The sequence below is a fragment of the Emydura macquarii genome, unplaced genomic scaffold (assembly GCF_026122565.2).
Source record: "Emydura macquarii macquarii isolate MOO-44397 ecotype Brisbane River unplaced genomic scaffold, CSIRO-AGI_Emac_v2 contig_1790, whole genome shotgun sequence".
In the NCBI taxonomy this organism is placed as follows: domain Eukaryota; kingdom Metazoa; phylum Chordata; order Testudines; family Chelidae; genus Emydura; species Emydura macquarii.
In genome coordinates, this window is record NW_027131927.1 from 1,377,608 (window position 1) to 1,449,696 (window position 72,089).

General features: G+C 45.7%; 1 long non-coding RNA gene across 1 annotated transcript; it reads left to right on the forward strand.

Moving 5' to 3' along the window:
• Positions 1-32,277: 32,277 nt before the first annotated feature.
• On the forward strand, positions 32,278-54,376 carry LOC137158717 (uncharacterized). The gene is made up of 4 exons (XR_010921468.1): positions 32,278-32,376; positions 32,812-32,882; positions 52,306-52,512; positions 54,011-54,376. It is a non-coding gene; the product is annotated as an uncharacterized lncRNA (long non-coding RNA).
• Positions 54,377-72,089: the final 17,713 nt, after the last annotated feature.

Here is a 72,089-nt window from a genome sequence, read left to right on the forward strand (position 1 = left end):
GACAGAAATGAATCAGCAAACAAAAAAAACATTTATAGTTATAGATTGAGGTCAAGAGGGACCATTGCGATCACCTAGATTGAACTCCAGCATAGGCTGCTCAGAAAACCTCACCCAATCATTTCTGCATAAAGTCTATAACTTCAATTCGAGCTATTGCATATCTTTTCGAAAGATACCCATTTTCTCAGCACCCAGGGATTTAATCCTACTCCCCCTCTTCTCTAAAAACAAACAAACACATTCAAAATCCTACTCTAAACAGCAGGGTTTGAAACCTGACATGGCAGCACTAGCATGCTAGAGACCACTTGTGACTCCCGTTACAACTAACTTAAACACACACCTGTTTGACTCTGCTACAAACCATTCCTCTCCACTAGCTCTCTGGTTTGTTCACTTATGTGCCTGATGTGTTTTGTCTTACTGCTAGATGGTGAGTTCTCTCAGGGCCAGAGAAGGTGTGAGCTTTTACTTGTAGTGCTTCTTGAAATCTTTTCTATTCTTAAATGCTTTCTTGATGAGAAATGGATTTCCAAAGGAAATGAAAATTTTCATTCAAAAAAAAGTTTCATTTTGACATTTTAAAAAAATTGGCTTTTCAACAAAATTAAAATGTTCCTTTTGGTTTTTGAAAACTGAAAAGCTTTTGTTTTCAGTTTGAGGGTTTTCTTTTTTTTCCTATCTGCTTTTTTTTTCTTTTTGTCCCTTTTTTTTAAAAAGGAGGAGTAGGAAAAGAAGAGGAAAGACTGAAAACCAGCAATCAAAACCTCCCAGTCTTTGGTTTTTCAAAAACTGAAAGAAAATGAAATTTTTTGTTTCAGTGAAAAATGAGAGAATTCCATAAAAAATGTCAAACAAAATCAAGTCTGAATTTTTTTCATGTAAATTATAGTGGGGTTGTTATAGTTAAATGTAACTAAGTATCGTTAAAGCTGAGTTTATTTTACTGTTTAATTGCCAGTTTTCTCACATACTTACCTCCCCCCCAGCTCTAGTTTTTTGTTTCTGCAGGGCCTAGTAACAATGGGGTATTGCCTCCAGGATAGATTCCCCAGTTGTCACTGCAAAAGAGATAGCAAATCAGGATTACAGTGAACCAGTCGCCAAAGGATTCCAGTTCAGGGCTCACGGGGGCGGAGGGCTCAGCTGGCCTCCCCTCTAACAGGGAACTCGGTTGCTTCCCCTAACCAGGCTTTCTGAGATGCTTGTAAAACCTTGGGAGTCTGGATGTGGCTGCAGAATTTCTGTAGGAAGAGCAAAGGGTGCCTAAATCACTTATGCCCATTAGAAATTGCAGCCACCTATCCCTGTTTATACCTGGGGAACTGAGGCACAGAGACATGAAGGGTGATATTTGCAAAAGTGCTTTGATGACCTTCAGTGGGATGTAGGTACCTAAATCCCTTGGGCTCTTTTTAACAAATCCAGCCACTAGTCCCACTGAAAGTGGGAGTTGGATGCCTAAACTTCCTTTAGGTTCCTTTTAAGAAGCCCAGCCTACGTGACTTGACCAAGGCCAAACAAGGAGTCTTTGGCAGAGATGGGAATTGTCAGTCCAGTCGCCCATTCTTTTAGGATTATTTCTGCCTGGATAAGACAAGAAGCAAACCTTCAGAGCTGCGAGGAAGCATTTAATTTCATATACATGCATAAATACACACACGGCAGAACTGGAAAGCATGCAGGATCCATCGCTGCGGCTGTTGTGTCTGGGAGCTAGGTGGGAATCTGCTTTCTGCTAGTCTGTCTGAGCAGCCTTTGCTGGCTGCAGCCTCCAGAGTCGTGCGTAAGGCTCTGCTAATGTTATACTTGGAAGAGATAATGGGGTCGATGAGGTGCTCTGAGTCAGGCTTATAATTGTGAGCTCATGAATATGCGAGTCATGTGCTAGGGAAGATTTAAAGATGTTGCAAGCTGGATTCTCCTCTTACTCCCACCAGCACAGATCAGGAGTAATGGTGCTGAGAACCAGGCCTGCTGAGCCCTGAGTTTTTAAATTGTGCTCAGCTCCACAGCAAAACCAAAGAGCAACTGGGAAACCTTTGCTCACCGACAGGCAGGGATCTGGCTTTTTTCTCCTCTGCGGAAAAATCTCTGGGAGGTTGCTATTGATTCTAAACGCTCCCGCTTTCTGTTGTGGCTTCGCTGACAATTGCAGTTGTTTTGCCTAAAACATTCATATGACGTATGAGAAGCAAGTGAGCGACATCAGGTCCTTGCTGTATGATCTGGCTGAGTCATTAAAGCCTTTTTAAAAGGTGGGAAGGGGTGGCATGAATCCACAATACATTTAACCTATGAACCCTAGTTGTTAGAGATAAGCAGGCGCTACAGTGCAGGGTCACAGACTGTCTGTCCTCTAGGACTCCCAGCCCTTGATGATCAGTGCAGGGTTATTCTCCACACCATATATTTGAGTACTTTGCCCCATTTAGTTTTAAGTGTCCTAGGAGATAGGGCTCCCACATCTTCTCTGGAAGATCACTCTGCCGTCTAAAGGAGAAAGTGGGTGTAGTGGAAACAGTGACTGGAATATAGCTGGGCAGGAAGTGGTTTTTCCATCTTGTGAAAAATTTGGTGATCTCAAAGAAGTCCCTGTTCCCCCCTGAAGGGAAAAACCTGAGACCATTTTAAAAAAAAATAATTCAAAGAACAAGGGTGAGCACTCCCGCTTCAACCCCGTGTTAGGGCTACCTTGGAACAGGGACATGAATCCAGGTCTCCTACATTCTGGGGGAATGCCATATGTACCTGGCCACTGACCATTGTGGGGTAGGTTTTCTCAGTCTTTCGTACTGGATCTGTTCTGCTTCGTATAATTAAATATTCAGTGGAGCAGTGACTCAAATTTGGATCTCCCGCATCCCAGGTCAGTGCCCTAAACCCTGGGCCAGATAGTCAGTTTCTCTCTGGCCCAAGAAATATCCTGGATTCTGCTCCCTGCTTTGCTACTGACTTGTCTGACCTTGGGCAACCCACCTAAGCTATGTCTACGCTACACCTACAGTCACGGTGATCTGTAGGGTAAGAATAGCAACATGTTGCGCTGAAAAGCAGGCTGTGTCCACACTGGTTCTTAGCTACATGTCCATGAAAGGCTCTGGTGGGGGGGAGCCAGCAGGAAAAGGCTTTGCAGCAGAAACTGCTGGAATGTTTCTCCACTGCCTCCCCTGCCAGAGCCTTTCACTGCATCAGGGGAAGAATCCAGCAGCAGGACGCGATGCTGCTAAAAAAACAGCAGTGTAAACAGGGGAGACAAGGACTGTCTCTTTCTGTGTATTTGTACAGTGCTTAGCACAATGGATCCTCTGTGTGCTGCTATCATATTACTGCTAAGAAAATAACATGGGGGTTTGTGAGGCTTAATTAATCCATGTCTGCAAAGCACTTTGAAATCCTCAGATAAAAAGCTTTATGTGGTGTTTTTTTCCTTAAAGCCCCAGCTCCTGGAATCCCGTGATTAGGTGAGAATCTCAGCTTTCATTTAAAAAAAAAAATAAGCAGCAAGTTTCTAGACCCCATGGCTTGAAAACCTGACCCCTAAATTCTCCAGCACCAGAGGGCAAATGGAAAGAACCCAACATTTATTTTTTTAAAACCTTCTCATGACTTTTTGAGGTCTGACGCGTGATTTTTTAGAATGGTATTCCCCGGTACAGGGGTGATCTTTCAATGACCTAAAAATATGGAAAGCAACGCTGCTTTCTCCTTATGGGTATTCCTCAATGTACAACAGCATGGGAATGGATATGTATAATAATCATCACTGAGTGCAGCTGCAAACCCTGTGGTGACAGCCAGGGTTAAGTGGCCTTTTCTACCTGTGTTAAGAAATAAAAGGGGTTTTGGTTTATTTACTGAATCTTTAACTCCTCTCCAAACCTGTGCTCTATTGTGCTGGTTTCTTTCCAGACGTGCCTCTCTGCATGACTAGCTGTGGCCTGAGGCAAAGCGATTCTCTTTTCATCTGGTGTTTCTAGAGAAAAATCCTGTTCCCATTAAAACAGGGATGAAGTCATGAGCACAGGTAAAATTGCTTGCACTTTGCTTTGAGCATCAGGGTTGCCTCATCATAGACAAAGGATGATAGGCCTGGTTTTTCCGTGCCTCCTGTGCAGTGACTTACACCAGAGGAAAGTGGGCGTAGAATGTAGCTGATCTGATCTGGTTACTATTTACCCCGGTGTGAAATGGATGTGAATTCCTACCTGATCAGGCTGTTTGCATCTGACACTAGTATAAATGACTGCATAAGAGGCAGGACAATAATAGCGTAGCAAGCCCTGCTGATCGAAGACCTCACCTTGCAACAGCAGTCTCTGTGAACGTAGACAATCCCTGAGAAAGGTGACCTGCGATAGGACTTAATCCCCATTACGTGTAAGGCAAGGAGAAAAAATCTTGCTAGTTATGCTGCGCACCTGACGAACTCATTGCCTCGTGGCCAAAGGAGGCAGAACTGGGCTGCATGAGGAGCTGAGGAAGTTCATTTGAGGGGACAGACTCAGGAGAAAAGCGCTAGGGAGAGTTCCCTCTCCCTGGAGGAAGGGCCCGTAGTTTGGGGGTGGCTGTGATCAGACACCCCTGCCGTGAAGAGGTGTCTGAAGGGTCTACAAGGACCAGGGAATGAGACGGAAGCCCAGGAGGGACAGAGAGCTATCTTAAATGGTACTTACTACTGAGATTCCCAGCCAGGAAAAGCCTGGGGGGTCAGTACTATGACAAGGGGGAGAAATGGAGGGGCTCCAGGAGGGGCAAATGAACTTTTTGTTTAGAACTGGACACTGGAAAGGGACTGAACTGGTGTGACTGGGATGGAGGGCTGAGCCACAGAAGACTCCACGAGAAACTCTGGAGAAGAGACCATCTGGGCACGGTCATCCCAGTCAAGAAAGTGGCCACCAGAGGGCTGGGAGAGGCAAAGCCCTCTACAATGCAGCATCTGGGCTGGAAGGCAGCCCTAATGTATTGAAAAGAGGCCTTGGGGGTTAGGGGGGGTGTCTCATTTCTCTGACTTTAAAGTTTTTTTGGTGTGTTAGTTGGGCTGACTCCCTTGTGAGAGTCAAGTTAAGTAAGGTTTGTTCTGGTTCAGAAGGTCAGAATTAAAGGGTCCTAACATGAAACCAAAAGACAGCAAGTTTAAAACTTGTAACCCCTCTGCCGAGGGTACGGGCAGCAACAAGGGCCGGGTCCTTCTTTCTAGGGGATTCTCTACTGAAGTTTGCTGGATTTTGGCTTGAGCACCACCAAGTAATCCGGGAATAGTCCTCCCCTCTGGTAGGCAAGTCTGTGCCCGCTCACCAAACATGTTCAACAGAAGGTTAAACAAAACCCCTTTATTGGGGAAAGGGACAGGACAGGGTGAACTTGGACAAACTTTCCAATTTGTAACACCTCAAGGTGCAGGAGGCAGTCCTGAACAGTTGGACCCTGAATGGGTGATGCAGAGTTTTGTCTCCTAGCCCATTCCCCCTCCCACCCCTGCTCAGAGTTCATGGGTCCTCAGTTCCCTCACACACAGTTCAAGAGTCCAAGATCCAGGAAAATCAAGGTCCTTGTTTCTTAATTTCAGCAGCTAGGACAGGGAGGGCCTCACCAGAGTCTTTAGGGCAGTGTGTAGACTGACCCTGGAAGCTCCTTGGCTTTGGTTTTAATTCGCCAAGTTCCTCTCCTCAAAGTCTGTTGCTTTCTTGCTGGAGGCTGTGAGAGCTCTCAACTGCTGGTTTGCTTTGCCTCCAACTCTCCTGCTAGGTGCTCTGGGTGGGCCCAACTGCCACTTTGCTCTGCTCACCGCTGATCAGACAACCAGAACGACCGCTGAGTCATGTCCACATAAAGCAAGTTCAACTTTCTTAAGCACGAGAAAATCAATGGCCTAAAAGACCCAGCAAAGTCCCTACCCGCCAGAGAAATATCCCTAGCAACAATCTAGGAATATGTCATTTCTCTGCCTTTGAACTAGGCTTCCGTCCAGAGTATCTTACCTAACCTTGGCAAACAGCTGTCTTCACCAGGGTGACCCTGTCCCCAGTCATTCTCCAGGCTCTCTAAAATATGGGCCAAGTACAAAGTTTAGCCAAATTATACCCCAGTGCCCCCAAACCATCCGTGGTTAATATGTAAATGGGGTACTGTCCCACTCAGTCAACTCCCTGATAGCTTATACAGTTATCTCCTCTCTCTCACACGCTTCAGGCCACAGGGCTTACAAACTGATCAAAGGAAATGCTTTTTTCCAACCATTAGCCCCACTGGTCTCTGGAACTCATTGCCACAATATATCAACGAGGCCCAGAGCATCAAAAAAACTCAAAAAAAAAAAATCATATGGAAAACAGGAACAGCTGGAGTTACGTTAGTAAGGATTTGGAAAAAGTTTGGAAGGGTTATATAAACTCCTCCTGGCATCAGGGGACAAGCTGATCACTAACCTATGGAAAAGGCGTCCCATCTGGGGAAGGTTGAGAACCACTGAACTAGAGTACATTTTTTTAGAAAGACATTCAATCTTGATTTCGAGACTCCAAATGACAGAGAATCTGTTGCCTCCCTACATAAACTGCCTTTTTTCTGGTTTCAATTTCCAGCCATTGGATCTCATTCTGTCTTTGTCTGCTAGATTTAAGGGCCCTCTGCTATCGGACCTCCTCTGCCTAATATCTGCTTATAGGCAGTGATCAAATCGCCTCTTAATCTTCTCTTTGATAAACTGAGGACGCTGAGCTTCTCAGGCCTCTCATTGTAAGGCAAGTTTTTCAAGACCCTGTTCTTCTTTCTCGAAATCATCTCCAAGTTTCTGACATCCTTTTAAAAACGTGGACACCAGAAGGGGGTAACGTTTTCAAAAGCACCAGAAGTGCCATAGAAGCCTAGACCCATTTTCGAAAGAGTCTTCTAAGTGTGGGAGATAAAGTCTCTGTTGAAAATTGTACCCAGCATTCTAGTAGTGCTGTCCCCCTTGTTGCATGTAGAGAAAATACCACCTCCTTCTTCCTTCTTGATATACCTTGTTTGTATATCCAAGTATTGTATTAGCCTTCTTACCCACTACGTCACCATGGGAGCTCACGTTCATCATTATTTGTAATTCCATAGCACCTAGAAGCTTAAGTCATGGACTAAGACCCTGTTGTGCTAAGCACTATACAATCCAAGATTCCTAAATCCTTTCCAGTGTCACTGCCTTCCAGAGTGCCATCCAAGTAGGAGCTAAACTGGCCCTTTCTTGGAGAGAGGTTGTGAAGCTCTGTGTGGGGGAGGTGGAAGAAACTGGACTGGTGGGGGGAAAATATTTCTGGGAGTTACTCTATAGCACTTTGCTTCCTGGTGAGGCACCCGCCCTGCCGCTAATCAGCCTGTCTTGTTAATGCTGTTGAGATACGTTCCCAAAAGTGTTTCCCTAATTGGAGTCATTGCTGAATAAGGAGCACTTGGAAATGATGTGAGAGAGAGAGAGGCTGAAAAGTGGTGAGCACTGAAGTGTATTATTGAGTTCTTACACAGAAGAAGGGCCAAACGTTAACGTGGCAACCTGAAACCCTCCTTAATAATCCTCAGAAGCTCCACTTTCTCCAATATATTCAGTGCAGAGCTTGACCTCACACCGGGAATCCAAGACAAAGGTGTTTTTCCCCCAGGGGAGTAAATCAGCATTGATAGAACACAGTTTCAGAATTGTTCCAGAGGGGTAGCCGTGTTAGTCTGTATACAGCAAAGACAACGAGAGTTCTGTGGCACTTTAAAGACTAACAAATTTAATATTTGTAGACATAAGCTTTCGAGAGACTTCAGCTCTCTTCTTCAGATGCAGTAATACAGAAAATAGGACAGAAAATAGAATTGTTTTAGTTCTGCATTGCGAATGTGTGCTGTGCGAAGTCTTGGGTAGAACAGAGCCAAAGAAAGCAACCGGCAGCTAGGGAAAGTAGAAGACGGAGAGGTGACACTGGAAATGGTAACACTGCACTAACATGGCTAAAATACTGGAACTGGAGCTAAACATACATTGGCATAGAATCATAGAAACGTAGGTCTGGAAAGGATCTTGAAAAGTCATCTCTGAGGCAGGACCAAGGAAACCTAGACCACCCCTGATGGGTGTTTGTCCAACCTGTTCTTAAAAACCTCCAATGATGGGGATTCCATAACCTTCCCTGGAAGACTATTCCAGAGCTCAAATACCCTTAATTAGAAAGTTGTCCCTAATATCTAACCTATATCTCCCTTGATGCAGAATATGGCTATTACTACTTGTCCTACCTTCACTGGACATGGAAATCAATTGATTGCCCTGGTCTTTATATCAGCCCTTAACATATCTGAAGATTTATCAGGGTTCCCAGTCTTCTTTTTGTTGATAATCACATGCAACTCCCAACTGACATCAAAGGTGACCTGTGAAGCAAAGCAAGAAGTGCCCTTGTGTCCTCTTCTGCTGCTTTGTGATGGAAAGTGATGGCCTACCAGCTCCTTGGGTCAGGAACTGAATTTTTGTTCTGTTTGTACAGTGCCTAGCACAATGGGGATCTGTTCCATGACGAGGGCTCCTAGGGGTTAGATAATACAAATAATAAGTGAGGTAACAATGTCCTCTTCAGGGGCTGACCTCAGGGCTCCTAGATCTGAAAGCATGAGCTTCTCTACTGCTTATACTAAACTATTGGGCCCATTAGCTGTGAGGCAGTAGTAGAACCATAAATCTCCATCCACTAGTGGGGGGACAGAGCCACAGTGTTAGCGTGGGGTTACAGTGACCTCCCAAAGAGCTGAGAGTGAAACTTGAGCAATTAAGAGTGTCAAGGATGCTTTGTCCGATTTTAAAATTTTGGTTTTTTTCTTTGTTTCTATTAGCACCCATTTAACATCACTGACAAATAAACACGCTGGAGAAAGGTTCTCTTTGTTCGGAGATTGGATACCTCCCATTGCCCCTTCAATTAAGCTGTCAGAGCTTGCAATAAACGTGCTCTGAGACTTCCTGGCATTCCTACAGCAAAGCCAGATGGCACTCTTGTGAACTTTCTCAGGTTAAAAAATAATCAGAAAAAAAAAATTCTTATACAAAACCTTCGAGGCTTTCCTAATGCATCATAAAGAAAAGACAAAGTCCCAGTTTGCTTTACAAGCTTTGGAGGTCACCTTTAAGAAGTGCTACATGATGCGGTGAGGAAGGAGAGCTCTGAGTTCAGTACAAGTCCCACCGTAAAACTTTCCTTTGCCAGGATGCCTACGAAATACTTGCCTGTGGTTGCGCAGCTGATGTGCTGAGACCACTGCCTGTCACGTTGACCAATATTCTCTCATTGTTTCCTTTTATTTCCCCATCTCTTTGTATCCACCTGTTGTCTCTTATCTTATAGTGTAAGGTCTTTGGGACAGGGACTTTCTTTCTGTGTGTGTACAGCACTGAGCACCATGACAGCCCGTTCAATGACTAGCGCTCCTTGACACTATGGTGCCACAAACACATACGAATATTGTTTCTCTGTTGCTGGCTTCTTAGAAGCTCAGGCTGATGCGCCAATGCACTCCCACATGTAAATTAAGCTAGCCTACTTTCATTGCTGATTTCAAGGCCTATTTTCAGACTCTTGATTATTTAATCAGCAGCTCAGGGTGATTAGGAAGCTACCCTCCAAGAGAGCGAGCGAGGGAGGCCACTGCTGATTTTATTTGAGCAGCACGGCAGCAGACACGCAGTGTGTGCCAGGCCCTTCATATTCTCACAAGCTAAGCTAGGTTATTAAATTTCTTTTGGAACTGCCTGTAAATGTGGAGCATGCGCTGCCTGCAGAGTTGACACAAGCCTTTCTCTGCTGGGTGAGTAGGTGAAATCTTATAATCATGTTTCTTCTTGTTCAGCCAATATAAGATCCTCTTACAGGAGGTGGCAGATGGTAAAGATATCCTGGTGCCAAGCACTGAGCTTCTCGTCTCTACCACATATCCTCAGCACAGAACACCTTGCCCAGGAGTCAGTCTTTCTTTATTCCCTTTATTAGATCCTGTACTGAAATCAGTGCAGTGCTTTGCAGCTTTAGGTGGAAACCTCAATAAGGTTCTTTTACCGACAAATCCAGTGCCCAACATTACATTTGCTTAATGACCCAACCTAAAAATGATGGAGGAGGTGAAGTACACCCAAAAGGATGTCACTGTTGCAACAACACGACAAGAAGAAAGATGAGCTTTTGCATACATGACCAAATGGAATTCAGACAAGTCTTTCCAAGGAGGGGCTTGGAAATACCAGGCTTAAAAGGATTCCAAACACACTCCTCTGCTGCTCAATCTGTGAGCTTGTCATAGGAAGCCCTTGTGGGGGATGCTCACCCCAAACATCTTGATTCAGTCAGGGCACATTGCCTTCCTAAAGCCTCGGAGTAACTATCTACGGGACCCTTAGCAATCAAGTCTGTGTGTTCGGAACTTTACTGGCTGTAACCCCAGGTCTTGACCTAGAAATCCACGATGCCCCTAAGGTAAAATCCATCTGGGCAGAGAACCAGCACAAAACCTATGCACCATTTAAAGCAGGACTCAAGTGGGGCAGGGGTCTCATGCAGACCCGCTGCGCAGAGGTGAATTTCACCTTACAGACTGCTGACTTTATTACGGGCTGGAGGAGGGTTTAGAGCAGGAAAGGTGCATCTTCACCAGGCTCGCTGCATTTCCAGACTGGTCCCCACAGGCTTGGCATGGTCAGGAATGAGGGATTTTAGCCTTTCCTTAGAGCAACAAGAAAATACAAGGGACTGACTGCAGGGAGGGGAAAAAGCATATTAGCATGAGGCATGCTGACATTTAAGATAGATTAAAGAAAGAACTCCAGGCTCTCCTGGGAGATAGCGTCCCATCAGGCTCTGTAGTTGAGTTAATGGGAGAAGTGAAATTTTTCTGAGTGGTAACTTTGAGCGTATTTTTTAAATTGCCGTAACAGGTATTTCAATAACTGCAAAATGTGTGCAGAAGATCAATAAAGATTTTCCAAAGAAGGGAATAAACAGTAACTGTCAGGTGTTGAGACATTGGGAAAGCTGCCAGGGAGCAGGGAAGCTAGGAAATAGCCTAAGATAAAAAGAAGTCGGTACCAAAAGGAGGAAATAGATAAGGCTTGGACTGATAAACAATAAGAGAAAGGGTGTTAGGGTGACTCAGCTGCTTTAGTGATATAATCAGGCATTTTCCCCACAGATCTGCTGAGGTGCGACTTGCAGTTTGTGGCTTTGTGCTTCAGGCTCAACAAGCATCTCAGCTTTCTTGTGCTCTTGCAAGATCAGTCCCTTCTGCTGGGCTGCTTCCCCCAAGCATGTTGACGCAGACAGTGCATTTAAGACAGAAGAGGTCTCATTCTGCCTTGCACCGAGCCAGAGTGACATCGAAGGTGCCCTCCCAGTAAATTTGGGCCAAGCCCTAAGAGAAAGACCAGATGGCCCAGCAAAGGCTGGGTTACCAAAAGAACCCTTGTCAGCACTTCCACCTGAGAGAGGAAAGGAAGAGGGAATGAGAGGGGGCTGGGAGCCAAAAAGCCCTTCTCACTGGGGCTATTACACTGAGCCAGTGGTCACGGAGAGAGGAGACAGAACCCCATTCCCTTCCCCAAGCACTTCCTCCATCCTTCCCCCTTTTATATTAGCTGGTACCCAGCTGATAGCACGGCCCCGTCTGGTCTCTACCACCACGGTGTGCAATGCAAGCAATGACCAGCAGCATTCAGAGCTCATTATTCCAACAGAATCTCATCCTAGGCAGGCAGGATCCAGCGATGCTCCAGTGCCCTGGGCATTCGCTGCACCTCAGCAATCCATGCAATGGGGATAAGAGGTGTTTGGGAGGATAAATACATGCAAGATTGAGGCACTGAGGCATTACGGTGATGGGGCCCAGATAAAGTCCTAAAATAAGTAGATTTGAGCACCACTGACTAAATAGCGCGTACACGTGGATTTGATCTACACTGGTTCCGTACTGCCCCGCTTACAACAGTATCCGAACAGTTCAAGGGTTAGTGGGGGAACATAGGAGAAGCTTGCCCGTAGGTGCCAGGTTAGGTGACCTAGGTACTTATCACCTAGCAGCTGAGTGGAGCCCCACCCCGTGCGATTATTTCTGTTTGCAAAATCCTCCACATAGAAGGCAGCAATGAGAAGATTCAGGCTAAGTAATGGTTATTGGAAATTATGAGCATCTGGGAGCAGTCGAATAATAAAACAACGAGAGGGAGAGAATAATGTGGGAGCCCGGAGACTGCATCGAATGCTGCTTTGCTGTTTTTATGCAGGAGAGGCACCCCAGCAGTTGAGTGACTGGTTTGGCTCATCAGTCACCTTGTCTTTGGGGTAGCCAGAACAGCTTTTTAACCCCTTTAACCTGCACAGGCTGGACTGGGCTGCTTTGCGCATCATTAACATTGACTGGTGCTGATCACCAGCCCTTGGCGTGGGTAACTTTTCACAGCTGCATTGCACTGGTGTGAATGACTGCACAAGGTGCAGGGCACCAGAGAATCAGGGTCCTGATAGCTAACTCTCACCCCTGCTAAACTTAAAATCTTATTGAACTTAATTCTTGTTTACACTAAGGCCACTCTGCACTGACCTAGTCATGTAATGGGGCCTTCTAGTGGACGGAAATATCTAGTTTATTCCCACTTTAAAGTCCCTTTATGCCTCCAGAGCAATGTGAATGGGAATCAGGCCCATTGTCTCAGTCTCCTGAGAAAACTCCGGTGTGGTTTGGTCTGACCCCGCAGAACACCCGCGGTTGTTTTCTCTGCATTACTTTCTTATCCCCAAGCCTTCTGTTTTTAGCCACAGAAGTGGCTTTGAGCAGCAACTGCCCATCTTCCAACAGGGATGAGCCACTTCGCACAGGACTTCTTGAGTCTCTGGACCTCTTTAGATCTAGTATTTGTCTCCTGAAGCACAGTCGGCACTTCCAATTTGCCAGGAAAATATTTGCGCACTTAGTAGGGACTCGAGCTGACTATTATCGACGCTGCAGAAAAGCTACCCCGGGCCTTTGAGTTGTAGATAAACACTTTAGCCAGAAGCAGCTCAGCTTTTCAAACAGTTTGGGGACTCTTTGATTTGTCTGCAGTGGAGGAGGATTCTTAATAAGAGCTGGACTGTTTAGCTCTGCCCTTAATGCCCGCTCAGTGGCTGTGCAAAGCATAATGATAACTTTTTGCCTTGTCAGTCCCTCTAGGTGCTGTATGAGTTGCTGCCTTTGTATGTAATGATAAAACCTGCTGCTATGATTTAATTTAGAAGCTTGCAGAAAGATTACTTCTCACAGGGGCGATCTACTAGTGATTGCAGAGGGTCAGGGTTTTAGGCTCTGGGGTTTTCAAAAGAACTTAAGATTTCCTTAGTTCCTTTGAAAAATCCTAGCCACAGAGACTGACTTTGCTACCTACCCATTATCTGCCTGTTTCTTTTCTACCATCATTGTCCATGCTTTGGTGCCCCTTTAGCACGTCTCTGCTGTTAGCCTATTAGTGATAAATACAGTAGGGTGGTTGGGATCACACTGCAGTCCTGCAGTGGGGAGCCATTAGTTTTATTCTCTCTGGTCCCAGTTTTCCATCTGCGACTTGTGCGGGCCTCTACACCAGCCCAAAGTGAGCGTGAAACACTTCCCATTCTGGTGTGAGTAGCCTCCTGTGTATAGATGCAGGACAATTGAGAATCAGAGGCCCTGGCTCTTGGATACTCTGTCTATAAAGCTGGATGAGTTGATGGTGTCATGCTGGGTAGATGGGGGGGAAAGCACTTGTTATATTGTTTGACATCAGTATGTCAAAATCATAATAATTCATGTGAGATATGCCATGTCAGGTACTGTTAGAAAGGTTATAATATGCTGGGTCAGATGATAATACTTATGTTCATGTGTAATATGTGAAATGGAAGTTATGGATATATTTGAGATATCTGTATTTCAAATTGTGCTGCCTGGATCCCAGATAGGATGGCGGCAGAACAATAGCCTGCTTAATGGCCCATTACGACATTCACGGATGCAAGGGACCCAGGAAAAAACTAAAGGCACACCTGAAGAGTTACCAGGATTGGCCCATGTGACTCTGGACTCCATTTTAGTTCTTGTAATATTCCACAAGACAGCATGGCCAGGGCCAGAGGGTACATAAGGCCAAGCCACAGAATCCATTTTGTCTTTGGTCCTGTCCAGCTGCAGACACACACCTACCTCTGGATCTATTCATTTTGCAACTGAACCGAAGGACTTAGACCCATCCAGGTGTTGGATGTGTACCAGAGGAACTGTACAAGCTTGCAACTCCACAATTCTCCCAGAGACTTGATGTATATGGACTTTCAATCATTTGTATGTATCTGATTGCTCTAATCCTTTTACATTTTTGTTATGGTTTATTTCTTTCTTTTCACAATAAACCTTTAGTTTTAGTTACTAAAGGATTGACTGGCAGCGTGGTATTTTGGGTAAGATCCAAACTTATATTGATCTGGTGCTGTGGCTGACCCCTTGGGGTCAGAGGGAACCTTTTTAGTCAAGAGCATAGAGTTTAAATAACTGGTCTCTTTACTGGACCTAGTGCTGATTTGGGAGCCAGGAGCTGAAATGCAGTAAAGGGGGCTGTGTGTATTTGTATACTGGCTTCTGTGAGGATTCAGAAGCGCAGTTTGTGGCTGGTTGGGGAGTCGGGCTTCAGTGCCACCCACCAGTGCTGGGAGAATCTGCTCTCCGTTTGCAGCCTGCCCTGACCTTGGCATTATCAGTTGGCTACCCTGGGCACAGGACGGGTCACAGACGTCAACATGAGTTTACTGTGCAGGAATTCATCTGGTGTTAAGTATCACACCTGGGCATTTCCAGGTATCCACAGATCAGTGGTATTTCAGGTGCCTGAACAATGTGTGCAAGCCTTGAGGAGACCTGTGGATGGATACAGAGCTCGGCATCAGTTGATAAAGATGACAGAAACCGTTCACCGAAACATAGAACAGCAAGGGAAGATCAGACAGAGGCTGGCCAGGTGGTTAAGATTCCGGACTAAGACTTGGGATACCTTTGAATTCCAGTCTCCGCCACTGACTCCCTCTGTGAAAGTCAGTTGGTGGTTGTTTTTCCAGAAGCACTGAGCAGCCACAACTCAAGTTAATCATGGGCACTCCTTCCCCCTTTGTATTAAGAGATAAGGCCCGAGGGTCCAACTCACCGTCACTCATCCCAGTGCAGGGTGGCCGTGAAACAACCATTCTGATGTGATGGTACGCTGCACTGGTATAAACACCTGCACAGAGGGCAGGGCCCGGAGTACGCCATTATATCCCTATTCAGGCACCTATGCCTATATTTTCAGAAGCGACTAATGAGTTTGACCACCTCCATTTGAGCGCCCAACTCACACGCTTCAAAGAGATCCAGTTTTCCAGAGGCTTAGCGATCAGTTCTTTCTGAAAGCCTCAGCTCCTTTAATGTGACTAATATTGAGCGCCCAAAAGTCACCAGTTGCTCTTTGAAAATGTAGCCCCTAAATATAAATCACCTGATTTCTTTTCCCCCAGAGTGCCGGGGGACCTGCAAATCCCATTGCAGTTAACAAGAGCTGCAGACCAGGTGACAGGGCCTTAGGTATCTAAATAGAGATTTAGGGCCTCTCTGAGCATGTCATCCTTGGAGACTAAGCACAGCCGAGAGTAATAAGCAAGCTCTGTTCTATTTGCTACTCTTTTCCAAATAGCACTAGTTTTATATTAACTTTTCTGGTTACCGTGTGGCATGCCAGCGTCTGCAAAACTGGAGCAGGGGTGGGGAAACCTGTACCCTAGTACAGGAATAAATAAAAATCAAATGGAGAAAATACACCAGCCCCTAAGGTTTCCAAGAGTTAACAATCCCATTGATTTCTTTTCATTTAAAAGGGAAAGGGAATAGCAGCAGAGCTGTGAAAATAATGGTTTTGGGTATTTTTTTTTTTTAATTTGCTAGCAATTCAGAAAAAAAATTAGTTTCAGATTCACCCAGAACTTTCTAAGTTTTTGGCAAATTAAACAAACAAACAAAAAAAAAATTCATTTCAGATAGAATGAAATGTTTTGTGCAATCTGAAGGAAGTTGTTTCATTTAAATTTCAAGCATTGTTTTTTACATTTTAAGTGAAAAAGAAATAAAGTTAAAGGATATTGCTAAACAAAGTTGTTTTGAATAAAAAAAAATTCCAATGTTTTGAAAGTGTCAAAAGAAAACATTTGGCTTTTTTGGCATTTAGGATTCCCCCCTCCCCCCGACCGAAGCCATTTGAAAAAAATCGACATGAATTTATGCAGTGTTTCAGTCGACCCAAATCTGCATTTTTTGCTGAAAAAAGCTTGTGAAAATTCCTCCCCCACCGCTCTAGATTACAGATATTACCCAAAGCCTGCATGATTCCCTTATGCCAGCACAGATAGCGCACCAAGCTAAAGGTCAGGGGAATGAAATACTGAAGGTTTAGAGATCAGGCTGGAGCAGAGAGTTCAGAGATTAAAAATTGGCAGAACAGCATCCAAAAACAAAGCAATCAACTGGCCAAGTGCATATGGTGCCTGACTAGCCCATACAGCTGTGGAACAGATTGCAGCAGAAGCCAGGAGCTATGGATAGGGTAATAACCTTTCTGGCCATATGAACACAGTAGCATTTCTCTCATATAGCAGCTACCCCAGGTGCAGCATGTTCCCTCTGGAATGGGATAATTAGTCCTCAATTTTCAAGACTGAGTAGTGACTTTGTGTGTCCGACTTGCCTCTCCCTTGGGGGGTCTTTGGTTTTTAGCACCTACTGAAAGCTAGGCCCTTTTAAGATGTCTCAATTTGAACCCTGTCACGGGTCCTGTAAGGGACATTGAGCTCAGCCTTGCCTGTGATGTAGCAATTATCCCTCAACTGATCCTGATCTGGTGACTTAATTACCATCAGTGATCCCAGCTGTTGAAGGCCAGGGATAATTACACTGGGGATGAGACCCAGGGAGCAAGCTGGAGAGAACCATGAGGAGCAAGAGACCCCAACACAGAGTCTGTAAGAAGCAGGGAGGGGGAAACCTGCTAGAAAGAAGGGCCTCCAGGGACAGAGCCCTGGGAAATGTGCTCAGCTAGGGAAGCAAAGAGGGAGCCCTGCAGTGCCCAGGATGAGGGGTGAAAAGCAACAGAAGGCTCCTCTGTTTGGACGTTTGTGTGGACTTCTGTATCCTGCCAGGGGACAGAACTAGAAAAAGGTGACCTGGCCAAAGGGTTGGACCACAGAAGACGTAGCTTGGGACAGCCCATCTCCAGGCCAAAGAGGTGATCAACAGAGGGTGCTGGAGACAAAGGCCCCCTGCAAGGCCATGTTGGGGCACCAGGAGGTGCCATGCCACTGAGCAAACCAGCTTGCAGGCCCCAGAATCGCTGGTCAGTTTTTAAAATGTAGGCCTAGTAGCTAGGAGTGACATTCATCCTGGTACAGAGGGTGCAGGTAAGGCCCAGGCACCACCCTGTGCCTCTTACGAGGATTTAAGCAGTGCCTATGCCTTGCAAAGGCTCTCTGCGCAGGGGCGAGGTTCACCCTGAGCATGTAGTTAAGGCGCAGTGCCTGCTGTTTAGCTGTATTGCCCCTGCTTTCAGTCCTGCCTTGCCTAGGGGATTTTGCTGCCTGCACACCACAGATTCTATTGCATTCACATGCTCATGCTGTCCTGGTTCAGTTACACAAATCCATTCCGACTGCATCTCTGACCCGCCTGACCTACTGCCAGGCCTCTGTGTGTTGTGATCCACTCAGAGCCGATGAGCTAAATAAGGCCAGGCTGGGTTTAGTAATTGGATAGGGGACCTGCAAGGAAAATCCAGGCCCTGCAAGAAGCGGTGGTGGCAATTTAACTGGCCCCAACTAGATGCAAAAGGAACCTGATTATGCTGTTAACTGCACTGGTTTAGATTCTGGGGAAGACTTTTTTGCTTTCTGTGCCTGGTGCAAAACTATCAGCCAAGGAAGAATCAGGGCCAAATAGAACTTCAGGACTGAGTCTCGTTTACACAGAGTCCTTTGACACTGCTCTGGCCTTAACATCTTAGCATCTCTTGCAGCATTACAACCTGGTCCTTGCCTGCAGAAAGTGCCAGACCATCTGCCTTTCACCAGGTCTTTTGGGGCTCTGTCCTCCAGCCCACTCACAAGCTTCAGGTCCCTTCTGGGATAAGAAAAGCCCTTAGAAAGTTCCCGAAAGAGCCTTTCACAGATAAAGCCCACCCCCAGGCTATTCCTCAGACCATGCTTCAGAGGAAATCTTCAGCCTCAATCCAGGCTCAGTATTCTTTCTGTGGGGCTTCCATTCCCTTCCTCAGGGCTGGTAGGTAACCCCAACCCCCCACTCTAGACTAGGCTTCACTGCAGGGATGCTGTCCTAAGTAGCTAAGTCTGCTTCTTCAGCTGTGCTGCTGTTTCCCTAGGCTACTTCCTATCTTCAAGCCCCTTTATACTGCTTCCCTATGGCCTGGGCTTAACACAGCCTCCCTTTGGTTTGCAGACGCTGAGTTAGCCACTCTTCTGCCCCTCTCCAGCACTACTGGAGTGCTTTTAATTGACCCTACCTCAGAGCCTAATGTGCTCCCTGTCGATCCACCTACTTGGCTTCTTGCCTGTTTAAGTGCTAAAGCCCCCAACCTATCCAGCTCTCTGTGGGTGCTTTTAACAGGAGAAGAGTCATGCCTTCTCTGCAATTCCACCCTTGGTCTTAAAAGGCCCTGGCTTCTAATGACCCCTAGCTAGTTCTGGCCAGGAAGGTGTCAATCACAGGTGCACTAATTGGTTCCTAACCCTCCCCCCACCTTATCTAACAGGTGATGGGAATAAGTCCCACCACAAACAGGCATAAGTTACTCAGCTGCTCTGAATTGTTTTGGTCATTATATACACTGTTCCACAAGTGTATGTGTGTTTTGTTTAAAAGCAGGGAAATACTTAGGAGTTTGGAAAGACCATAATATGCCAATGGTTTTGGCTTGTAGATAAAGGCAGGCACAGGGAGAGTACACTGATAAAAACTCAGATGTAAAACTTAAAACCAAGCTATAGACTCCCCCACCACACATTTACAAGCCAAGCTGCGTGCTGCAAATGCCGGCTTTGTAACACTGTGTTAGTGTAAAAAAGCAAATCTCTCAGGGAGAGACTGATCAATATATTTCTTGATATCCAGGAAGCATCAAAGGCTTCTCTGCTGAAGCTGGCAGTTGTGCACCAGGGGAAGTTGCAAATGAGACTTTTCTGTCTATTTTCGGAGCGCTCCAGTGGGGGATAAAGCACTTAGGAGCATGAGTGTGTGTGATAGGAAGGATTATGCAAAAGGTGGCTTGTCAGAATCCCCTCTGGGAATTAAATACAATAGAGAGAAAGAAATCACATCAAGAACCAGAAGATCAGGAATTAGAAAAATCTGAACCAATAACACTCTTGAGCTACAGGTGCAGTCTGTAATATTATTTTATATTTAGAGACATGGGTGTAACAGTAGCGAATGAAGAATAGGTTAACTGACTTTGAACTTCCTGCTTCTCCCTAGTCACTGTCAAGGTCCTTCACAACCTATAGCCAGCCTACCTATCATCTCTCATTCGTTATTGAGATACCAGTTGTCTGCCAGTTCCATTGGCCACACAGTAAATTTTCAGATAAGCACCTTCATGCTTTCTCCCATGCTCCTCCTTGTGCTTGGGAGGAGTTCCCACTCCAGAAACATCCACAAAAGTTGTCTTCCTTCAAAACCATCTTCAACACTGTCCTTTCCAGTGATGCTTATGAAAATCTTGACAGTGTGTGGGTTGCTGGTGTGTAGAACAACCACCCATCATGTTGATCAACGTTGTCTCATTGTTTCCTTATCTGTCTGTATCCGTCTATTGTCCCTTGTCTTATCCTTGGATTGTAAGGTCTTTGGGGCAGGGACGGTCTTTCTTGTTTTGTGTTTCTACAGTGGTGAGTACCTAGTCCATTAGTAGGGTTTCTGTGTGCTGCTGCAACACTAATAAATATAGGCCTCATTTTTTTCTTGTTCTCAGTTTTAATGGCTTGAAGATGAGTCTTGTCGCCTCTGTTCAGAGCTCCCTGAAAACTTTGGCAGTTTTATTGTCATTTGCTAATGCCAGCAGACCTTGAAAAACAACTCTAGTAATAATGCCTGGTTATTTATATGGTGATCTGTGTTTTCAAAGTGCTCTGCAAACATTAACTCATTGATCCCTCCCCGCTGTATGCTGTATTCAGGGGCTCACACTGCAATATCAGAGCCTAACGCTATGGGTGGGGGACTGGATTGGCCCAGGAGTCAGGAGACCTCAGTAGTAGTCCTGGCTCTGTCACTGTCTGGCTGCGTGACCACATGCATGCTTCTTTCCCTTCCCTGGGCCTCTTTTGCCCCTTTGTCTCTCTCTATTTAAATGATGAGCTCTTTGGGGTAGGGACTGTCTCCCACTGCGTGTCAGTGCAGTGCTCAGCACATCAGACCCAAATCTCGGTTGGAGCCTTTAAGTTTTACTATACTATAAATAACAGTTTTCAAATGGGGAAGTTGGGTTACAAAGTGGGAAGCATTTGCGTAAGGTCATGCAGCAAGTAAGTGACCAGTCTGGGATTAGAACCCAGGAGTCCTGGCTCCCTAGCCCTCACGCACTCAATCAGCTGCATCCCTTTAGTCTGGCTTGGTCTTTGTTTGTTCCCTTTCCCTCCACATATATACTTATGTCTCTTACTGGAATGCACTTCAGAAAAAGGGAATTAAGAAAGAGCTGGTAATGTCGAAAATCTCGAGTCTTTATTGCCAGTCATGGTTCTTTGTTGGTCAACTAACTGCAACAACTTGGACATAATGGGGAAAAAAATGAATTTAGAGAGAGAGGCTTTGGGGCTAATGCTGCTCTTAATTACACTGCTGTAATTCAGGAGTAACGCCACTGAAGTCAATGAAGTGTAAGCGATATCAGAATCTAGCCTACTGTCTAACTTGAGTTGGTATCATTGAATCAGAGCAGCTAGATACTGAAGGCCAAATTCTGCTCTCAGTTAAACCCATGTAAATCCTTTATTAATTCCATCAACTTTAGTGGAGTTAAACCATATTTATACCAGAGAGCAGAATTTAGCCTCTATTGAATTAGTCTTCAGAGCAGGGGCTCTCAAGAATTTTCCAACACAGAACTCCGGTCAATTCCTATCTAATTCCAGTATCCTGGCTCTGAAAGCATCCAGCAGCAGCTACTTCACATGAAAGTGCAAGAAACCCTGCAGTGGACAACGGAGGGATAACCAGTGCATAAGGAAAGTATCTCCCTTCCTAGTTTCTGGTGCCCTGCAGAGAAAGTTTCTCTCCCTTCCAAAACTCTTAGGGTCACAACCCCAGTTGGTGTCAATTGCCATATTTCATGGCCCTTTGTTTCAACCTTCACTATTATAACTCAAGTTCTCATTAGCCGTAGAAACGTCCAATCCTTTTTCTGACGCCTTCTCTTTGATCTTGTGGCAATTAGTTCTGCAGGGTAGCTGGGCTTTATGTTAAAGTACTTACTTTCATTGGTTTTTAAATGTTCTGCCTTTGTATTTAATTGAATGTCATCTACCTCTTGTATTATGTGTGAGAAGGCAACTGAAAGCATGCACCTTATCTTAGAAAAATTGACACTTGGGCCCACCCTCTTTGCCTGTTAGTGGATTAATAATGTCCCTGTAGCGACTACAACAATTGCTTACATGGAAAAATTAATGGTAGAGAAGCAGTTACAGCATTTAATGTTTTTGCATCTGGAGAAAAGGAAGACGAGCCATCACCATGCACCCAATCAACTCTCCAGAGACCCCCAGAGGTTACTGGGCCATAGTTTGAGAAGCTCCACCCTCTACTCCTGTATAGCATTGATGAGACTGCGATTGATTCCTGGGTCCAGCTCTGATGCCCACACTTCCAACAGGATGTTGACAAACTGGAAAGGGTTCAGAAGAGAGCTGCAAGAATGAATTGAGGTCTGAAAAACCTACCCCCTAGTGAGAGACCAAAAAAGCTCAATCTTTTTTATTTGTTCAAAAGAAAGTTAACCGGTGACTTGATCACGGTGTATAAGTACCTATACAGGCAGAAGACTTCTGAGAGCAGAAGCTCTTTAATCTAGCAGACAAAGACAGACTAACAGCAAATGGCTGGGAACTGAAGCTAAACTAATTCAGAGTAGCAGAAATTAGGTACAGGCTTTCAACATTAAGGTTAATTACCCACTGGAACAACTGACCTAGATTATGGTAGATTCTCAATGACTTGAGGTCTTTAAATCAAGATTGGATGTCTTTCTAGAAAAACATGCTATAGCTTAAACTGAAGTTATAGGCTTGATGCAGGAATTACTGGGTGAAATTCCCTGGCCTATGTTATGCAGGAGGTCAGACTATGATCTAATATTCTCTTCTGGGCTTAAAATCTATGCATTTATTAATAGTCTGGGGTAGAATCTCAAGCGTCAGAGCTCTTGGAAATCTGCAGCACAACGCTCCGCTGGGCTGGGCTGGTTGGTTTTCCTTTAAATTTCTGTATATTAAAATCAACAGCCAAAGGTTCAGCTCCACTCTGAGGAATTTGCCTGTCTTCATGTGGGTCATGGAAAGGCTTTTTTTTTTTTTTCTTGGCAACAAGAAGAATGAGAAATAAAAGAGATTAATCATGGTGGGGACTCCTTTAATGATAAGGAATTAAAGGAAAGGACATTGCTGGGTTACGAGGTCTGGCCTTGGATATTTTCATCTCATTATGACTGTGTTCCTCTCCTTTCCTGAGCCATTTTCAAGCGATTTTTTTAATTCAAAAAATGATGCTTGGGGCTCACGGGTTGGGGGGGCATAGAGATCAAACGCAGCTTTATTTTTATGGTTGGTATTTCACACACTTTAAATGCCTTTTTTGAAAGCTTGGGGGCAGATACTTTGCTGCTAATCAGTTCGGTGGGTTGTTTATGTCTCTGGATTGGCAGGTAAATGGCAGTGTATTAGCTTCCCCGGCCATGGCACTAGGGATGCGTGTGACTACACTAGGATTAGAAACAGGAAGTGACAAAGCTGGGGGACCCGTTGGACCCTGTCTCTCTCCATGTGATACTACTGACAGCTGAGCTGGGGAGTTCTGGTGGCAGAATATTACCTCGCCTCCTTCCGTAAGGGGTCTAGGCTCTGGGACTCTTTTCCCCACCCATGGGTCTGACAGAGCCCCGGGTTGTTACCCTGCGAGGGCATGCTGCAAACCTCAGTGCAGATTTTCAAAGCAGTGCAGGAAATTTTGCTACCCATAGTTACACTGAAATTACAGAAAGACACGTGGCCAAACACCCAGCACTGCTCTGAAAAATCTCAGCTCCCCACCCCCATCTTTTATTCTTAGGCCTGCTGGGCATGATGAGGAAAACCCGGGGGACCACAGAGTGGAGAATGCTGGGGATGGGGGAGTGAGGGCCCCCTTACCTGCGGTTTCATGTCTAGGAAATGAACAGGTGAAAAAACGAAACTGCAGCTGTCAGGCCTGGCTTGCGCTCCTCTTACTCACCGGGGCATTGCAGTGATGCTCCCCTGACAGGTGGCGCCCTCAAAGCCATGAGAGTGACAAAAATCTCCTGAACAGCTTGGGTGCCTGACTCCCATTCAAAGCCAATGGGAATTAGGCACCCAACTCACTCAGACACTGTTGGAAAATCCCAGTATGCCCCTTATCTGCATCTACAAGTGCCTAAATACCTGGTAAATCTGGGCCCCCAGTCTAACTAATGAAAGTTGCTGGGTGCTAATCTCTAGGGACTCAGAGCTCTCCAGAGACGCCCAGCCTGCAAACTCACCCTGCAACGGCTCCTGTACCCCATCCGCTACTCTGCCTCTCTTGAGAGGGGAAGGACCCCGCGGATATAACCTGACAGCCTCTGCGAGGCTAAGGAGACCCTTCTGCTCTGACGAGATGGGGTACAGGCCCCTTATGAAGATACACAAATGCACTAAGAAGGGAGCAGCTGCTGTGGGGAGAGGGGCCATATAAATACCTAAAAGAGACTGACAGGAAGTCCAGCCGCTCTCTCTGCCCAGAAAACAAGGAACCGATTCAGGGCAGGTCTATGCTAAAAATGCAACATCGGCGCCGCTGTAATGCATCTGGTGTAATGCTGAAGGGAGAGCATAATAACTCCACCTCTGTGAGAGGTGGAAGCTATGTTGGCAGGAGAGTGTCTCCCACCGACATAGCGCCGGTGTGGTTGCTGTAACTTGTCTTGCTCGGGGGGGTGTCTTTGTCACACCCCTGAGCCATGTAAGTTAGATCAACTTAAGCGGTAGCATAGGCCTGTCCTCAAAAAGACCAGCTGGACCTCGCTAGAGTCTAGACTAGAATTCAGGTTGGCTTCTTAGGGAGCCACTGGCAGTGTCAGAACAACTGCTCCCTGAGGCTATTGGGGTTTGGACCTATTGAAGGATGCCACTCCCACCCTGTTCCAAACACAACGGAGCCTATTGCATTATTAAAAATCAGCAAGAACCCAAATAGGAAGGTTGGAATTCCAGGCTTCAGGGTGTGGGTTTGGTGGTTGGTTGTTTGTTTTTGTGGCTGGCAAAGCTTGCATTAGGAGGGTCACCTTTGATATTTGCAGAAGGAATAAGTCAGCCTGTTAGCCCAATTTAGTGCTTTGAGGACTCAGTCATGGCCACTGAGAAACACAGGGACTAAAACCGGCATTTATCCTTATTGACAACATTATTACAGGTTTTATCACATTGTTAGTTTTATGACTTGTGGACCCTGGACATAGTTAATTTCCTCAGGAAACTCGGTGGTTTCTTTGTGAACCATTCTGCATGGCAGAGGCAGCCTCCTACTTATTTGGTAATGATGCAGAATTAGCCATTAATGTTTCAGATGCTTAGAACAGGAATACTAATGACCTTTACATTTCCACGCTTCCACGTGATGCAGTTCAGGGGCTGGAGCTCTGAGTCGGAATGACCTACTTTCCCTCTGTTTGCAGATCTCAGACAGAGCCACATCTGCTAGCAAAACTGCTTGTGGGTGAGATGACTGACGGATGATTTTCTGATAGATATGTAAAAAGGGCCGGGAACAAAGCTTGTTAGACTGTCTCGCTGGTGTTTCACTGCCTGATGCTGACTCTTTTTTTCCCAGCCTATTTTTAAACAGCTCTCTCTTTCTGATCTCTTGTTCTCATACCACTTTTACGTACAAAAGTAAATGCAGTCAGAGCAATGAGTGACAAGCAGCAGCAGCAAAAAAACCAAAAAACCAACAACACAACAACGCTGAGGATACTGAAGGGAAATGGTAACTGTGCTAAATGCAGGCATGTAAACTAAGAGCTTTTATATAACAGCTTTGGTGAAGAAGGATGGTCAATGGGCAGGTTATTCACTTAGCAGACCCAGATTCATTCCCTGCTCTGCTACAGACTTCCTGTGAGACCTTAGGCAAGTCATTTAGTCTAGCCCCAAAAGTAGAGTCACTCCGTGCTGTTGAGATAGCCCTAGCATGTAAACTCTCTCTCTGCCTCAGTTCCCCATCTGTGAAATGCGGATAGTAGAACTTCCTTTCCTTACAGGGGTGTTGGGAAGATAAATATATAAAATATGGTTCCCAAACTTTTTCCTATCAAGGATCTCTTTGGTATATGACTAAATGTCCCAGACCCCTTTCATTTCTAGTACTACTGGAACACCCCACCAGCATGGTAATGCCCCCGCCCAGGAGACCTTGCATGCACAGTGCGTGAGAGGTCATGGTATGTGGTGGACGGAACAAAATGTTATCCTCCAGTGGCAAATGCTGTTCCGGCCCTGGTTCAAGAGATGGACCCCTGCATAACCCATGGCAGACCCCTGGGGAACCACTCTGTTAAAAGATTGTGAGGTGCTCAGATTATGGGGCCATATAAGTACCTAAAATAGCTTCAATCATTTACTTCCGTTGTGAGGTCTTTGGGGTAAGGACTGTCTTTTTTTGTTCTGTGTTTGTACCATGCCATGCATAATGGGGTCTTGGTACATGCGTGGGGCTCCGAGAGCTATGATAATACAAATGAATGACCAATACTCCCTGTTTTGAAAGAAGGAAGTTTCCAGGGAACACAGGACTCATTAAAGCACTGAGTGACTACTCCCCTGAGATTGCTCTAACTTACACCCTTGGCCAGGACAGCTCCTGAACAAGACGGGGAACAGATTCTGCATCCTACTCTGGCCCTCTATGTTGCTCTGGTGTGAATAGGGGTTGTGTAGGGCCTGAGCATGGTTCTGTGGGGGACACTTGGCCCCAAGCTCAGGAATGGCATAACTTGGACTCCGGTAGTAACAGCACGTTGGTCTTGTGTGTGCAGCTTGGTACACTTCTTACAGGGCAGTGTCCCCTTTAAGGGGGAGCATGGAGAATTTTAGTTCTCAGATGCAGCACATGATTAAGGGGGTCAGGTGACTGGGGCTCATGTGACTGCCTGTGGAACTATTTAAGACACAGCTCTTTGCTGGCTGGGAAAAGCCAGCGGTGGAGGGGGGGAGAAGTGTGCATGAGTTATATAGAAAATGGCAGGCAAGGAAGTGGAGGAAAGCAGTAGCTAAGAGTCCTCTGTGGCGGTGGGGCAGCAGCAAGGCCAATAGAAATGGGCTGAAGCCCAGAGACAAAGATGACTGAAGCCTTGGCCAGGAAGTACCAGTGAGCATGGTTAAAAATAGCAGTGAAGAGGGGGTGACCCCAGCATGGACTAGCAAAGTGAAGTCATGCCCAGGGTGCTGAGTGGGTTTACACAGCCTGTGTTGGGATCTGTGCCACTGTGTCTCTGCTCCTATTTTTAGCTGTGCTAGCTAGATTAGAGGCACGCCTACTCAAGTTTAATCACTCTTCCGCTTGCCACATAGATGTACCCTGAGAGCGGGCTGTGCATTCAGGCAGAAAGGGTACAGTGACCCTGTGACAGAGGGCCCTGTGAGACCGCTTAAAGGAGAAGCCTGCCTTAATCCATCTTTTTTTTTTTCCCCTTCTCCTTACTGCATGCAACCTTACCTCTTTCCTGACTCCCTGGAGGATGGACTCTAGGACACAACTTGCTCTGACAACACTGATTAATTACCAAAGGCAGGTGTAGCTGGGATTCCAAGAGTGAGCAACTCCATTAATGTGCCACTCCTCCCACTGGAGTCCCAATTCCTTGAGGGTGTGTGTGTGTGTGTGTGTGTGTGTGTGTGTAAGTAAGCTAGGCTCATTTAGCAGTTTTCTCTTGCCATTACTACCCCTTCCGCTTCAGGCTGAGTTCAGGGCCTGCTTTCTCCTTATTCTTAATTACACAATCATCCCCTAGCAAACAAAATAATTAGTGTTTATACCAAACATAAATGTGAGCCTTGAAAACATACTGAGGCGGGACTTCATTTCCTTAATTGCACCTTGCAGTAATCATAGCTCCCTTTAATTTACACCTTCGCCCTTGGTTAGCAAGAGTCAGGAGAAATACTCACTACTCTCCATGTGTGGTGTTTGAGGGCGCAATTCACAACCATTTCTGAGGGCTTGAATGCTGGATGGGTCTTGTACTGACCCTCTGTGTTGGGGTGCATGTCACTTTCACCACTTAGGCACCTGTTAGGCACACTGATTTTGTACTGGTATGACTGTCAGTTAAGGGTGTGATTATTTTTACCCATACGGTTTATACCAGTGCAACCCCTAGAGTGGACACAGCTATACTAGACTAAAAGTGCCTTGTAATAGTATAGCTTATTCCCTGTCTTTGATTGTTACATTAGCATAAGCACTTTGATACTAGTATAAATGCATCCATGCTAGATCTGCCAAGTAATTTCCCTACCTTGGGTCTGTTGTCAGTGACATGGGCAGTATCAAGAAATAACTTGAAGCCCAGACTGCAAAAGTGTCATCAGTAATGGGGCATCTTGTCAAGAACCTCTTTCACAAACCAAGCTCCCTGCTAAGTCGAGAGATGATGCTGAGGATATATGATGCTTTCAGTGGACTGAAACCTGGCCCCTCATAGTCGTGAATGAAAAGAAATTGTGCACCACCCAGGTGAAACATCTTTGAATGATCGAATATAGGAAATGGTATGAATTCATGTCAAATGACAGGATCTGTTGTCTAACTAGAGAGGTCCTGTTCGCTCGAGCGGTCCCCGTTACTCTGTAAGGCATCTGCTCTGGATGCCTACCAACTTCCCTGCAAGAATCATCTTTGACTTAGATCCAGTGAAAGCAGGATGAAAAAGACCCCCTGGAAGACCTAAAACACAATGGCTGGGCAATATCAACAGACACCTGGCCCTGACAGGTCTCTTCCTCCAGACTTGGCTCAGGACAGACTATCATGGTGGTACATAATGTGGTCAGTGGCCTCCAGGCAGCCTGTGCAATGGCATGAGAACTAACTAAATGCTGGAGGTGGTTGTGTGCGAACAAAATCTTTAGTGCTGGTCATCAGTTGATCTCAGTGCTGTACAAACGAGGAGCTGTATCTTTGTTGTCCTTTTGCACATGGGGAAACTGAGGCATGGGTGGGGAAATGACTTGCCAGAGGTTGCAGAGTAGGTCCATGTTGGAGTGGGAATACAACCTAGCAGTGTTGACCACCAGGCATAATTTTTTTAAACAATGAGAGTAATTAAGCATTGGAACAACTTACCAAAGGTCATGGTGGCTTCTCCATCGCAGGCGATATTAAAATCAAGATTGGATTTTTTTTTCTAAAAGAGAAATTCTAGACCAGGGTCGGCGACCTATGGCACACGTGCCAAACGTGGCATGCGAGATGATTTTGAGTGATACACATCAGGGAGAGGAGCGGAGGGGGGAGCCGCCGCCGTGCGGTGTTGCTTGGAGCCGGGAGCAGCTCCTGGCCAGGGCCAGTGGCGTACTGATGGGGGGAGCCATGCCCATGGGTACTGCCCAGTGGGGGAACTCCGGCTGGGCCCTCGAAGGAGTAGCCGCCCCTTGCTGACATCCCTGGCGGCTGCACCGACCCAACCCAGCCCCTCAGACTCCCACCCTCCCGGCCCCTCCTCCACCCCTGCGCTGGGCGCATTGAGGGAGCTGCAGGGACCCCGGGCGCGCAGGGGCGAGGCAGCCTCCCCCTGGCCGCCGGGTGGCCTGGGGGCTTGTGCCCCCCTCACTCCTGCTCCCTGCCGGAGGGGCTGGGTCGGTGCAGCCGCCGGGGATGTCAGCGGGGGGCAGCTCCTCAGAGGAGGGCCCAGCTGGTGCCTCCCCCCCACCCCAGGCCAGTGCCCAGGGGCATGGCCCTCTCAGTACGCCATTGCCGCTGCACCCACCACCCCTGCAGCGGGGGGGGGGGGAGAGAGGGAGAGAGCAGAAAATGGGCCTGCAGACGCCCTCCCCCGTCCCTGACGCTGCTGCATGGGAGAGGGGCGGGGGAGAGACTCGGCACGCCCCTTCCCAAAGGTGGCCCACCCTTGCTCTAGACGATGGTGGGGCCGTTCTCTGGCCTGCGTTACTCAGGAAGTCAGACTAGATGATCATAATGGTCCCTCCCGGCTTTGGAATCTCTGAATCAATCTCTTAGCCACTGGCGTGTGCAGCCTGCATTACTAGATGACTTCAAGCAGATATGAAACTGTAATCGAGAGAGGCAGTAAAGTCAGAATGGAACAATGTTTTCCTTGGCTGTACGTTTTCACTCTCCCCTGTTTCAAGTGATGAAACAATCCGCAATAAAAGGAAATCAGATCAGCGAAAATGCTCCAGGCTGCCTGACTTGCTTCCCCTTAACATAAAGAAACATGCTGCGTGTTTATTATAGCAATAATTATACCTGCCTGTCTTAGGGTATTTTATGGTCGCCCATCACCCTGAGGTCCGGGCGTTTCCCAGGTGAATACTGACAGACAGGTCCCTAGTGAACCTCATGATGCTGTTGTTTGTTATTTTTATTATCGTAGGGCCCGGGAGCCATGGTTGTGGACCAGGACCAAGGGCAGTGGGTATAAGAGGCTTATAACAGCTGCCGGCGGACGATCCTGCTCCACCTCTTAGCCCCCTCCTGCTCAGCCTCCCCACCCCCAAGGTTCCCCCATCTGCCACTTGCACCTCTTCGCCCCCTTCCCCGAGAGGTGTGAGCGGTGGGCGTGAGGAACGGGGCCAAGTGGGAGCGGGGCCTGAGGCAGAGCGGGGTGGAATGTGGATGGAGCCTCAGGGATGGGGCGGAACAGGGGTGGCCCCTCCCCACCTGGCCTCCCCAAAGGCAGGAGTCACGTGCCGCCCATGACCAAGACCAGTGCTAGGCACTGTTCAAACACAGAATGCCTGGCACTTGCTTCTCTGCTTAGGGTGACTTTTGGAGCAGAGGCAGGGATTTTGCAGGGGAAGGTAGTCTTGGAGCATGTCCAGAAAGTGGCCAGATTCTGGATTAGTCTAACCTCCCCTGTGAGTTTGTTCCATCCCCTTGTCTCTGCGCTTACCCGCTTTCCTCTGAAGTATTGCCCCACAGGAATGCAGAGCGGAAACCTGGTTCTCCGTTGCTCCTGCACCTTGTGTTGTCACTTGCATCTGCAAAGGCCGGCGTGGAACCTAACCTGTCTGACTTGACGGTACTCCCACCTCGTCCACGGCTGCACCTTGTAGAGGGGAAAGGAGAACAGGGCCGTGTTTCAGTCCACTTTCTACACTGGCGGCATTCAAACACTGTGAAAAGCAGCCCCACAGATGCTATTTCATTTTGTAGGTGGGTTTATGATCTTCAGTTTTTTTAGACACAAGGGGATCTTTAAGCTCCATAATTTATTGTGCCTTTTAAAGAAGACAGATTGCTCCTGGCCTGTATTCAGCAATGAATAGACATCCATAAATTATGTCTTGAGTGACATTCACAGAGGGCCAGCACAAGGCATATGGACAGCCTGCATTGGTAGTGACACCAGGAATTAATTTGGCCTCTTGGGCTGAGATTTTTTACCTCCTATTATGTAGGGATCATCTCACTGTACAGTACCAAAAGTTGTTCTCAATATGCTGTCTCTCCAAACTTAATGCCCAGATACATGGTGGTAAAGATAGAGAAAGATGTTTGGTGTGAAATCCACCCTTTTGCATAGAGCCAATATACGGGATATGCACCGCTTAGAACCATTGAAGCCCCATGTGGAGAATTTGTCTCTCTTAGGTACTTATAGGGTCCCCATTACCATAGTGTCTGAGCTCCTCACAATCTCTAACATATTTATCCTCACAAGGCCCTATAAGGCAAGGAAGTGCTACTATCCTCATTTTACAGATGGGAAACTGAGGCACAGAGAGACTAAGTGACTTGCCCAAGGTCACCCAGGAAGTCTCGCAGAGCAAGAAATTGAACCCCCCCTACGTCTTGTGCTGCCCATCTGCATTGGGATGAATTTCACCCGAATTCCACATGGCCAACTCTTGCTGTTTTATCATCAGTCTCATAATATTAGGCGTGTTTCCCAAAGCCTTGTCTCCAGGAATCCAGGATTAGGTGAGACTCTAAAATGTAGCCCCAAAAAGGGTAAAACCAAACGGTGAATTTTTTTTTAAAAACCACCACAATTTAAATTTTTTAAATTATTTTGGGGGGCCTGACTCATGAGCATTGAACTCGTGGGGTTGGTAATGCTGCTAATTGAGCATCTGTGGTGAAGTAGTTGAATTTGATTTAACAAACAAAAAATGTACTTCGGAGTAAATTGATTTTTGTTTTGCTGACTCACCTGGACAGCTGGAGACCTTTCATTTTCCTTCTATGCTCCATCCATCTCTGAATAGGGATTTGCACCTAACCAAGGAAACGATCATTTCAAAGCCGGGTAAAAATGTAAAATAGATCAGTCTGCATGTGAAATTAGCAAAACATTTAGAGAATAATTTGTAGGGAATATGACAGGAGGCCTATTCAAATGAATTAGGCTCCAGATGCAATTTCATTCTCACATTTTAAATGAATATTCTCATTTATCTTCAACAGCCAGCTTTATATTTCATGATATCTGAATTGTAAAAGATACCAGCCCTTGCTGGTAAGTGCAGGTGTCAGGCTAACTTATTCAATGAGGATCTTGCTTTTGGGTTGGGTAACCTGTGCATTTGGCTCCCCTGCACCTGCTTTCCGACCTGTTGGTGTCACAGGCTGGACTGTCCCTTTAAGGACAAGCCTAGACTAGTAAAGCCCTGCTCCAAATCTCAGCTGACTGAGGAGTTACAAAAGAGCTGCTTGGGGATCATTGGATGTGTTTGAGGTGGTAGGGCACAGAAGGACTCTGGGGAGAGTGAAGCAAGAGGAGAAAAAGGCCTAGGAAACTGCAGTACTGTTCTGGTGCAGGCTGTTAAGGTACCTGCCTTTGTTTAGGGATGCTTGTTTCAAAATGGAAGATGAGTAGATGAGGTAGCAGAGGCTGGTTAGTTTGGACTCATAATATCTACTTGAAGATTTTTCAGACTGAACTTTATTTTTCTGTGAAAAATGTCCTTTTAAAAAAAAAAATTATTGAAATGGAAACTGAGTGTGAAAAACTTCATTGGAGTTGAAAATTTTTTGGTTGTGGTTTTTTGTTTTGTTTTTGTTTTTTCCAATGAGAAGTATGCAGTGTGCCATAAAGCCAGAACTTCTACTGAAAACTCAAAAGCTCCTGCGGGGTGGGAAGAAGAGGTTGGGTTTTTTTTTTCACAGAAGTTTCCTGTTTTTTCTGCCAAACTCCAATATTTATGAAAACTTTTTATGGACCTGTCTTCCAACCAGCTCTGTTCTTTCTTGATTTGGCTACAGGGCCTGTGAAGACCATTTGTCAGGGGAAATGGAGGTAGGAGCCACATCCAGAGGATGCAGCTGATGAAAAGGTAAGATGTGCTTGTCTCGTTGGGCTTGGTTTCCTGAATCTTCCTTTAATGAACAAGAAAAAGAAGCCCACTTACAGAGCTTGGGTTACATGCATTTCTGTGTAGAAAACCAACATCTTTAAGCACAAAAGAGCATCAGGATCTTCAGGTGTTAGGTTGCCAAAGGTAGTGTGTAGGGTATTTGGATTGTGTAATGTGTTGAAGAGAAATATCAAAAAGTCTCAAGAACTAGAGTTTGTCTGAGAAAAGCAAAAGAACTTCACTTCTTTTCACCTGACTATCATAACTTTATGGGCTGGGCAGGAGGGGAAAGACCAGGTCTATCCAGAGCCTGGGAAACTGGAATTTTGTTGATATGCTGAAGTGAGAAGGAATAGTCATAAAAGACATAACTGGCTTAAAAAAAAGAATCCAAGGGTTTCAGCAGGCTCACTGAAAATGTTAAGAATCTTCTGTCCTTTCAGAAATTCAATTTGTTTCAGGTGACCTGAACATAATCTACTCTTCAAGTGCATTAGCTCTTATCAAAACTGCCGAAGGGTGAGGGCTGGGATTCTATCAATCTGTTGGCAATCTATTGTCACGTGACACTCACAAAACAATGTAATAACGGCCCTGATTCTACATTCCTGACTTTCAACACTGGGAAATTGGTCCTAGGGACTCTAATGGAGTTACTCCTCATTCGCAATGGGTTGACTTAGGCATCAAACACATTGCTTTCGTTGAAATGAAATGAAAGTTTGACACCATATTCTAAGCCTGTTGTTTTGATACTTTAAAAAAAAAATAATTGCATTAACTTGAACTGAATTTAAGGGTTTAAGCCTTTAATCAGATAAATTCTGATACTTTTAATTCATTAATTTTTGTCTTTATCCTAATCCCCCTCCATGTCTCTTGAGAATTTCATTGGGCATAATCTTGTTACAGTTTAACAAAGTGGACTCTTATAATTTTTAATTTCAAATATTAATTGTGGGAAAGTAATCCTTCCTTCCAGCGAGGAATTGGGCAGGTGTGAGAGGATTTGAATATCTTTATTTAGAATATTGCTGTATATGGTGACTTGGATCATAATAATTATGGGTGAAATTCACCCCAAGCAGTGGGACCTAAATGGTTCCTAGGCCTTCTGCCAAACCCTCTGCCAGGGGTGAATTTCACCAACTTAGAGGAAACTGTTTGTTACAGCTCAGTTAGATTTTTATTTTTCCTCCCCTAAAGGAAGGGCCTCTTCCAGAAGCAGCCATGGCAAGAAGTCCCCTTTCTCCTCTGAGTTTGTCCTGCCATTATTGTCTGCTATAGATCTCAGTCCAGTTATCTGTGATATTCGTTTGTATGAACTGTTGCCATGTCTACACAAGAGATGAGAGAGCGTCGAGCCAGGGTGTTGAATCTGCAATGCACTAGTGTGCTCAGTGCTAATGTTCCATGTGGACACGCTACAGCACACTCAGAGTTCTGTAGTTTGCCTTAGCAGGGTCCACACGGTGTGTTAGTGTGATGTAGAGTCACACCCCACCTTGCCATGTACTAACTCGCTGTGTAGACAAGCACTCAGATCAGGGCCTGTTGTGCCTGTGGCTGCACAAATTCAGGTCCTGTCCGCAAGAGCTCAGAGCCTAACTAGACAAAGGGTACGAGGGGAAAGGATTTACTCAAAGTCATGCAGTAGTTCAGTAATCTGTAAAACAAACCATAAAAAACCCTCCTGATTCCAGCTGGTCAGCAAGCGATAAATACATTGTGCTCGGAGGGACGTTGCTGGGCTGAATTGTTTTTATCCCATCCCAAACTGCAGAAAAATTTGTAATCAGAACTCTAGGTCAGCTGCTCAGGTATTTGTGGTGGTGGTGGTGGTGTGTTGTGGGTTTTTTGTTTGTTTGTGTTTTTAAACCAGGTGAGTGTGGTGAGTCCGGGAGAATGAATGGAAAACTTTGCCTCTTTTTCTCCCCTCCTCTCCTCCCCCACTTTATTCCTGTCAGATTACTGTTTAATGTTTCCCCGAGAATGTAAAATTGAAACTGCAACACGCAGAATGCCACTCCTGATGAGATCCGTTCTCTGTGCCTATGGGCCTGCAGGCTGAGTGGTGTTTATTGCTGCTGTTCCCTATTACAAACTTTACTCTGTGTGGGGGTTTTGTTGTTGTTTTGATCGCTCAAAATGTGGCTTCTTAGCCCCTGGGACTGGCCTATAAATATGTTTATGGGAAGAGAACCGACCCTCCCGAAGTGGTGCTGCTCTTTGCAATGATGTGTGCTGACGGCTGGGGACGACATGCAATCCAGAGACCCATATGGGTGTGTTTGTGGCTGCTGAAGGGAAGGAAACTGGGAGAGGTGTGGTTTTATTACTTGTATTCTAGTAGCACTTCAAGCCATTGTGCCAGATGCTGCCTAGATACACAGTGAGAGACAGTCCACTGCCCTGAGGAGCTTACAGTCTGAATAGACATGACAGATAAAGGTGGGAAATGACTTGCTCAAGTCACACAGCAGGTCCAGTGGCTGTGCTGGGGATGGAAAGCTTGCAGGCGCTGACATTTCTTGGCGCTGAAGGCACTGATTCTGGGGATGCTGACACCTACAGGTGGTGAGGCTGTTTGGAGTTGGGCGCTCTGCTGAGGCTGTTTTGCTATGAAGTGTAACACCAGACCCTCACACACCCACCATGGAAATGGGGAGTGTAGCTTACCACTAAACCACATCAATGAATTAACTGCCCCCTTCTCCTAATGCTGTCTGATTAATGTCTGCCTACATACTCCATCAGCTGCAGAACTGCCATCATCTTACTCCTGATGACTCAGCTGCTAACGAGGTATTATGCACATCATTGCCATTAATGTAATTTTCAAAGCCAGTGTCATTCCGGCTGCCAACTGATTCAAGTCTGATCTGATTTCACGTATCTTTCATTTGGCTGTCATTTTGCCTGGGATCTCTGAAGGGAGCGAGTGAGTCTGCAAAAGCTTTGCCTGCAAATAAAGAGATCCTGTGAAATTGTCTGCCGCTTTCTCCTGATTTAATTCCTTTGATGTCACTGCGGGCAGCACATAATTATATTTCTCTTCTGCTCACGTTCTCTCTCGGTCATTAGGTGAAATCAGTAAAAACAGCTTGCTTAACATTGCATAATATTTTCTTTTCAAAAAGTAACCAAGCAAACCGTGTCCCTGTGGGGGCACCTGTGCATCTCCGAGCCAAACTTCCCCAGGCCTGCAGCAACACTGGGGTTAGCAACCTGCAGTGCATTGGCAGAGCTGGGGCGGGGCTGCTGGTTGGGATGGAAGGGCATCGGTGGGGGCTTCGGCCAGGATTAAGGTCCACGGGCAAAGTTTGATGGGGAGGCTCGCTCAGCACTTGCTTATTGCTCAGTTCAGTCCTGTCTTCCTCCAAGCATCTAAAATACATCCTTCTTCCATTTTAGAAAGGTAAATGGACCAATTACTGCTGAGGCTCCCAAATGAAAATTTGCTTTCAGACCCATGAAGGGTCCCCATTTTTCTTTCATGTCTTGGAGGTCGGGAGCATCAGCAGATTCTAGAGCAACTGGCTTCTCCTGAGCCGCTCAACCCACTGGTGGCTCTGAGATGCATTAAAGGAGCAAAGCTGCCTTGTGTGTTGCAGAAGCCAGGGGCTAACTACTGTACGCTTCTGCACCTGACTGTTGTGAAGTTGTCTTATTCAGCATGTTGCTTGGGGGCATACACCCAGCAGGTAGATTAGAAGTAATAACACTGTGGCATGTAGGTATCCTGGTGCAGTGGGTATAGATGTCCTAAACCTGGAAACTCTCTCAGGGAAGGGGACAGGGGTCCTGTCCTGTTGTGCAGTGCCCTAAATTTACACAGGTCATGTTTTATTGCAATAAAATTATATGCAGCTAGCTCGATATCTCTATTAGCACATGAGTCATGCCACTTATTCTTGACAGTGGACACTCTCTGACAATGACAGCAACTAGCAGCATTATGCTTAAGAGACTTTTGAGGATGCAGTTGCCATGGCACTGAGGTGGCGTTTGTTTATTATAATGGCTACTGGTAGACCAGGTAATGGGCACTTCACTGCTTATCACTGAGGGCTGGAGGCAAAAGATTTTGCCAGCAGAAAAAACAATGACCAAAGCATGAAATGTAGCTTGCTGTTTTCTTCAAGTGCTTGCTCTACATGGATATTTAGTAGCACAGGTGTCCTTGTTTATAACACAAGGACTCTGCTGCATGCAAGTGTTCAGATCCTTGCACTCCATAATTTGCCTTTTAAACTTCTTTGATTACACCCCCCGCACACATATACACACACAACACCCCTGCTGTTTAGTGTGCAGGAGAAATTGGAAGCCATGAATAAAATGAAAGAAACCAAGAGCAGTCATAACAATCTCACTGTCCAAGTGTATTTTTCTAACATACAAGTATCTGTGAAATTATTTTCCTTCCTGCAATGAACTGTGTTGTAAAACGAACTCAAGGTTTTGTTTCACTAGCCTTTCTACAATCATTTACACAGAGGGAAGTGTGTGTAAAAACGCTATCTGTACTAATGCCGATCATCTCACAACGGGCGGGCTAGCTGGCTCAGTCCGGCCCATGCCCTGTTAAAGAGAACTCAGGTGGCTGAGCAGGAAGTACTTGCAGTCTGTGATGCTAGTGCTGCTTCATTGGTTTTAATACAAATCGAGTCCCTCAATTAGTGTGTGGCAGCTTCTGAAGCTAACCCATCACTTACAAATGTCTCAGAAATGCCTCTCCTATCCTAGCCCCTAGCATAAGACCCCCTCATCATACTGGAAAATGTAGCAGCAAATATATAACTAGATTATTAAGCAAAAAAAAAAAAAAGGCTATCTATTCCTTTAAACAGGAGAGAAAAGGATCCACAGCTACACCAGTTGTCTACCAGGCTAAAAGTAGGTGGCTTTTGTTGCATCATGGTGGATTGAGAACTGAAGGTGATATTTTTTAATCAGACTAGGCAATCTCTTTCTTTTCTGGCCTCTGCAAACTCTTGGTGACTCTGTGCTGACCTCTTTCATTTTTGGTCTCTGGCTTCTTCGCTGATTGCTAGGATTTTCCCAAATTTTTAAACTATATAACTCACGAGGGAGGCTGGATATCTCCTGCTGAAAGGAAGCCCCTTTTTAGGAACAAGAACATTGTGTGTGTGTGTGTGTGTGAGAGCATAACTGAGGCTCTGACTTTGGCACAGGTAACTTTTTTTTTTAATTAAAAGTCACAGAGGGGACATGGGTGATACACAATAAATCACAGATATTTGGAAGCTGAAGTCTCCGCCTCGTTGGCTGGGGCTGGGACTAAAGCCCGAGCTCCACTGCCCAGGGCTGAATTATTGGACCTTTTCAAGAAGTCATGGAGGTCTTGTAAAATCATGGCACCCATGACCCCTGTGACAGATTTGTACCCTTCAGCATAACAAAACAAAAAACCACGCAGTGAATTTAATGAAAGGAAGGGCGGTCTTGTTAAGGCACTGGACTAGGAGTGCTACTATAGTCTGAAACCTTTTATTCACCTGGGATTAAATTTCACCCCCAGGCAAACAAGGTGAAAGTTATCCCTTGTAGAGGGGGCTGGCATGAGGCCCTAGGCATCATTTTAAGGGCTCAGAGTGTGCCACAAGTAACAGAATCATAAACGTGTAGGACCAGAAGGGAGCTCGAGAGGTCATCTCATCCTGTTGTGTATTTTGTGTCGTGTCTTATTGCCCAGGTTGCTGTAGCAACAGAGCTTAGCTTGTTGCCATAGCAATAGAGTTAGACTATTAGAGGATAGTTCAGCCACTCCTGGCTTGTTTTAGTGTAGTTCAATAAAGACTTTTCGTGGGTTTGCGTCTCTCTGTGTTCCGTGCTGATTTCTCTCTGAATACAAGCACTTTTCAAGGATTTAACATAACACCTCCAGTCCCCTGCACTCAAGGCAGGACTATGGATGGGCATTATAATTTGTTCTAGGGTAGTATATAAGGACCCCGGTCTTAGGACTCAAGGGCTCTCTAACCTACCGGAGAAAGGTATAATAAGAATCAATACCTGGAAGCCAAAGCCAGACCAATTCAGTTGGAAATAAAATGAGTGAGGCTAAGGAACCATTGGGATAAACTAGCAAAGAAAGTGGAGGACTCTCCATGTGTTTGTCTTCAAATTAAAACTGGATGTCTTCTGAAAAACATGCTTCACCCAAACACAAGTTACTGGGCTGAGTGCAGGGGTACCTGGATGAAACAGAAGGGCCTGTGATATACAGGAGGTCAGACCGGATGATCTAATGGTCTCTTCAGGCCTTAAACTCTATGAAACCTCAGACAGACGCACCAACTAGATAGGAGGAGCACAAGGAAGCAAATTAAAGTCTAGAGAGGCTTTAGAAGAGAGAGACCAGAATAACCAAGGGTCTAGAAAAACTCATGTGAAGAGACTTGAAAAGGCTGGGATTGTTTATCAGAGAGAGAGGGCATGGTAGAAATACAGAGTGGCCTGGAGAAGGCACATTGCGAGCTTCTGTTCTCCCTGGTTGGCTACATAAGAACAAGAGAATGTTCATTGAAACTGAGTTAAAATGACTGGATACCTGTATGGATCACAGAATGTCCAAAATTGCTAATGACCAAAGTTCTCGAAGGGACTGTCAAACCTCATGCTTCAGAGCTCATCTCTAACTCCCAGATTATGGACCAGATGGGCCTTAGTTCTGACCCAGTCTGGTGATTTCTATGGTGCTAACTTGAAGTCTAAATGGCACACATGTAGATTCTCTCCTGCCGTGTGTCGGCAAGCCTGTCTCTGCCTTTTGTAACTCCTCCTTGTGCTGTCTCCGGATCAGATTGACTTCTTTGCAGCTGGCCTGTTGGGATTTAACATCTGGTGTGTTCTCCTCCCACCCGCTTCTCCTATTTCCGTAAATCTCGATTAGCCAAGTGAACGGCCTGGGAGAGACTTGGAATAACAGTCTCCGAAATGGCAGCTCTTTGAGCGAGGGAATACCACTTAAGTTGAGTAATATCCCGGCACCATCTCCCCAGCCTATCATTTCCTGCTGTAAAGGGCTAAACCTGAGTAATTCTCTGCTCTGGTGAGTCTGGGAGTCATCTGCGCTGCACCTTTGGAGACTATGGCTCAGGCAAGAGAGGCTGGAGATTAGCGGAGAAGAGACACTGCTTCTCTGGCTGGAATTGGGCCAGAACTTTATGGCTTCTATTTAAAGAAAGGGACTGAAGCAGAAGTAATTAGTAGGAAGCAGAATGGAGGAGGAGAGGCAATATGATCTAATATTTAAAGCAGGGGGTGTGGGAGTCAGAACTTCTGGGTTTTATCCTCTGCTTTGGGAGGGGAGGGGAGTCTCATTGTTAAAGTGGGGTGGTGTCTGGCGGAGGTCTCGGCTCCTGGGTTCTATCCCCAGCTCTCTGCCATTGACCTGCTGTTATTTTAGGGACAAGGTAGCGAGGCTGGGAGCCTTGAATTAAAGGTGCTGTGCTGGACAGAGTGCTGCTGCTGCTGCTGGGCATAGGCGCTCGGCTCCCTGGAGGGATCCAGCGTGTAAATGGAGGAGTTAAAAATAGATCATTTATGATGACAGAGACACCATGTCCAAAAGGGCTTATCTGACAAGACTTCATAATGTTAACACATGCTGTGGGCTAAAATCATCTCCAGAGTATTGGAATAATCCCTGCCCTGGATTTGCTTTTTTTTAAGATATCTGCAGTGTTAATTCCCAGTGTATCCTGCTAGCCGGCATCTCTGGCCCGGTCATGCAGAGAAGGGACTTTGCTGCTGACAGTGCTACTCTACATCCTAGCAGGAGGACGCACCTGTAACTCTTAGCTGGGGTGTCAGTTCAGAGGAGCAGCAGCAGAGAGGCCTGGATGCGAAAATTCTTACATGGTTCCGAATTGCTTCTGCCTGGGTGTCATTTTATTATTTCGTGCTGAAACCCGGTGCTGTTCGTAAACCATACCAGGCGTTAGGGCTGAGAGTTCGTATCTGTGGAGCCTGCTAAGCAACTGAAGCATGTGCCTTAATCTCCATAGTCCTTTCTTTGCTCACTGTTTTCCCCATGCAAGTGATTCTACTCCCATCCAGTCCAACCTGTGCCCAAGATTGGGGGCGATGTAGGAGACTCAGACACCAGGCCACGCTTGTTCCCAGAGCTGGGAACAGGAATCAGGGTGTCCTGACTCCCAGCCTTCCCTTCTCTAATCACTAGACCCTACTCCCTGCCCAGAGCTGGGGATAGAACTAATAGGGTCCCCGTGATTTATACTTCTGTAGCTGTCAAGCAGATATAAAGTGTGTGTGGGTGGAGGGGGAAAATAATACCAGATGTTCAACATTCCTCTGCAGGCGCACGTGTCAAAGTCCCTAGCGGCCCCTTCTCTTTCTCTGTCTGTTTTTAGTGAAAATTCAAATTACGGTAAATATTCTACCATTTTTTGTAAATGCATTTTCAATCCGTAGGGCATGTTGTAGCAAGTAGTACAAAAGAAGGGATTCTTCTGGAGTTCACCATTTCTTAGTTAGCTGAAAAAGGAGATAAAAGCATCTGGTGCTGGGAAGAATGAATTCTGAACAGACTCGTGTTGCCTTGCGGCACACAGATTTTAATCTCTTTTTGAGTTGGAAAAACCTTACTGCTAATGGGCAAAGATTAAAATATCCTTGAACCACATTCATGGACAAGCTGGCGCATGGAGTCCCTGGAATCTGGCTCTAGAATTTTCAAGTTAACATTGTCTGTTAAGAGACCAGAGTAAACATCTTGTGGTCAGAAGGACTTGCAGAATGGACCAGGATGAATCTTGGAGCTTGAATGGGGAATTCAGGGTGTGTCTGTGACACAGGCAGACCAGGTGCTGGCTCAAGCCAAGGGTCCCCAGGACTCAAATGAATACTGACAAATACATAGCGGAAGTGAGTCAGGCCCAGCAGTGTGTGTTAATGCTGTGAACGTAGGTTCTAGAATTATATGAATGTGTTTAGACTTTATTGAATGCTTGTGAGTTGCTGCCTGCCTTAGAACATCAGTATTCCATATTGTAAGGTAATATTTGAGCGTTTGCGTTGTAAGCCTCTAACTATACATCTCCAGACTTGAGAGCGACATTAACTATTGTTTAAATGCTGGTCTCCAACAGAAGATGTCTTGTCCTGCCTGACAAGGAAGACCCATAGATATCAGACTAGAGTGGAATATTAAAGAGGACAAAAGACTTCGTTTAGTCTTTCGCTCTTCCCCCAGCTCCATGAAGATGAGTCTTGCAAGTGAATTCCTCCATCAACTGAGTTTGTAGCTTGGAGCAAAAGGGGGAAAGGGAATAAAAACCCCTAAGGAGGAACTTTATGCTGCTTCAACTCTGTGGAGCAAGGATTACTAGGCATAAGCAAAAGATCCCCAGCGCTTAGTATGGGTTAGCCCCAAAGGACACACAGAATATTATGTAGGCTTCTATTAATTTTTTTAATTTAAGATTGGAATTCGTGTGTGTGTATATTTACCTGCCTTAATCTTGTAAATAACTGTTTCCTTTTCCTATGTAACAAATGATCTAAAGATTTATTATAGGATTGACTACAAGTGGTGTCTTTGGTATGAGATCTAAAGTGCGGTTGACCTAGTGACTGATCCTTTGAGACAGGGAGTGACCTGAATATTGCTGTGATCCTTGGTGTAAGGGGGACTGTCTATCACAAAAGTAGGCTTGCCTGGGTGAGAAGACCGATTGGAGTACCTACGGAGACTGTCTGTGACTCCATGTTCAGGTTTTATAGGGCCTAAGGCATTTACACCTGATGATTGGTGAATCTATGTATAGGACTCACAGCTAATTTGCAGTTTGTGCCCTGTTTCCTAACAGTGTGCCAATCCCCATGCTGTCGAGCCACTACAGGACAGCTTTCCCTGCATGTGTTTTGCTCAAATTTCTAGACAAATTCTGGGTTTGGTGGATATATCATGGGATTCTCAGAGCTTGGTTCTTATTTCTTCTCTGCCAGGTACCATCGAGTGGAGTTCAAGGGCGTGTGTGTGTTTAGTTCTGAATGAATGGGCCATTGGCCGTTTTGTAGATGGCTCATATAAGACTTTGGCCTGGATCCTGTTCTCTCTTATGCTGGTGTGAGCTGGGAATAACTTGATAGAGTAACATGTATAAAACCTGATACCAGAATTGGCTCCTTATGTAAACAGTGGATTAGATCATTGGCTGCTGAAAATTAGCATCTCTTTACTTTTGGGTGGCATTTACAACAGCTGAGCTTCCGGCCCGGGTTTAATATATGAACATTCAGGCTTTTTAAAAAACCCTCAGAGCTCTTTGGGGGAGGGGGACAGGGAAGATACAGATCAAGACAGTTATTGATTCTGACATAAATATATTTAATAGCTCAACATGTATTGCGGTGACATTTCCCAGGGTCAGCGTGCAGTTGTAAGCTACTCAATGCTTCTGATCTGCACTTAGAAACATATTAGAAGAGCAGTGCTGATCGAATTCCTTCCATTATCGCTTGGAAGAGGGGCTGAATCAGAGTGTGCTGCCTCCCTCCACCTACTGTCATGTTTTAAGAGGACTTTATCATCATCTCTGAAGGGCCAAGCTAGGGAATACTCTTGTGGTCAGGGCAGTTCTTGCAAAAGAACACTTCTTTAGGGCTGGATTCTTCCCAACTCAAAGGAAGGCCAAGTTTTCACAAGTGCACTGTACGTTGGAGTGATGACCACCCTTGAAGAGATGGCCCTTTTTTAGGAGCCAGGTTGCCCGAAGAGCTCGGGGACAGTCTTTCAAAAGTGCTGAGCACCGTGCAACTGCCATTGTGATGCGTACAGCCAGCGTTTTCCCGAAGCATTCCATGCCTGCTTGCACCCAGCGGGCTGAGCGCGCCTGAAAAATCTGGCTGTGGGAGCAAAGAGGGAGGCTTGCGGGGACAGGTGGCTGCTGTCTAGAATGCTAAAGCACAAAGCTCCGTCCTGGGTGGCAGACACCGCCACCAAACCTCTCCTTGCTCTCAGCAGTCTTGCTGGAAATGGTGCTCGAGAGCCGGGCTTAGTTCTGCCTGCCCCTGCTCATAAACTGTGTTCAGTGGCTCCACTTGCTGATTCCCACAGTGACCATCTCTGACTTCCTGGCTAACACAGGCCGTAGAACCGCCCCGAGATAATTCCTAGAGCAGATCTCTTAGAAGAACATATGATCCTGTTTAAAAATGGTCAGTGATGGAAAATCCATCCCAACCCTTGATAAAATGTCCCAATGGTTAATTGCTCTCTGTTAAAAATGTGCGCCTTATTTCCAGTCTGAATTTGTCTAGCTTCATCTTCCAGCCATTGGTTTGTTAGACATGTCTCTGCTAGATTGAAGAGCCCATCATTAAATATGTTCCCTATGTAGATATTTATGGAATTCTCAGCATGCATGTCTCCTGAATCCTGGAGAAGGTGACCACACTTTATCAGTTACACTGCTTGGAGGCGGCTTTTGGAGAGGGGCCCCCATTGTGCTCAGCATGTTCTAAGGCCTGGCTCCCCCCCGCCCCCGCCCCCCATGTACATGACAGCTGAAGCAGGGCTGCTCTGATGGTCTCTGTTCTCCATGACCCCATGGAGTGGAAAATACCCATAGCGCGTGGCAGTCTGGCCACACCCCTGATCCACCATCAACCCTAGGCTGGAAGCAGGATTCTCAGGCCAGCTCCACACTGGGAGGGGAGACCCTTGCATTGGGGAAGTTCTCAGGGGGCTGTTTTAGTCCACTTGGGGGACCCTTTACCCTGCTAGCATGGCCTAAGGGGCCTTTGGTGGAACTGAGAATGGGGCCCAAAGCTTGTGACTGGATGCATCTTCTTTCCTGTCACTAATGGCATAAAGCATTCTGTGATTCTTTAACCGACCTCTAATAGTCCCTTCTCAAGATCAATATTTATCCCATTTCCTCACTATTGCCTTCTAAATAGCTACCGGCAACTCTTAGCTAACAACACTCACTCCTTTTCTTTTTTTAAAAAACAGCGAACAAAATCTTCCAAAGCACAGGACTTGGTGGTGACGGGGGACTTCAGCTGCTCAGATATCTTTTGGGAAAATAACACAGCAGGGCCCAGACTATCCAACAAGCTCTTGGAATGTATTGGAGACAACTTTTTATTTCAGAAGGTGAAGAAAGCTATTAGGGGGGAGGCTGTTCTAGATTTGATTTTGACAAATAGGGAGGAACTGGTTGAGAATTTGAAAGTGGAAGGCAGCTTGGGAGAAAGCGATCACGAAATGATCGAGTTCATTATTCTAAGGAATCATAGGAGGGAGAACATCACAATAAAGACCATGGATTTCAAGAAGGCAGACATTAGCAAACTCAGGGAGCTGGTAGGTAAGATCCCATGGGAAGCAAGTCTAAGAGGAAAAACAATTGAAGACAGTTTGCAGTTTTTCAAAGAGACATTATTAAGGTCACAAGAGCAAACTATCCCATTGCGTAAGAAAGATAGGAAGTATGGCAAGAGACCACCCTGGCTTAACCCGGAGATGTTAAGTGATCTAAAAGTCAAAAAAAGAGTCCTACAAAAAGTGGAAACTAGGTCAAATTACAAAGGATAAATATAAACAAATAACACAAGTATTCAGGGACAAAATTAGAAAGACCAAGGCATAAAATGAGATTAAACTAGCTAGAGACAAAGGGTAACAAGAAAACATTCTACAAATACATTAGAGGCAAGAGGAAGACCAAGGACAGGGTAGGCTGATTACTCATTGGGGGGGGGGGGGGGGAAACAATAACAGAAAATGCAAAAATGGCGGGGGTGCTAAATGACTTCTTTGTTTTGGTTTTCACCAAGAAGTTTGGTGGCAATTGGACGTCTCACATAGTGAATGCCAGTGAAAATGAGGCAGCATCAAAAGCTAAAATAGGGAAAGAACGAGTTAAAAATTACTTAGACAAGTTAGATGTCGTCAAGTCACCAGGGCCTGATGAAATGCATTCTAGAATACTCAAGGAGCTGACTGAGGAGATATCTGAGCCATTAGTGATTATCTTTGAAAAGTCTTGGAAGACAGGAGAGATTCCAGAAGACAGGAAAAGGGCAGATATAGTGCCCATCTGCAAAAAGGGAAATATGGACAATCCGGGGAATTACAGACCAGTCAGCTTAACTTCTGTACCCGGAAAGATAATGGAGCAAATAATGAAGCAATCAATTTCCAAACATCTAGAAGATAATAAGGTAATAAGTAACTGTCAGCATGGATTTGTCAGGAACAAAGCTCGTCAAACTAACCTGATAACTTTCTTTGACAGGGTAACAAGCCTTGTGGATGGGGGGAGGCGGTAGATGTCGTATATCTTGACTTTAGTAAGGCTTTGGATACTGTCCTGCATGACCTTCTCTTAAACAAACTAGGGAAATACAACCTAGATGGAGCTACTATCAGGTGGGTTCAAAAGTGGTTGGAAAACCATTCCCAGAGAGTAGTTATCAATGGTTCACAGTCGTGCTGGAAGGGCATAACGAGTGAGGTTCCACAGGGATCAATTCTGGGTCTGGATCTGTTCAATATTTTCATCAGTGATTTAGATAATGGCGTAGAGAGTTCACTTATTAAGTTTGCAGATGATATCAAGCTGGGAGGGGTTGCAAGTGCTTTGGAGGATAGGATTAAAATTCAGAATGATCTGGACACACTGGAGAATTGGTGTGAGGTAAATAGGATGAAATTCAATAAGGACAAATGCCAAATATTCCACTTAGGAAGGAACAATCAGTTGCACACATGCAATATGGGAAATGACTGCCTGGGAAGAAGTACTGCGGAAAGAGATCTGGGGGTCATGGTGGAGCACAAGCTAAATATGAGTCAACAGTGTAATGCAAAAAAAGTGAACATGATTCTGGGAGGTATTAGCCAGCGTGTTGTAAGTAAGACATTAGTAGTAATTCTTCCGCTCTACTCTGCGCTGATTAGGCCTCAACTGAAGTATTGTGTCCAGTTCTGGACGCCACATTTCAGGAAAGATGTGGACAAATTGGAGGAAGTCCAGAGAAGAGCAACAAAAACGATTAAAGGTCTAGAAAACATGACCTATGGGGCAAGACTGAAAGAACTGGGTTTGTTTAGTCTGGAGAAGAGAAGACTGAGAGGGGACATGATAACAGCTCTCAAGTACATAACAGGTTGTTACAAGGAGGAGGGAGAAAAAATGATCTGAACCTCTGAGGACAGGACAAGAAGCAATGGGCTTGAACTATAGCAAGGGAGCTTTAGGTTAGACATTAGGAAAAAAATTCCTAACTGTCAGGATAGTTAACACTAGAATAAATTGTCTAACCTGCTCTTAAAAATCTCCAGTGATGGAGATTCCCCAATCTCCTTAAGCAAACACCTGTCAGGGATGGTCTAGAAGATATTACTTAGTCCTGTCCTGAGGGCAGCAGTCAGGATTAGATGACCTCTCAAGTTCCCTTCCAGCCATATGATTCTATGATTCTTTCTGCCAAGCTGCCTGAGATTTGCAGTATGTGTTGGTGGGGAGGTGGCTGAGTTTAGATCAACTAATTTTGCAAGTTAATACATTTTTGTTTTAAATTTCTAGCCCCTTCGGAGAATTTTGGCAAGGTTTCTGGGCCATTATTCAGATCTCAAATCCTGCTTGAAGCATTTAGAAGTAACACCACCAAACAAATTAAATTTAAACAACCAAACAAACAACCAACCAAACAAACAAACAAAAAACCACCAAACAAATTAAATTTAAACAACATGCTTAAGCCTCTCAAAACTGGGCAACTAGGTAACAAAATGGCCGTTGAAATTCCATGTTGGTAAATGCAAAATAATGAACATTGGAAAACATAATCCCAACTAGACATATAAAATGATGGGGTCCAAATTAGCTGTTACCACTCAAGAAAGAGATCTTGGAGTCATTGTGGATAGTTCTCTGAAAACATCCACTTCATGTGCGGCAGCAGTCAAACGAGCTAACAGTGTTAAGAATCATTAGGAAAGGAATGGATAATAAGAGAAAATATCACATTGCCTCTATATACATCCCTGGTATGCCCGCCTCTTGGGGTGACTGGATCTGCATTCAGTATTCATCTCAAAAAAGTTATATTGGAATTGGAGAATGTACAGAAACGGGCAACAAAAATTATTAGGGGTATGGAACAAGTTCCATATGAGGAGAAATTAATAAGACTGTGGCTTTTCAGCTTGGAAAGGAGATGACTAAGGGGGGATAGGATAGAGGTATATAAAATCATGACTGGTGTGGAGAAATTAAATAAGGAAGTGTTATTTACTCCTTCTCATAACACAAGAACTAGGGGTAACCAAATTAAATGAATAGGCAGCAGGTTTAAAATGAACAAAAGGAAGGGTTTCTTCACACAATACACAGTCAACCTGTGGAACTCCTTGCCCTGAGAGTGTCGTGAAGGCCAAGACTATAACAGGGTTCAAAAAAGAACTAGGTACATTCATGAAGGATAGGTCCATCAATGGCTCTTAGCCAGGATGGGCAGGGATGCAAAACTATTCTCTGAAGTGTCCCTAGCCTCTGATTGCCAGAAGCTGGGACTAGGCAACACTTGATGATTACCTGGTTTGTTCATTCCCTCTGAAACACCTGATACTGGCCACCGTCAGAAGACTGGATACTGAACTAGATGGGCCATTGGTCTGATCCAGTATGGCCGTTCTTATGCTCTTCAAAGGATGGATGGTCCAGCCGTTGGGGCACTAGCCTAGGACTTGGGAGATCTATGGTCAATTCCTGCTCTGCCACAGGCTTCCCATGTGCCCTTGGGCAAGTCACTTAGTCTCTCTTGCCTCAGTTCCCATCTGTTGTATGAGGATAATAGCACTTCTACTTGCATACTTCTGGTAAGGATAAATACACTGAAATATTGTGAGGTGCTCACGTACAACAGTGGCAGAGGTGTGGGGGTGCCGATAAGTTCCATGATAGACAGAAGCATGTGCCTAACTTTAAGCTGAGTTGCATCCAGAGGAGGTGAGACTATTCAGTTTTCGTTTGAGTGACACGGGCTTGCAAATGGTAAGGGCAATGGTCTAATCTACCTGGGATAATGAGAGAAGGTTGTCGTCACAGCAAAAGGACCTTGGGTGGGTGGGGAAGTGCATACCTGTGTCTGTGCCATGAGCAAGGGGCGTAGTTTCTGTTTGTCTGTTTTTTTTTCCCTCCCCTGCTCTCCTCAGGCTAGCATGAGTACGAATAGTAGCAAGACAGGGTTGCACGGGTAGTGGCAGTAGAGGCATGGTGTAGCCATGTCAGGCACCAACCCTCCTGAAACTGGTGGGTATGTAAGTGGCACAGGGAAGCCGTGCTTCCACTGCAACTATCTGTGCTACCCTGCTGCTTATACTAGCTTGACAGCTCCCACGAGCTGGGTGATCACACCCGTAGCTGAGAGAGAGCGTGATGATGCTAAATCAGGGAAGAGCTGAAATGGAAATCTATGGTTGTCGGACTGGGCAAGGAAATCTGCTCCTAAGCCTACTAAAATCACAGATAGCTTAGGAGGCATTCACTCGGCTGTGTGGCCGTGAGGTGCAGCTAGCCGGGTCCACACAGGAAACTCTGGCTGGAGTAGCCCTGTCCGTTAAGGGTTTGGTGTCGGGTTATTTTTTTGTTTGGTTGGTTGGTTGGTTTTTTTTGTTGTTTTTTTCTTTAATGATTTCTTTACTGGCAAAAGCCCTAGTGTCGATGCACTAGAAATGCTGGGAATGAGGCCGGCTAGAGGTGAGACTGCTGCTTATCCCAGTGGTGCTAAGTGATGGTGCTCAGCCTGTATTAATTAATAATGCAATAATTGGGGAAAGGTTGTCCCGGGACCCTCCAAGGCCACCCCACCGTCCCCGCTTTCAAAAACGTAAACTTCTGGATCTTCCCTGAAGCTAATTTCCTGTCTCTGGCTTTGCAGGCCATTAACCTGTCAGGGCTGGCTCTCTAGCTGATTGTATCTCTTAATTCAAGCACATTGCTGGTTCCAATTAATGGACAGGGGAAACGAAATAGTCTTTCTAAAAAAAAAAGTGATTAAAACTAGAGGTGCGGGGGATGGATTAGGGGGAGGGGGAGGAGGATAAATAAAGCCATTCAGTCTAGAACTGTTACTGTAACATGAATAAATGCAGGGTTTTAAGGCTATTCCCTGTGCGGTTTAAAGCCACCAGTATGAGACAGTAATAAAAAGGCTTTGGCTCAGAGCTCCTGAAGAATAAATTATCATCTGATATAAAACTGAAATGACTCCAGAAAGTGCAATTACTGCACAGTCCATCCCAGGCGTAGAAGCAGCCCAGACGCAGGCTTCTTTGCACCTGCAAAGTTTAGGAAGCTCCATTTCAAAGCAGATGCCACTTGGTTAGGCAGGGATGTCTTCTGGGGAAACTCTTTTGCCCCAAAACAGAGCCGGCTTGTCCTACGGAGCAGCAAGAGAGCGAAGTGCAGCAGGAGGTGTAGGAAAGCTGCTGCTCCCAGAGCAGCTGCTAGTGCTAACGGCATGTCACCCACAGAAGTGACAATGTCGGGGTAGATTTAAAAAGGAGCAATAAAGGACAATGAATCAATGCTTTTCCAGGTTGGATATAGATTATCTGCCCAGCTCTGCTGAGAGAAAGATGTGGCTTTATTTCTGGCCTGTCAACCAGACAACAGCCCGGGATTATATCTTTAAATCACCGATTTACCAGACACATACTTTTTTTTTTTTTTTTTTAAGAACATGCCTGTGCCCGTTGCATGCTGGAAATGGCATGTAGAGACCACGCAGTTTGCATGCTAGCAAAATCGGACTCCTTTACATTTCTTATTGTTGTAGCATTTGCGTAGCCCTTTTATTTAGAGACATAGGAATTGCCAGACTCAGTCCGACCAGGGGCCCCTATAGCCCAATGTCCCGTCTCTGTCAGCGGCCAGCACCAGATGCTTTAGAGGAAGGTGCAAGAAACCTTGCAGTGGACAATTGGGGAATTAGCTGGACTAACCCGCCCTCTCCGTTAGGGGTCAGCTATTGCCTAGACACATAAGGATTCATGGTTGAGTGGGAAGGAGTATGATGTGTTGGGTAGGACACTGGACTTGGAATTGGGAAACCTGGGTTCTGGCCTTGTCTCCAGGGCTGGCCTGTTGTGTGACCTTGGGCAAGTTTCTTCCCTTCTCACCCTCTATCTTGTCCCATTAAATTGTAAGCTCAGTCTTGGGCACTGTACAAAGCACAGCCCAGTATAACAGGGACCTGTTTGGGTAAAGGGCACTGCTGTTATACCATGATGACTTCTTCTGTGTCTAAGATAAAAGTTTCTGCTATCAATAAAAATGTCCAGGGTTTTTTGTTTAGGGTTTTTTTTGTTTGTTTGTTTGGTTTGTCTCCTTTTAAGCACTTGGCCTCCGTGAGACCTTGTAGCTGGGAGTTCCACAGGCTTGAGATGGACCTAGTTGCTGGGGAAATGATGCCCCAGAGAGGATGCTTTGCCTGTGCATATGGCTTCTGCACAGATTGGCTCTATATGGAGGAGATTTAGCAACGGAGCAAGATAGTGGGCAGGCTGGATTCTATTCCCGGCTCTGAGAGGGGGTAGGTGGCTAAAGCAAGGGGAAATGTGAGCCAGTCTCTGGGTTCTATTCTTGACCTTATCATTGACTTGCTGTGTGGATTTCAAACTGTGGCCTGCAGACCCCCGGGGATCCACGAACTGTGTCTCAAATATCCAAAGGGGGCTGCTCCTCCATTTGACATTTTTTAGGGGTCCGCAAATGGAAAGGTTGAAAACCACCGCTATACGTAAAATGGGGCTAACAGGACCTATCTCTTGGGGTTGTGAAAGCGTCATTAATATTTGTGCTGTGCACCGAAATCCCTGGGTATCAAGTGACTTTCAGCAGTTTTTATAATTTTCAATAAAATTATTCATGCTTTAAAAATGTTATGGAAATTCCTGTTCTATTCTCCACACAGCATAATTAGCTGTTTCTTAATCAGTTCAGCTGCTAATTCTGTTGATTTTTTTTTTCATTACTTGCTAAAGTAATAAAGACTGCCACTGCCTAGTAACTACTAAAGCAGCACAAACTTTAGTCCTTCTCGGCTGGTTTCCTTTGTTTTTTTTGCAATGGGGCATTGATTGCTGGAGAGCCGTGGGACTGGCCTATGCAGATATTTCAGGATACTTCTTTTACCTTATGCAATTACTGTTTTTTCCAGCCATCCTTAGATATTTTAGTTGTAATTTTGAGTGGAAACTTTCAGTAGAAAATTAACCCACTGAGAATTTAGCGGTTGTCAGTTTTACTGCATGAATTCCACAGTGTAAGAAAAATCCTGACTTATTACCCTTGAACAATTTGTACTACCTCACTGCACTTGCTTCCTTCAGGTTTCTGCTGAAATGACGGCCCGATAGGGGGTTGTCTCTCCTAAAATGGTGAGCAAGCAAAACTTCTCCCCACGTTGCCTGGCTGCAGACTTGGTCTTGAAGTTTCAGTGCCTTTCCCTGACCTCTTGCTGCGTACTCTGGCTTCCCAGTCTCCCATTGTCTCTACAAGGAGTGGGGCAGCTCCCAGGCAGTAGCGTGGCATTCAGGGTGAGATTCTACATTATACCACACTTATGGTCACTTGTTCTAGTGCAAAATGCTTCTGTTGTGGTCGAGGGGCAGTTTGCACTGGTGTAAATGATGGCCCATGGTGCAGGACAAAAGAGACTCCAACCAAGGAGAAATGGGTTCAGTTCCTAGCTCTACCACAGAGGTCCTATGGGCAGGTCACTTCTCCTTTCTGTGTCTGTCACCCATCTGTAATATGGGGAGAATCCTACTTCCTTTGTTTGCCTAGATTGTAAATTCTTCAGGGCTGCACCCAACTTGCGGGGGCTCTGATCTTCGTTGGAGTTTCTAGCTGTTACTGTAATGCAAATGATTTTGCCACGTGTAAATGACACCTGCTTACCTGCCTTGCCGGGGTGAGGCTTAACATCTGTAAGACACAGGTTAGGGTAAATGCAAAATCTTATTAAATAAGCTCTGGCCAGCTTGTTTCATTCTATTGTAATGTGCATTATTTTCAGCGGGCAAGCTTTAGAAATGCCAGCTGTTTTCAGGTCCCTGGCTGGCTTTCATCTAGAACTAAAAGACAGAAATACAATTAGGAGCCAGGCTGCTTCACATTGTCAACCTAACTGCAAAACCCACAGAGGAGAGAATTTGCACTGGCATTTCCTAAAGGGATAGCAGAGGACATAAGTGCTAACCCAGCAGCCCAGCATGCTGTCGTTGGGCTCTCAGATGCTCCCTACCGTTGGACCACCTGTGCCCCCTTCATTTGCATCTCTTTCTTCTGAGATGTGAAGCTGTCACATCTAAGAGTGATTCAGGCCCTGTGTGCAAGCATCCTGCCAACTCCATTAAGCTCTGCAGCCCAGCATCAGTCTGGGCGCAGGATGTGTTCTGAAGCAGAGTTCTCTTTGCTTCTCTAGGTGACATCTGGATTTTGTAGCCTCTGATTTAGGCAGATTAGAAAGGACCAGGAGGCTCAGAGGTGTACAGCTCCAGGGAGCGCACAAATGAAATGTGGCCTTGAATAGCTGCAGCTGCGGTGGCTCCTGATTGAGACAGCCTTACCCTTTCACAAGTACAAGCCCAGATCCTTTATCCTGGACTCAATTTAAGATCTCTTGTGGGGGAAAAAAAAATCTCAGCCTCAGTGAGAAACTGAGAACTCTATTAGGCCAATATCTCTGATCAGCTGCAGCTACAGCCTTCACAAAAGGGATTTCTTAATGCAAATTTAAAACGGCTTAAAAATCTTCCTTCCGATGGGAAGCTCTCCAGTGCAACCAGCCTTTAAAATCCTTCTAGGCAGAGGTAATTCCAACACTATGCTATGAGGCTTTCCCTTTACCTGGACTCTTTAGGGGAGTGTTTTTTCACATACTGAAATGAAGCATCCTGTCCCCCTTTCTGTGTCTCTGGTTTTTCCCCTCTGAAAATGGAACTAATGGTACTTGCTGCCCCTACAAAGCATTTTGAAAACTACTGATGAAAAGTGCTACAAAGAACTGAAAAACTCCAACATTCCCAGCAGGAGAAGACCCAAAGCCTCTGTCTTCAAGAAGCTGAGCTGTCTGTGGACGGTCATGGCCCACAAGGATTTGGAAGATGCGTGGTGATTAGAGGGAAGCTTGTTAATGCAGTTCAGGATACCAAGGACTTTTGCCAATCAATAAATGCTTTAGAGATCTCTGCCAAGCCAGACAAATGGGTTTTGGTGCTATTTATAGGTGGTGCCATTCTGCAGGACTGATATGGAGTAAATGCATTAATAAACAGTTTTTACACAGCCCTTTGAGGCAAGCTGTTTGAACAAATGCACCCTGCGTCTGTTACGTTCCATATACGCTATACATTCTGGAATTTATCCTTGCATTTCTAGAAATGTCTAACTCTCACCAATGCTGCTTGCATGTTCCAAAAGAAGACTAGATGCCCTTATATATAATTCCACCACTTAAATGTGGACCATTAATTAGTGCTGTTGAAGCCCTGAGAAATATGTACTGTTTGCTTTTCATTCCAAATAAATATTCTCCTGGGGGCACGTAGCCAGGGAATGATTCTTACAGAGCAGAGCAGAAGAGGTAGTTGTAGAACTTTATGGTTGTAGGTGGCACTTCGTCACACTCTTCCGGTGTGACAGATGCGTGCTAGTTAAATGCTGAGTTTTGTAAAGTAAAAGCATCACACACAATTCTTAAGATTTCTAAACAGCTCTTGCCCATGTGCTGTTGTGTGGCTTTTTTATTTGTGACTTTTTGGCTTGGACAAATGCAAAACTCCATTTTCAAAGTGCAGTCAGTGCAAATTGCCACCAAACGTTGCGTGCAAAAAAATAAATAAATAAATAAAATAAATAAAACCCACTGAGCTTAGGATCATTGGTGTATAAAGATCTATAGGCAGGGAGCTTCGCAGTTCCAAACCATCGCTAAGTAAGTGCACTCACGGGGGTTGTTGCTGCTCGTTTTTATATTTTTACTGAATTTTCAAAAGTGCTTTCCCTTGGTTTAACTCTGTCAAAGTGAGGGGGGTGGAAGGATGGTCCCATGGTCAGGTTGTTAGACTGGGACTCAGGAGACCTGGGTTCAAGCCACTGATCCATTGCAGACTTCATGTCTGACCTTGGGTAAATCACTTAGGGACAGGTTACGTGGGGACAGCGATTCCCCTGGGTGGATACTCTATCCTGGAATAGAGGCTTCATGGATAATGATTTCAGTACGGTCACTTTTATTCTGAAACAGGGTCCACCTGAGGGAGCTCTTCCAGCAGAGCTATAGCAGAATAATTACTCAGCGACAGATATGCCAGTCTATTTCCCTGTATAGACAAGCCCTTAGACTCTCTGGGTGTCCAGTCCCCATTCTGTAAAATGGGGATAATAGATAGCCCAGCTCTTCTGAGGATAAACATGAACATTTGTGAGGCATACTGTGGTCATTGATTAACCCCTCCATCTACAGTATGTCTGATACCATCAGTAGAAGGGGGAGTTTTACCAGATTTCAGCCAATGCTGAACCCATTTTTGAAAAAACCCTACCCAAAATGTGGCTCATCCCAGAGCACCCGCTCCCTCAGTCAAACGAAAGGCTGTCTGCCAGATCCTGCTATCAGTTTTGCTAGTGTCAATCTAGAGCCACTGCACTCAACCCAGCGGGGCTCCTGCCATCTTGCCCCAGTTGAGGATCTAGCCCATTGGCACTTGCTGGTCCAGAATCTGGCCCAGGGACTAGAAGCTGCAGTACAGGAATCAGGGGAGAGGAGAAGAACCGAGGCAAGGTGGGCGAGAGACCTGGTCCAGATGGGATCCTAGCTTTATTCATGCCAAAAAAATAAGGTTTTAGTTTAGCTATGAGAAAGGGCAATAAAATGATAGTGATCAGATATCTCAGATGGTGCAATCACCTCTTGTCGATTGCCTGCTGCCTTCCCCTGGCCAATGTCAAATTGTTCCCTATTAATATTGTTCCTGGTGTTCTCAGCTTTTATGTCCGTGCTGGTAAAGGGAAGGGCCAAGCACACACCCAACTGGGAGAACCTCCAAAAATTTCACTGCTCAGCAATTCCAGGCCTTATCTGAATTACCCGCACCCTTTGATGCTGCAAAAGGAGACTTGGAAACCTTGCGAACTGGATTCTTGAGAGCCTGCGGCCAGCTTTTATTTTTGGTGCTGAATTGTCTTGAAAAATCTGGTGATTTATTTTGGTGCCTAAATGGGTGCGTGGCTCTCTTCAAAATCTGGTTTGTGGGTGTTGAGCACATGAAAATCTGGTCCTCCCTGGGAACTGGGATCTGTGTGATGTTTCCTGCAGGAGTCCCACCGGAGCAGGCAGCCAGGGTTTCAGCACTTTGTTTCTGAGTGGGACTCGAGAACTGAGTTAAGCTTCTTGGGGAACTTCAGAAATGTAACAAGGGTTCAGTCTGCGCTTTAGCCTAGACTGAGCAAAGATGGGATTTTATACAGTTGCTTTCCTGACTCACCATTTGCTATGACTCTTGCATGGGGGGAGGCAGTTCTCAGAAGCGAAATGAAATGCCGTCTAAAGACCCAGGGAGCATCTGCTGAATGGTTTCTTTTTCTTTTTTTTTTTTTTTTAGAGAGGAAAAATCAAGTAGCCGTTCTAAATTGTTTGTTTTTAAAAGATCCGCTCGCTTTCATAAACACGACTCGGAGGTTTTAAATGGGTCAGATAAAAAGCCTAATTGAATTTTACCAAGTGAAAATGAAGCGGTGTTTGCTTTGCTGTGAACAAAGAACTCTCCTTTTATGCTATTCTTAAATGAAATTCATTCTGCTATTGCTTTCCCTCCCCCGACTTCTTGCAGAGAGGCTCCTGGGAACAGGCAAATGAAAACAAGGCTGAGCCAGTCCAGCCGTGGGGCTTGAGGGAACTTGCTTAGCTCAGGGAGGCCGTGTTAGCCCTCTCTCTGTCACCAATATTCAAAGCCTATAGACCCTGAAATAAATCCCCCCCCCCCCCCCCGCCTTGCACCTTGTGCAATCATTGGCACCAGTGAAAAATGGGTGTGAAATGCATCCATTCTGCCTTATCAGCATCTTACACCCACTCAGCACTGGGGTGAACTTATGCAAAAGCTACAGGGCAATGGAGAGGGAGAGGGGTGTCCTTGACCTTTACATGGCATTTCATTTTAAAAAACCATCAGGACTAGCTGCAGCTGTGAAGGCAGCAGGAGTAGGAGAGAGTTGTGGTAGCAGCGGCTGAAAGGGAGGAACAGGTGAACCAGAAGTGGGTCGCTGTCATGCAGCAGTCTTGGCACCGTCAGCTGAAAAATCAAACTTCCTCCTAACCAGGGAAGGGACTGATGCTGCTCAGAAGTGTGACACACACACAGGCCACGATTGTCAAACACAACCAGCAATTCTGAGTACCCAACTTGCGGTAACTTTAAGGGGCCTTCTTTTCTTCAGCTCTCAGTGAGATGGTTTTCCGATAGCTCCACTTGGAGCACCCAAAATTGCTAGTCGCTTTGGAAAACCTTGGTCTGTGTGTGTCTTGTCTTATGCCCCTCTAGTGGCTGTTTCATCACGAGGATAATGGCCTACTATAGCTGGCATCTGATGGAAGCACTCTGTCAGCTCAAGTGGGAGAAGCCCATGCTTTCAGGATGAAACTCGCTCCTGTGCAAAGTTCCAGGCAGCACCTCAGTCAAACTTTGGGAGCTCAAATGGTGCATAGGTCTTGTGTCAGATCCTCTGTACCAGGACAAACTCCAGCCAGGGGGAGCCATGGCCCATGCCCACATGCTGCAGAACGAGAAGGGCGTTAAAGTGCCAGTCCCTTGCCATGGTTGTGTTGCTACGCTTCTGGGTGTGACAGATCAGGGCCCAAGCCGTGAAAGTCAGGTGGAAAAGGTTTTAAACAGTTAATGCTGTTTGAACAGCGAACAAATCCTTCAGCCATGGCAGAATCTTGCAAACGGCCGCAAAGACTCTTAACTCAGTTGGGTGGCTTCAGCCTTCATCTGTGTGGACTCTGAGCCGTCATCCTGAAAACACCATATGTCAGGCAGCCTGTCACAGTTGGCAATTCAAGGACCCCGGTTCTTTAAACGGATCCTTCTAGGCCCTTGAGAGCGCTGTGCTTCCAGGGCAGCCAGGCCTATAATGCCAGCAGCAGGCAGAGAAAATCCATAGAGGCCACGACCCAGGGCTGTCCCTTGTGGACTGTGAATGATTTCGGTGTTGCCCTTAAAGGAGATGCTCTTTCAGAAGTTAAATTTCTTCCTTCCCCATCACTTTAATTTTAATGTGGCTTCCTTGCTCCCTGAAGCAGCTTGTTGGCACAGACACAGCTGAGAATCATCCAGATGAAACTGGAGCTACAGGGCTGCCTGCTTTGTACAGGAGGGAAGTGGAGGGTTTGGTGGGGTCTTTTTGTTTTGTTTTGTTTTTTCCCTCCTTTGTATCGACAATAAGCTTGCTTAAAAGGAGCAGGATGGTCTGCTGCTTGCTTTATTGCCTCATATAACGACTGTGCCCATGCTGGCTTTGTCCAGAGGTGTCCGTCAGAGACGCTGTCTCTCTGTGCTGGGGAAGTGATGCAACAAACCTGTATTGTGAAGGGCCCAGCAAAAACACACTGTGCTGCTGGTGTCTTTGTCCAGGGATCTGCTTGACCGTTCTCCTCCCAAGGCCCTTTCAACACCCTGCAATCTTGGCAGAGCTGACATCTCCCCGGAGTTGTGTGTGTGGCTCATGTCTGCTCTTAGCTGGTGTGTGGGATGTCCTTTTTAAGGAGAGGCCAAATGTGCTCTGGAAGGATGGCCCGTTAGGAGAGGCATAGCCTGGAACTCAGGAGATGTATGTTCAATTCAGAGCCCAGCCACAGACTTCCTGCATGACCTTGGGCAAGTCACATCTACCCTGCCTCGCAGGTTGGACTACAGTGGTGCAAGGAGCAGCACACACCAAAGTGGTGTAACTGCAACTCTCCGATGTGGATGCTGCAGGAACAAACGTAAAGGTCCCTAGTTTGCACCAAGGTAGTCCTCTTCAAATGGGATTATATTAGTGTGAACGAGGGACCTTTACATTCACGTCCACACGGGTGAGTGACGGCACAGCATTTTGGTGTGTGCTTCTATTCCAGACCCCATAGTCCCAACTGTGAGACAGTGTACACATGCCCTTTGTCTTTTTCTGCCTCAGTTTTCCATCTGTAAAATGGGGCTAATGGCACTGGACTTCCTCACAGGACAAGTGTGATGATAAATACATATTGTGCGGGCATTATTATAACTGAGTTCATATAGGTACCTAGAACAGATTCCCTGTTTTCTACACCATCCTCCTCATACCAGTCACTGTGCGGCCTTGTCTTCCCCACAAGAGATAGCTAACTCGGTGTAATATCCTAGTGGAGATGAGGCACAAGTAGTTTTTACCTCCGTGTGGCTAGTTGAACTTAACTCAGCTGTTTACTCTGATTGTAAAGACTGCCTCAGCCTTGTCTCCACTAGGATTTTACTCTGAATCTCAAGGTAAAAATCACTTTTTTTGCAGTGAAGACATACGTTGGAGGAGTTCAGACAGTGCCTAGTACACAAGGGACAGAAGGTTCAGTAAGGCATAGCACGATCGGGGGGAGGCCAATTTTGTTTCAGAAAAGCTCAGCAGTCCCAAAAATATGGGAGAGATTTTTCAGAAGTGCCCGGCGCATCGGGTGCTGAACTCTTCTGAAAATCTGAGTGCACGTATCACAATGGAGGCTGCGCTCTCTTGCAAAATCTGGCCCTGTGGGAGGGTGCTGAGTCCTTGAAAGGTTAAGCCTGAGAGTCGAAAGACCTCAACAGACCACTGCCTTGTCCCTAGTGTCTGTCTGATCGGTGGGAGCTGCATTAGGCATCTGTGAACTTCTCTGGACTTCATGAAATGTCAAATTCTCTGCCAGGCTCCTCTAAATCCTTTGGTGCTTCCTTTGAAAATTCTGGAATGCAACTGAATCCAAGCCGGGTACGTTGTCAACTTTTTACCTGTTTAATTTTCCAACTAATTGTCCCAACTGCTCTTGTGTGATCATGAAACCCTTTACAGCATTTCCCCTTGATGATCCATGTTCTCTGCTCCCAGCAGGGGGATATAAAACTTCCCTAAGTCAGCTTGTATGGTGCTTTTTATCAGTAGATCTCAGTGCTTTACAAAACAGGCCTGTGTCTGTATCCCCATTTCACAGTTGGGGAAACTGAGGCACTGAGCAAGAAAGCAACCTGCCCAAAGTCACCCAACAGGCCGGTGGCTGAATTGAAATCAGACCCCAAATGAGCAAGCAGTGCTGCGCAATGCAGTTGTGAGGGCCAAAGAGGTACTGAGGTATGTGCAATGTTGTATTCAAGTAAGGCCTTTTTTTTTTTTGAGGTTATCTAATACATTCAGCAAAAGTTTGCCTGGGGATCCTTTCAAAAGACGCTAACGAAAAGGTAAATCATTTATCATTGAAGGAAATAGCTTCTAGATGTCACCCCCGCAAATAAATAATTTCTAAATTGCTTCTTTACGCAGCAGCGTTGTCAGACATTTATAGAACAATGACAATCATCCAATTGCCCCTGTTTGCCCTTTTACAAGCTTCATGGAGCGAGGGTCTGTGGGAGTGCGGTGTGCTCCCTCATTAAAGATGCAGTGCCAGGTTACCGTGCACGCTTGCAGACAGCCACGGCCAGCTTGTAGGACGCAGCCCCTGGGCCTGGAGCAGACAGAAATCTCATCGAAATGTGATTATAAAATTACAGTGATCTATAAAGTGTGAATTTCATGTCAGGCTATTCCATTCCGGGTGCCGGGCTCTGAGGGCAGCCTGTAATCAGGATGGAAAAAAGCTGCCCACGGTGCTCAATCTTCATCTGGCTGGATGGGCCCCTTCTGCCTCTTCGCCTGCCGCTCCTTCCAATGAAACAAAATCAATTTGCCAGACCGCCTCGCCACTGTGTGTGTGTCAATCAAGTAATGAAAAGATCCATCCTCACTTAATGTGCTTTGATTGAAGTTGCAGACCTTCCACTGTAGCTGCCTCAATCTCTTCTGCTGCACCCTCATTGATTGCTCACAGCAACGATACCCATTCATCTTGGGCGATGAGGCAGGAGTGGCTAAAGAGCATCTGCAGCTAGAAATGGGATCCTCTCCTGGTTACGTGGTGTGCAGGAAACGGCTGCAGAATAAAACCCTTTAATCCCCACCTCCTAGTACAGAATCAGCCCTGGGGGTCATGACATGAATGCCACTTTTGGGAGAGTTGGGGGCTTGAGTCCTGTTTGGAATACATAGCTCTTTTCAGGCCAGGGCTTGCCTAAACACATAATTTGCACTTAGTTAACAAGGACAAATTCTGGAGCGCACAGACTTCGGTTGGTTCAAAATTCTCTATCAGATTAGCTTGGACTTTGTACATTTTTACCAATAAGTGAAGCTGCTGTAAGACAAGTTTACACTGATTTTTGAGGGCTGACACACGGGTTTGTGGCAGTTTAACTAAACTTAGATCAAAATCACACCTTTCCTTAAACCGGGGAGACTCTAAACAGTTATAGTTCATTTCAATAGGATTTCATACCCTGTCATGTTTGCAACCCGCCAGCAACTTCGTTGCAAGGCAGGGCTACAGTCCTGCAATCTGTTAGGTCTAAGCAGACCCATGCATCCCCCCTCCCACGGCTATGGTGAAATGAATAGACTCCATGGAGACACATGGGTGCATCCAGACAGTAGCTGGCAGAACTGGGGACAGTGGGGGCTTTTCTGAACAGGAATTTTACCACATGACTAATCCTAATGAGCCAGTCCCTCTCTGTCTCTGGAAACAGGACGTGGGCAGAACTTTCCTGCCCAAATAAAATGTGTGTCCTTCCTTTGCAAATTTCTCAAAACTGCTACAATTGTTACAGGGTGTTTGACAAAACAAATTCCATTCGGGGGAGGGAGGGTTAATAAATATTCCACCCAGTGCTATTGATTTCTAACAAATCGTTCTCTCCCTCTTTCCTCCATCCCCACTCTGCTCCAAAAAAGCTGCCAGAACCCCTTTTCCACCACTTGTGTACAAATAGTGCCACTGGTCTGCTTTCCTATTCTATACCAAGAGCCAGACTCTGAGCTGGTGTAAATCAGCATCGCTGTCCTGACTTCGGTGATGTTAAGCTAGTTTACCCCATATGAGGATCTGGCCCTGAAACCAGTGTAAAGTGGATGTGGTGTGTTTCCATTCTATTCGGAAGTGTTTTGCACTGATGTGATGGACGGCACATGACGCAGGGCTATGGAGAACCAGGCCCTTAATATTCCTCCGAAACCCACTTGCTGCCTTTCAAATTTGCTCTAAAAATCTCTGCTCCAGTTTAGAATTGTTGAACTCTTATTGTCTACCTGAGCTTCGTTCCCCAAAGGCAGAAAATCCCCACGCCTCCCGCGTTTGCTCTGTGAAGGAGCAGGAGTATTTCCAACTCTGATACAAATCAACATTATACCCAACAGGATCTCCTGTGTGCCTGGCTCCTAGATCCTCTCCGCAGCTTGAGGCAGTACCTGCTCCAATGTGGGCTTTATCTCCGCATTCTCAACACTGTCTTCAGGCAGCGAAGTCGGTGCATCAGTGATCGTGTCAGCAGAGCGAGGATGGCTTGTTTTTGAAACGTCTCAAAGCAGCTGACTCTTTCCCCAGATCTCAGCCCCATTTTGAGTGGCAGCCCCTGAGTTTGAGCAGCCTTCCTGCAAAGATAGCACAGTGGGCACAGCTTTAAACTTGAATCTTCCCTTGCGCAGGTTCTTTAGGTGGGAAGGGAACTGCCCCTCTGGGCGTGGCATCGAATGTCCCTTTGGAGAAAGGGTTGGGAGCTCAAAGGACATCTCTCAAACAGTCAAAACCTCCGTGCCCTGGGATGTTTCACCCCTGGACATGAAGCATGGAGGCCAGTGAAGATGACACCATGGGATTTCAGCTCCCTGGAGTTGTGGTTGCCACAGGTGAGGGCTGGGGCTGGACAAAAACAAGAATTCTGCTTTGTGCAACCAAGGTTTCTAGATTTGTTTCTAGGCTGATAAGGAACAAAAACAAGGCTGCTTTTTTTTGGGGGGGGGGGTCACAACACCCCAGAATAACCAGTAGGCTGGTGGTGAGGGATGTAGGAGACTCAAGTTCAAGTCCTTCCTCTGCCTCGTTCTAAGGATGGACTGAAATCTTGGCGTCCCATCTGCCGGATGAGTGCTGTAACTATCGGGCGGCTGTGGGCTGGGCAAACCTGTTCTCTGTAGCTTTGGTCAGAAATTCCAGCTTGGTCCTGAGAAACTTTCTCAGGGAAAGTTTCATTGACACAGATACGGTTTTTTGGCAAAGAACTTTGAAATTTTCCCACTCAATGTTTGTCAGAAAACGCTGATTAGTCAAAATCAAGACCAGCTCTAATGAGGGCACAGCCTGGGGTGAGGCCAGGGCTCTGGGGTGGTGGTGGTGGGGGGAGTATTAGCACCAGGGCTCTTCACTTGGCAGACTAGAGTGCTGTTGCTGAAGGTGTGTGCAAGCCATTTTCCAGACTTAACTGGGCTGCAGCTCCTAGGATAGGCTCTGCTGCCTTCCACTCATGAATAATTCATTGACCCCAGTAAAGAGTGTCTTGGTTCCTCTCCTTCCATCATGCAATTAGTCTCCTCCCCCTGGAGCTCTTTCCCCAGGCCATGAGGGGGGTTGTAAGCTGGCTACATCTGTCTTGTTCAATGTCTTAACTGAGGGTCTCTCCTCAAACACTCTGCAACTGGCTCTTGAGGGCACACGCCGCTCACTTTCATCTCATTGGAGTGCATTTAACATGTTCCCATCCTTGTTCCTTTCAGTTAGATCTCCAAGGAATTAATTTTGTCCTTCAGCAGCTCTCTGCCTCCTAACCCACCTTGTACCAAGTGGTTCATGCTGTGATGGGCCCCTACGGGAGCCAGACTAAGATTGCTCTCTTAGGGTGACCTGCAAAGAATGGGACAGGCAATTCCCGTAAACTAGCTGGTTAATTCCAGAAATTAGATTCACCAAGCCAGCAGCAAGCAGTTTCTACAGCACCTTCACGGGCACTTAGAAATCAAAAATGCTGTTCCCTTGAAACAATCCAGCCACAGGCTCTCACCCAGACAGCCAAGTCAAATATGCTGGAGCTTACTGAAAATTTTTGTCCACCATATGTAAAAAAAAGTTCTACCAATCCCAAAGGCCTGGACACATTGCCCATCAAGTCATTGAATATTTCAGATCTTGGCTATAAGCATGTATTTAGGTAATACATTTAACTAAACTAATATTTATTTTAAAAAAAGGAAAGAGTAATGGTTAAAAGATCAGTATAAATACACAGATGAAAATAAAGTTCTTAGGTCAGTTTCACAGCAAAGATGATAAATTGCTGGGTTGTAGAAGTTCTTTTAGAATTAGTCCAATAGATAGTTGCACTGCAGAGTGTTTCATTTCTCTCGTGAGAATTAGCAGGATAATTCAGAGCATTCCTGGAGATCTTAACCTTACAACTTGAATTCTTCCTGATGGAATCCAAGCAGGTGTAAGGACTTGTCTACACTGGCATTTATGCCGGCAAAACTTTGTCGCTCAGTGGGGTGTCTTTTTCTCACCCCTGAGTGACAAAAGTTTTGCCGGCCTAAGCGCCAGTGTAGACAAGCCCTAAGATGACAGAATTGGGGCCATATAGACCTTTTATAGATCCTTAGTAGGTTTAGTGATATCTTCTTCACAGCAGGTACCTCCTTGAACAATTAATAGGAGATTACTTGTGGCTTTGAAGTATCACCTCCTATGTCCTGTGCACAACGGTAACTAGCTACATTAGCACAAAGTAATTGGCAAGTTACAAACCTTCACAGGTATTTACTACTTAAACTTCAAAGAGAAATAAAAACAATGGTATTGTTCCATCTAAATGTTAATATCTTCCTCTGATTTTTGACCAACAGAATATAGTGACAGACAGGAGCTATTTGGTTACATTGATCACCTATCATCTTGCTAGTGATTATCACAGACCTGTATCTACTTCCAAACTCTTAACAATGCAATATTTAACCTCAAAGTCTTAGCTATTTACAACGAATGGCTCTTTTAATACCTTTAAACATGTCCTCAAAGGTTGAGCTGGGGTTATTTCAGCCTGCCAGGTTCAACTCTTCCTGGTCCAGTGTCACACGTGCCCTGTCATTACACTCCTGGCAGTGTCTCAAAGAGCATCTGCCTCCATCTCCAGCCTCCCCTTCCCCAACACCCGCCTGCTAAGCTGGAGACCTGCTGGCCCTGCTCCCACCCCCCAATGGCTAAGTGACGACTGCAAGAGCTATGTCTAATATTGCTTCCAAAGCAGTAATTCTGCAAGTGACTTCATGCTGAAATGCAGGCTGTGAGATTGTGTGTGTGTGTGTGTGTGTGTGTGTGTGTGTGTGTGTGTGTGTGTGTAAGAGGGAGGAGGAGCCCACAATCAGCCGCTTAGACTTCGTCTACACTGCAAGCTAGGGATGTGATTCCTAGCTCACATGCGTGTGCTCGCACACGCTCAGTGAGTGCTATAAATAGCAATGTAGTCCTGGCAGCAGGGGTGGGTGGTGGCACCGCTTAGCTGGGCTGAGAGCAAACCCATCGGAACCCCATGGGTCCGTGCTTGGTACAGTTAGGCTGTGCTATGCTGCTATTTAGGAAGGTGGTGAAGCACTGGAATGGGTTACCTAGGGACGTGATGGAACCTCCATCCTTAGAGATTCTTAAGGCCTGGTTTGACAAAGCCCTGGCTGGAGTGATTTAGTTGGGGTTGGTCCTGCTTTGAGCAGGGGGTTGGACTAGATACCTCCTGAGATCCTTTCCAACCCTCATCTTCTACGGTTCTATTTATACGTGCGCTAGCACCATGAGAGCCAGTGCAAACATGTGTATGTGAACTTGGAATCCTGTCCCTAGTTCACCATGTAGACGCAGCCTTAAACTCTGTGCCCCCACTGACTTTAACATGGGTGAGTGAGCGACTCGGGATGGTTTGCTGAATGAAGTGCTCTCTTCCCCTATACAATAGGGGTAATCATCCTTCCTTTCTTCCACGCTTTGTCTGTTTAGAGTGTGAGCTGTCCGGGGCAGGGACTTCTGTCGTTTTACGGCTAGGAAGCAACTGAGACAACTGGGGCCCCAATCTCTGTTAGTGAGGCTGTACAGTACTTGGTACAATGAGGCCTGGGTCTTGCGTGCAGCGTCTAAGCTCTACCGCAATAGAAATAATCAGAATGCGCAATGGGGTGTTCCTTTTTGCAGACATTTCCTTCTCCAGTGGAAACAAACTCCTTGCAGTTCTTCCCGATCCAAACACGAGATCAGCTCCTCTTCCCCTTGCATCAATGCCCATCAACTGCACTTCTCTCTAGCTCTCCAAGATTCTCAACCGGCGTGCCTAAAGCATTGTTAGCCGGTTGCTTCCTGCCAGGCTGCAGCTGCTTAGCCAGGATTATTCAGATAAGTAGCTATTGAGCAGTAGTTATTTAGGTAAGCGGTAGCAGCTGGAATGGAAGCTGGACGAGCCGGGCTTGCCTGCCACCATGCCTTATTGGAGGAACGGCCTCAAATTAAACAGTAAGAAACAGAGCCCCCGACGGAGAGCCTGACAGAAACAAATTCCTTTCTCAATGCAACTCTGCTCAGTAGGGCAGGAATTGGAAAATAACAAGGCAAGCTACCAATACATATTGATCAGGGGCCAGAGGAAATAGATTCTGCTGCAGCCATGCCTTCACATCCAGAGAGCAGGGCTCTGAGCGTGTCACCAGGTATGAATTAATAAACTAGTGTCTTCCTCCTCCTCCTGCAGATCCTAACAAGAAGCCCTAGCTGCTTTATGGGCAGCCTTCTGTCCAGATGCACATCTGTCCTAGCTGGAAGGAACCTGTCTGCTTCCTTATATGGTCGCAGTCAGCATCATAGCCAAGCCTTGTGTACAATAATGTCTTCAGAAGGTGGGGTATGGAAGTTTTATTTTCCCCACTTCATGTACAGAAGAACAGAGCCGCAGAGGAACTAACGCGTCTACAATGGCTGAGATCCCCAGGACATCACACACTTCAGGGTTGGGCGGGATCGGGGCCAACACATTTGCCCAAGTGTCAAGTCTGGCAAGCGTGAATCCAGGTCTCACGCATCCAAACGCACAATTTTAACGCTAATCCCACCATCCCTTCCCCATGGCCAGAACAATTCAGAAGCATACTGCCACTTAGTTTATAAATTGTATGTTCGATCGGCTTTATTTAGGACACATGCCAAAGCCTTGATTCAGCAACATGCTTAAACATGTGTTTAATGTTAATCTCATGAGGTGTGCTCACGTGCCTAGATTTAAGCCTGTGCTTAGTTAACCGCTGAATCTGGACCGCGACGGTTAGTGAGCGTGAGGTGGTTCTGAACTTTTGGGTCTCGTTCTACGCCAGCTGAACCTCCTGGATCTGCAAAATGTCTGAGAGGCTGTACAGACTCCTGGTCACATGCACCGATCAATCTTCCGAGACCAGCACCCCAGGCGGCTGAATGCAGTCATTGATCCCAGAGAATCGATTCATTCAGTGTCTTTGCTGTTCCCTCCTGCTGCGACTTCTGAAACCAGCTCCCAGGGTGTAAAAGCCCAACCGTCCTAGCGCACCCGATTCTGTTCTGTACAAGTTCATATGCCACCCTCATTGCCCTGCATGTTCTGTGCCCCTTTTGTCCCTGCTTGAAGGAAGCATCCGTATTAAAGAAGGTACTTAAGCGCAGGCTTAAATCCTATGGACGTGAATGGGGCTTAACTTTAAGCATCTGCTTAAGCACGCACCTACGTGCTTTCCCGAGTCTGGGTCTCACACCAATGCAAAGCGGTGATTAAATGCTACCGTTCTGACTCGCTTTGCAGCAGTTTACACTCACTGGATGCAGACACAAATGACTGCAGCAGGGAATCTGGCCCAGAGTTTCTGAGCTCTATCTGTGTGTGTCCTGTAGCCTAACTTTTGACTTCAGAGACACACTCTCGCTGGATGGCCAGCATGATAACCCACCACAGAGCAGAGAGTGGGGTTCTCAGTAATACGATATTCCCAGAAGTGGGTTTCGCTTTCAAAGTGACAATGATCTAAATAGCTGCCTAGCTGGGAGGCCAGCAGAGCAAAACGAGGACGCCAAGTTGAGGGGGTGGCTAAACTTATCAGGCGGGGGGAGCAAATGCAGTCACCCATCTCTGCAGCGAACCCTCTATCCAGTGCAGTGAGGACAGCATTCCTCCCAGCATGGTCGTGGCGAGCAGAGGGCAGGAGGGAGAGAAGGGGCTGGGTGGGGGAATCCCAGAGATAGCTATATGGTGTTTGTGAAAAGTTTCGGTGTCTCAGAATCTGCTTTCTTTTCTGGGGGGAGAGTGTTTTGGTTGAAAAATTCTTCCCACTCTCCTCAGAACACCCCTCTTTGTCTGTATTTGCTCATGTAGGACATTCTCCATTGCCTTGCTCCTTGTATGGTCATTTGCACCAGAACAAAATGGGGCATAGGAGGCTACCAGACTTATTTGTACAGCACCTAGACCAATGAAGACCTGATCCATGACTGGAGCTCTGAACTGCTAGCACAATATAACCCTCACCCCCACTCAAAACAAACAAACACAAAAACCCACACCAGTTCATAATGTCGAGGGTTTACTCTTTTTTGCACTAGTGTAAATGAGTACACAGGTTGGAGGACAGTGGTGAATTGGGCCCGTGGGATCCGTTCTCATTTGATCAAGTCCAGTGCAGTTCAGAGCCATCTGCATGTTAATCACAGGCTGACAGAAACCCCTGCCCAATTTCTGCTGAATTATTTTAGACCCACATGACAGATCTATTATGAAAATTCCTGTTCTAAATGGCTACATTGTCATCTCTCTTTTCGTTGCTGTGGGTGATTAGCACTAATAGTTTCTAGATTCCTTTTTCCTGGATGAAATATTCTTTTGCAAACACACTAATCAGCTTTGAGGAGGTTTTTTTTGGTGCCTCGTACTGTCACATGGAACTGATAAAGGGAAAATTGTAGCTTAGAGATAATTCTACAATTCAGACTGTTTGGTGTGGCTGTAGAATATGAAAGTGAACTGACTCAGCCATGTTGATAACACAATAATTACAGACATCTACAATAGTATCCTATTGCTGGGGGGAAGAGAGGTCGCCTCCCAATTACTCTCGAACAATGGGCCCACTGGTACCTGCGGCATTGCAGAGTTATTTCTGGGAGTTTAACCTTTGGGGCTCTTCGTTTGTTGGAATATTTTGGTTTGCAAAATGCTTTTTAAGCAATAACCAAAAACAAAACGGAAAAAAGGACCTGTCATTTGTTGTGGTGGTTTCTCTTTTGATTAGATTAATGAGACGCTGAGTGTGTGGCTCTATTGTAATAAGCCCCCTACTAGCTGCAATTTTTATCTGCAGATTGTTGGCAAAGAGAAAAGTGGGGCTTAGCCGCCCCACTATGATACAGAGTGAAATGGCTGCACATTACAGACCCTGCTTTTCCCCTTCTGATAGATTAATAGTGGTAGGATCTGGCCACACGGCAGCAGGATCCTAATTACAGAGTTCTCCAGGATTTGCTATGGGGAATAAAAGATGGATTTAATTGGAAAAAGGAAGCGTCTTGTCTTCTTTTCAAACCCCATTGCCTTTGGCTAAATCACACAGAGCGAGTTAATAGAAAGTGTCTATAGACATTTCCAAGTAATTAAGCAATAATGTACGACTGTGTTTCATGTTCCTGGTGTGTGCTAAGGTGAGGGAGACGATATTAAAAGCTGTTAGGACTAATTGTCAAGTGAAATCAGCTTTCAGGACTGGCTTGTCTCCTCCCAACACCCAATTAAATGCAATGCACCATTCACTTGCAGGTCCTGCAGTATTGCAGCTAGAAATCAAAGAAGTGCAACACAAAATCCCTAGTGCAGGGGAGTGGTGAATAGAAATAGGAAGGCGATTTTTCCCTCTGGGTACAGCATTGGTGAGACCAATACTAGAATATGGCAGCCAGTTCTTCTGTCCATGGTTAAAAGGATATTGACAAATGTGAGATGGTGCAGAAAAGAGACAGAAAAATAAGTCCAGGTCTGAAACAAAAATCTTACATTGGGAAACAGAAAGAGCTCCAGCTCTTTATCTTATCGAAATGGAAGATTGAAAGGTGACTTGATTTGTGGTCTATATGTACTTTCACGGGAAGAAAATAAAAAGCACTTAAAGGGCTCTTTAATCTAGTGGAGAAAAGCTCAACGAGAAACCATGGCTGGAAGTTAAAGCTAACCAAATTCAAATTCGAAAGAAGGCATACATTTTTAAGAGTGAGGGTGATTAAGCATGGGAACAAACTCCCAAGGGAAGGGGTGAATTCTCCATCTCCTGAAGTCTTCAGATCCGGACTGGATGCCTTTCTAGGAGAAACTGTTTGGCCAAGCACAAGTTATTGGGCTCAGTGGGTGAAATTCTCTGGCCTGTGATGTACAAGAAGTTGGACTAGATGATCTAAGGTCCCTTCTGGCCTTAATATCCATGAATCCTCCAGTCAGTGTGTGTCCTTCTCTGTGCCTAATCCTTGAATGAGGTGCATCTCGAGCTTGGTCTGTAATGACTCAGGCTTTTTAGTTCTGGAGGACAATGGTTCAATTCTAGCTGTTGGTTAGAAGTGCACGGGGGGCCGTGCAGGACTGGTCCATTCAGTCTATTCTCTGATTACGAGGGCAGAGTTTTAAAAGTGATGAGTGATTTTTTTACTTTTTTTGGGGGGTGGGGGAGATGCTTCCAGAGCATCCGCCCTCTGATAATCAACTTGCTCATGGTGTCACTTTTCCAGTTGTTGCCCATGGAATCTAAGGCCAGAAGGGACAATTATAATCCTTGAGTCCAACCCCAAACACAAGCCAGAGAACCTCAGCCAGCACTGGAGGGGGGTTATTCTTTCCAGCTATGTAAGTGGATGCTCTCAGTCCAGCTCTGTCCTAATTGTCACAAGCTGTAGTGCTTCCACTTCTTCCACTACAGAGGCACCTGGATTTTCTTGTTTTTAAGTACTAAAGCAAAAATTAACAAACACCAATTTTTTTTAACTCCTCCTCCCCCCCCAAAAGTTAATTTAAAGCTTCAAGTGGAGGTTTCACTCAGTTCTTATTTCATCACAGGGTTTTCCCCAAGCCTAATAATTAATCTCCATAGCCCTTCCTGTCATGTAAATCCATTTAATCTGAGCTCTTGTGTGAGAAATTAGCATTACTCAGTCTTGTTAATGGATATGTCCAAACCGTTGGGAAAGGAGGAATCTGAAGAAGGTGAGATGGGAAATCTTTCTTATCCTTGTTTATTTTAGGGTAGCTAGAGAAACACTCTTGGGTAGAGATGGTTGGGAATTTTTTGAGAAAATGTAGATTTGTTGAAACCAAAAATGTTTGTGGGCAAGGGTTGGTTTTGTCAAATTTCCCAATTCAAGAAAATGTGGGGGAGAGGAAGGGAAAGCTCAATTGTCAACACCTCTTGTTTTGACGCTTTTGAAACAAAGTTCCAGTTTTTCAGTTTGAAACAACTTTTTCTTTTTTAAAGTGTAAATTTAGTTAAATTTCAAAACATTTTTTTTAAAGAGGTCAAAATTGAAACAAAAATGCTTTGAAATTACCAAAAAGTTTCAATTGATCCAAACAGAGTTGTTTTTAGTTTGTCTGTCTGTGAAAATTTTTCAGATTTTCTAACTTCATCTCAATTTGGACCAGGAAATTTTTTTGAAATCTTCAAAATTCTCCTGGGATGGAAAAACCATTTCCCACACTTCCAGAGCATTGGGTTGTGTCCCTGACCATCTTAGCTAATAGCTATCAGTGGACCCATCCTCCATGAACTGATCTAATTCTGTTCCGAATTCAGTTACATTTTTGGCCTTCACAACATCCCCTGGCAATGAGTTCCACAGGTTGACTGTGTATCATGTGAAAAGTACTTCCTTATGTTTTGGTTTTTAAACTTGCTGCCGATTAATTTCACGTCAGGGCCCTGATCTAGGTTGGAGCTTGTAGATATTACTGTAATATACACA